At 40.0% G+C, this 72,089-nt stretch overlaps 1 protein-coding gene across 4 annotated transcripts; it reads left to right on the top strand.

Moving 5' to 3' along the window:
- The first annotated feature begins 17,067 nt into the window (after nucleotides 1-17,067).
- On the top strand, nucleotides 17,068-39,340 carry MSL3 (MSL complex subunit 3). Of its 4 annotated transcripts, none has more exons than XM_027638953.1 (13): nucleotides 17,068-17,598; nucleotides 19,582-19,664; nucleotides 20,244-20,339; nucleotides 20,903-21,003; nucleotides 21,692-21,783; nucleotides 22,622-22,744; nucleotides 23,192-23,352; nucleotides 25,217-25,375; nucleotides 25,643-25,905; nucleotides 26,286-26,395; nucleotides 26,581-26,680; nucleotides 27,118-27,202; nucleotides 35,841-39,340. In XM_027638953.1, the coding sequence occupies exons 1-13, from the start codon at nucleotides 17,500-17,502 to the stop codon at nucleotides 35,938-35,940; spliced, it is 1,572 nt and encodes a 523-aa protein (XP_027494754.1). In that variant the 5' UTR covers nucleotides 17,068-17,499; the 3' UTR covers nucleotides 35,941-39,340. The 4 variants fall into 4 exon arrangements, 3 of the variants coding, with proteins under 3 accessions (XP_027494754.1, XP_027494770.1, XP_027494765.1); XM_027638969.1 differs by lacking the exon at nucleotides 17,068-17,598 and adding an exon at nucleotides 18,271-18,417; XM_027638964.1 differs by lacking the exon at nucleotides 17,068-17,598 and adding an exon at nucleotides 18,271-18,429.
- The last annotated feature ends 32,749 nt before the right edge of the window (nucleotides 39,341-72,089 follow it).

Genomic DNA, 72,089 nt, shown 5'->3' with positions numbered 1-72,089 from the left:
GCAAGAATGTCCTGAGAAGATATCCTGAGGTGTTCTCATTGGCCCCTTATAACCCCTTCCTATTGGTTGTTAACCCCTTCCTGCAACCTGTAATTGGTCACTCTGTGAATCCTCCTAAGCCTATAAATGTAATACCCCCAACAATAAACTCTCTCTTGCCTCCTCTCCACGCCCGGTGTGCTGTCTCTGTGCCGGCCATGGGGCCACATGGGTGGGAGGAGGGGGGGGCACCTCTCCCCTCCAGGCTCAGGACCTGAAGAAACTCCTGATGCTGGAGTTCCCTTTCCCTATCCTTCAAGACATCGGAATGGTTCTTCAGATGGAAATGGAACTAGAACTGGGCCACCCCACACCACAGGGGGAAAGAGACCTAGAGGGAGGTTTAGGTTAGATATTAGAAAGAAATTCTTTACAGAGAGGGTAATCAGCCATTGGAATGGGCTGCCCAGGGAAGTGGTGGATTCTCCATCCCTGGAGGTTTTTAAGATGAGGCTGGATGTGGCACTTAGTGCCATGGTCTAGCAACTGTGGTGGTAGTGGATCAGGGGTTGGACTTGATGATCTCAGAGGCCCTTTCCAACCCATCTGATTCTATGATTCTATGATTCTATGAATAAGGAGTACATTCAGGTTTGCTACTGGGAAAAGAAACCAGCAGCAGACTCTGCTAAGAGAGCATTGTAATTAAGCCAGGTGAAAACTAAACCCACATTGAAACTCTCAAGTCTTTGAAATCCCAAACTACATATAATTTTTAAAGCTTAAGCAGATACTACTGTTAGATGCCTTAGCTACCTGCCGTAGGCTGAGGTCACCTTTGAGCCAGGAGTGATCTCATGACATCACATCACAGGTTCCTTTCCTGTTCTCCCCAGGACTAATGCATGAACAAGTCAATGACTGCGCTGAAGATTTCTTTCAAATAAATACCACAGATATGTGTGTTTAAAAAGTTAGTTACGATGTTCCAGCGTGAAATATAAAATGCACTGCTCCTTATTTGTGGCAAAGTCACTTTTATAGCATTTTACTGAATGAGACGGTGTCACAGCCATTCTCTTGAAAAATGAAGCACACTTGTAAAACTAATTAAGGTCCCCAGTCTGTTTCAACCTGGAGGGAGTAAGGCAAATGAGAGATAGACTTGATCCAAAACCCCCTGACTTCAGAGGGAGTTTTGCTGATCTTGGGATTAGATTCTCCTGTAAAAAGTAACATAAGTCATGGTAATGGATACAGAAGCTGTACTACTGGATCACCTGGCAGCACAAATCTGATGATATCAGGTGTGAACACCTCTGCATTATGCTGAATCAGAGTGAAAAATATGTTATGTATGTTGATTTTATGCCAGCCACAGGAGGACAAACAATACCTCAGCCAAAAGAAGGTGTTACAATACTTTATGTAATACCTTACACATAACCTATGTAATAAGAATTCAGACAGACTATGTAAGTTTCTAGGACAAGACATACCTCCTACCTACATTTTTTTTAACCAGTATGAACCAGTAGAGTGAGTTTGTCTGGCACTGTGCAATTATGTCTGTTAGGTATGGTATGAAACACCCTAAATCAGCTTGTCAAACTACAGCCTAGGCAAATAATAAACCAAGATATTTCATACAAAGTTTTAATCTTACAAGCACAGTCATACAGCTGAAGTCCCCTCCAAAAACACATATGTGCTCAGGAGAACACCTCATGTGCTCAGAATTAAGTAATTAGCTGAGAAGTTACACAAAAGGGGCATTAATCCATGATTTCCACAGTTCAGTTTGGCCATAAACCTGGCAATGTTTAGCTAATACTCCAGAAATGATCCCAGCCTGGAAGGATGTCTTTCCACCCTCAGCTGGAAATATTAAACAAGATGAAGTTTTCTGCATGGTGGGATCCAAACACTGCTGCTATAACATGTTTGCGCAATCTCTGCAGCTGGGTTTCTCAAGAATTTCATGTACCAGAGGTCTAGAGGTTCTCAACAGTACCAGAGGCACACTTTGCATCTGAAAATATGAAAAGGTCACATCCTGGAACAGTGTTCTCTTGCTGTTAAAACACGAAGTGCTGTTCATTCCCTTACCTGACTCTTTAATAGAAGAAGCCAAATATAAGGAAGAATGTTTGCATATGACTCCACAAGAAATGCCTTTGCAAATCATTTGCACCAGAAATCCTCTATTTGAAATATGCTGTCCTATAACATCATCTGTGAAGAGACAATCAGAGGTCCTGGAAATATAACAGCTTAATGATACCTCAAGCAACACAGAACCATGCTGGGTTGAGGCTAAATATTTGGGAAGCTATATTTTTGGCTCTATTCAGCCCAGTTAATTAAGAAGACTAATTGTGTTACTGAAAGTTTTATTATCTTCCCAAATTCATTTGAGATCACTACTGAAGGAAATATAGGCAGTGATTTAACCACAGCAAGTCTCTCAAAAGATCAGATACTTAATTTTGCTTAAGCAGAAAAGGCATCTTGAGGAAGAGAGGAGATTTATTTTCATAACAGGGTGGAAAACATAATCATCTGTCTCCAGAGAGGCTGTAAGCTGTTGGCAGTAAATATTTAACAAATAAAATGTAATCTGGTAATCAGTTTAGTCCTGTGCCTTTACCCTGATGTCTCAGTTTAAAGAGACTAGAGTGTTTTGCTAAGGAGGATGAGTTATGAGGTAGACCAAACTCTTCTCTCTCAGCAATTGTAAATCCCAATTAAGAGGCTCCAATCGAGGAAGTATGGAAAAAGGAAGAAATAACAACCCTTTATTAAAGGATATATATATATATTAGCAAAAACAGTAACAGAACACAAAAGCAACTAAGCAATAATCCTGTACCCAAAAAAGTCCCCTGCAAAAAGGAAACAGTCTGATATTTCTCTGTCCTCTAGCGTGATTCTAATCATGGTTGGCAGGAACACTGTTGGATCATTGGAGGAGCAGAGCCTGCAGTGCTCAGTGTTGGTCGGCAGGGGGCGCTGGCCGTTGCCACGTGGGGGCCCCGGATCACGGGAGAAGCCGAAATGGAGAACTTCCCCCCCACCAAGGAGGGAAAGGGGAAGAAAGGGGAAAGAAAGGAGGTTTCTTTCCCACTAAACTCATGCTGTCTGCGGCTGGCTGTAGACAGGACTGCCCCTTTGTTCGTCACTGAGCACAAACTCTACGATGAAATCTGAGCAGATTTGGCTGGCGACACACAGACCGTAGACAAACCGAGGCTGGAGAACAGACAGATGACCAGGTTGAGAGCAAAACGGCCTCCGAGCTTTTCCAACACACCTTGCCCTGTTAAGGCACAAAGTGAAGCGTTCCCTGTTTGTAAGGAGAGGAGGAGAAAAACTCCTCCCCCCCTCCCTGCAGTTTTTAGATGGTCTATTAGCCAGCAATGCAGGTCTGCCAGCTAGCTCTTTTGTATAGTTAATTACCCCTTCCCCCTCCTTGTTCAACCTCCTTCTCTTACAGTGGAACAAGGGAAAGGAAAATTTCTGCTTGGATTTTTAGAACAAGTGAACCTATGACACCTGAAATTGTCTGTATGAACTCAGAGCAGAGCATCACTTAACTCCTGGCACCCAAGGTATAGCAAGACAATGCCAAGCTGAAGGCATTTTCATACACGTTACCACATCCACATCAATAGCACATGGAGCTTTCCTGTAATGAGGAAAACTAACTCCTAAATGGGGGAAAAATACACTGCTGCAGAGAAGTCCCAGAAAAGTCAGGTGAAAGCTGTAGTTATCCATCAGGCCGTGTTTCCCTGCACGAGGAGGGAGCTTGGCAGCGGCCACTTGCTGGGAGGGCTGGGTAGGGCTCACAGTCAGTAACAGCATCCCCAGCAGGGTCCCGAGACCACAGAACCTTCAGCTGGCCTGTTAGGAGATGAAAGGACTTCAGTACTTCCCTGCAACTAAACTATAACAATTCATAGTCTCTTTGAAATTGGAAATAGGTTATATATTCTTTTTTTCCTTGCCCACACTTAGATTTCACTTTGATATATCATTAAAATGTGGGAGATGAATGTAAAACAATCAGATGAAGCATTTTCCTTACCTCAGACTGTGTTTAGGATTGGAATGACATATTACTGTGGAGTAAGGACTGCATTTGTTTACTTACTGAAATACAGTCAAAATCTAATAGCATTTGAGTTCATTTTTCAGCCTTTCAATAAGCATGTCTTTTCACATCTGTTAGTTTTTCTGGAACTCAATCAGTAAAATGTCTTTTAGTCTCTGTTTTTACATTCATGGTTTATAGACAGACTGTATGGTTTCTTACATACTATGTACTATCTGTATGATGCTCTATATGCATAAATCAGTTTTCTTGTGTTTCTTTTCAAAAGATGACTTAAAACTTTCTCAGGAACTTTCTTCTACTTCTTAGTATTCTCAGATATGTACAAAATATAAATCTATGCCACTTTCAGTAGCCAAGGCTATTCTGCTTAACAGCTTAGTATACATGATCCAAAGAAGTTTGGACATTGCATGAGTTGCCTGATGTAAACAATTGCCTTCAATAAATAAATTAAGTAGAAATATAAAAACCCCCAGTGTAATGGAAAGTGATTTAGCTTACACAGAAATCTAAGTGTAAAATGTCATACTTTGGATGCCAAAAACTGTATTAATATGGGATAAAAATGAGCCACTTACTCCAAGTAGCTTCTCTACAACTCCAATATCAGTACTGGAAGAAAAAATCTTCTAGGCTCTTGGAATGATCCACTTCAGAGCTTATTCAGCCTTTATCAGCTCTCCTCCTATGTTACACACAATCTGCAAAGACCCCAAGACTCACCTGAGCCCCCACTGCCCACCAAGAAGATTCCAGCCAACAGCAGCTCTCCTGAATTTGCAGGTTTTGTCCCAACCTCCCTAGGCAGCCCTTGTCTGATGCTTGATGAAGATGAATTCTACAGCCCTCCCCAAGGCCCCTGAGCACTGAGATGCTGGGATTCCCAAGACCAAAGCTGGACCGGGGGTTGGGACCTCTGCTCCTCTGAGGACTTGAAGACCTCTGCTTTACCAGCCATCTTCAGTCAGTCATAACTGGCACATGCAAGGAAAATAAACATAACACATCTTATACTATTGATAATTGACTCCAAGATATCTCATCTATTTCTTTTTTCCTAATAGGCTGCCAAGATCATCATCAAAGATTTCCACATTTTCCTCAGACTTGGGTCCACTGTTTTTAATAAGTTTCATCCTGGCCTTAGGCTCGCAAAGCAGCTACTGACTGTATACTGACTGTATCTCTCCTTTCACCCCTTAATAGTAAGGCACCTACTAAATATAGCTTTATTGAAGGGGTAAAGTCTTTTTGATTGACTTAATTAGGACATTACCTTGTCCTCTAATTCCTGGGGACTTCTTTTACTCTAATCAGTGAAATCATATCTTACTCAAGCTAGACCAATATGCCCTGCCCCTGTCCAAGCTCAAGGTATCCATGAGTACCTGAACTTCTGGATAGGAGAAAGCAACCTATACAGAGCCATCAGACATGTCAATGGACAGATAACCTGAATATCTTCAGTTTGGTTTTACAACCCCTATTACATTATGTATGGATCAAAGAAAAACTGATAAAGACTTGCCAAAGAGAACAAATAGGCCCTTCCTGTTTTCACTTTTCCATAGAAAATTGTTTTTGGAATAAGAAATTTAAAAAAAAAAAAACAAAAAACCCCCAAAAAAACATAAAACAAAAGCAGACCTAGCTACCTAATCAATAAAAAACCCATAGTGGTTATATCTGTTCCTGTACTTTTTCCTTAAAATTGCTGCCATATGAGGTGTGTGATAAATTGCTGAGGGTGCCAGGACATAGCAGGCGCAATAGGGCAGGGGAGGGAGAGGCAGATTTGCATGCCTATGCCTGGACTACACAGAAGTGTGAGGGACCAAATCCCACAGGTGGGCTGAGCACAAGATGTATCAGGCAACATTAAACTTCCTCATGGCAAAGCACACAAGATCTAGCACAAAAAAACCCAAACCACTACCCCCACCAAAACCCAAAGCAAACAGAAAAAAACCCCAAGCAGACAGAATGAGCAAACGACCCATCAAGCTGTTTTCTGAGCCTGTTAGCACTGCTCTTTGTTCTGACCCTGGATGTCTGGAGATGCCTGTAGCTGAAAGTAGCAGAATACCAAGAGCTCCCACATCTGTGGGATCCCACACCAAGAACATATCACACTGTCCTATATCCTACAGTCTGGGCATCACCCTCATGTCTGTTCTTCTGCCTTGAAGAGCTCCAGAGGTTCCCTGGAGAAGCCATGCTGAACATAAATAGGGATGATGTTTCCCTCTTGACTTTGGATGTGACAAAGCAGGAACCTTCACTGTTGTCACAAGGGTGATTCCAGAACTTCCACTATTTTCCTCAGCTTTTGTTTTGGCCTCCTTTGAATGCCAGGTCCCTTTATTCCTACAGCACCCACAGTGATGCACGCTGTTGGTGGAAGATGCTGCTGGAACTGGCTGTTTGCCAGACAGAAGGGCATCACCTAGGGGCTGGTGTGAAGATCTCTGTGCTCAGTGCTTATAGAAAAGAACCAAGGGAAAAGATCTTGCTTTTGCTGAAGATGACTCTTGTCACCATCCATCCAGGCAGCAGAAGTACAACTCCAGGCAGTCATTTCTCGAGTAACTTTGCTGTATCTTATCAGCTTACTTTCAAACACATGATTGCAAACTATTTTTGTGTGTTGGGAGTTTAGGTATCTGCACCACTTTAAAGTCAAAATTTCTCCAAATTATGCACACAGAATGGCAAGAAGGACAGCTAAGAAGTGTTCGCTTATTAAAAAAAAGATTTAGGCACAGTTTTTGACACCGAAGTAGGTACTATTATTTCAATGTGTGTTAATACTCTTTGCTGAATAGGAACTGAGTTTAGCTTGTGATTAATTTCCAGCAAAACAGGGAATTTCAAACATGGGCTAATCATGTGTTTTGCTGAATTTTCAGCCTCCAGCAAAACAACTAAAGAACACAGGTGAGCCTACCATCTGAAAAGCTTTCCTGCTTTCTCTTTTCAGGGTGCATTACCTCTGTTTAGTTGTATTGGCAAATGGTAAAAGAAACAAATTGCACTGTGTGGCTTTTAGCTGAACCATTCTTCCCTGGGAAAGGCTGGTTAGTCCAGAGCAGACCAACCAATACCAGAAGGCAGAATAGACGAGAAAGAACAAAGACACTTAGCACAAAATAAATATGTTGAGAAAGGAATTACTCAAGGCTTGAAAGAATATGAAAGCACGTTTTTAATTCTCTACGTACCAGTGACAACAGCCTGAGTAATCAACAAGAGGAAGTAATTGCTTTAAATTAGCATAACCTATCCCCCAAATTTTACTAATAAGACACAGTGGGAACATTTATATTATTAGATTTTTAACAATAAATCTTTTATCTAAAACCAAGCAAAAGAAAAGAAAGTAAAAAAAAAGTCCCATTAACTGGGAAAACAGTTTAAATATTAGGTTTGATTAGGGAAAAAAAAATCACACAACTGTCAGAGGAAAAGAGTTGTTACTTTCAGTTCATTGAAGAGAACTATCTTGAGATGGTGTAGATCAGGGCTATGGCAGTTTAACTACCTTTAATATCTAAATCCACCTCTCTCCATATCTGAGGAATTGCTGTGGTCTTCAGGTGCTGCACTAGGCTAGACTGACAGTTTTTCCTCTTGACATTTTTCAGACTCTGTGAATAATTAAATATTGACTGGAGCAGGGGTAGGTCCAGGTCCTACCTCCTGAGAGAAGGACCCAGGCACTGGCCTGCACAGTCAGTCTTCATCACTTAGTCTTTTTTTCACAGTAGTATTTACACACAGTGAAGCAATATTAAGGAAAGCCTGGAGGAAGCCCATTGTGGACAACTTTGTGAATTGAATGTTGGGTGGTATTCTAAAAAATGGGAGAAAATCTTTGGCAATGGGAGAGTGAGGAAAACAAAAGCTCTATTTTTCCATTCCCATTTTCAGACTGGTTTGCGTAGCCTTCCTTACAAACTAATTAGGATGGATCGAGTGGGTAGAAGGGATGGAGTACTTCTACACTATATTTCTGAACTGGTTTCCAAATCACTCAGAGCCTGAAAGCAAAGGAAGGACTGAGAGGATGGGATTTCACGCCACAAATGCACAATTCACAGAGATCAGTTGTGGCTCCACCAATTCTATCCCACACTGTCTGCTGCTCACCACACTTAGTCCTTGACTCATAAGCCCACCTCTGACCTCTGTCTCATGCCAAATATCCTTAATTTTATAACTGTAGACAGGTCTATTGTCTGACTTCAATAATTTGTCTCAGCTTGGGAAGAGAGGAAGAAAATGTGAGAAGACACACAACTGTTCCCAGAATTGCACCCCTTCCTATACTTATTTTTCCAAAAGCTATCAGTCAGACACTCACCCTGAGGATAGCAAAGGCCATTCATGGTTATTTGCCATGAAGCCTGGACTGCCACTCTAAACTAAAGGGCTCCATTGCAAATACATGTTCTGCAGGGAAGAGCATGGAGGGCTTCACTGTTTCAGAGAGAATTTTCTTCTGAGCACTCAAAAAAATGACATTCTGTTCCAAAGTAACTACATGCCAAGTTTCAAGCTAAAGTAATTTTGGAGTTATCCAAGCAAGAAAGAAAATAAAATACATATCCAAAAAAAGGTTTTAACTATGGAAATTTATGCTCAAGGTCTAAATAACTCAGGAGATGCCTAAAAAACTTCTGTGAATTACATAAAGAAAAAATCACTTAAAAGCACAGGGGCCCAATAAAGCATGAAAAATATCAAACTACTGGACAGATTATAAACACATGAAAATGTAAATTTAAAACTTTAAAATTGGCCTTATCTCCACCATTAATGAAAAGAGTAAAAGTATATTAAGAAACAGTCTCCCCCATATGGATTTTGCCATGTCAGTTCATTTAGAAATAATTCAGAAGTGCTCTTGTCATGCTAGATGAGAAACTTTCAAGAATGCTTCAAGGAAATATATCTTCATTATAGCAGGCATTGTTATTTGTATCTTCCAAAGGTTACCTTGGTAACTTTTTACATTGATCTTCCACAAGTTGTATAATCCACATCCTGTTGCACTAGAGACTGCTAACCCTTTCAAGAATGCTAAATCATATTTCAATGACAGTCTATACTTTGACTTCTTAAACTTTGCTTTGTCAGACTTATTCGATGTAGAGGCACAGAAGCAAAGGCAGGAACATAAGCTGTTGACTGAGTGACCTTAAAGAATAAAAGACCACATTGTATCTTGTTATCTCAGGTATTTCTTTTTTAAAAGTCTCTCCCCTTCTTTATACTTTGGAATAAGATGACCATGAAAAATAGAGCTTAGCAAAAGAATGGACATATGAAAAGAAAGACTTTACTGTACCAGCACTTTGACTGAAGATATGCAGTATGTTTGGCAGCATGAGTTACATGCCTTTCTTTGCAAAAGGTAATTGTGAAGATGAAGAGGAGAAGGTGCAATTCACTTACCTGTACTTAACATCAACTTTTCTGACTCTTTGAGTAAGGGCACAAGGTCAGGTTTTTGTATCAACCACCATTTACTTTCATGAATTGCCAGTTCATACTCGTACATCTACATGAGAAAAAAATCTTGACCTTGCACATGTACTCACCCTTCCCTTTCCAAGTCATGCAAAAACCCTTACATCCAAAGAATATTAATGGGAATGTGAACTCCAACCAAGTGAGCAGGAGGTGTGGGGAGCTGAAGGCTACAAGAGAGGATGAGAAGCTGGGGCATGGGCAGGGTGGAAGTTTCTTTTCTTGAAAGCTTTTCCTGAGCACTACTAGAAAGCTTCAGGGAAGTTCTCTCAAGCTTCCTACTTAGAAAATTGGATAAGAATGAAAAAAAGGCTTAGGTAAAAAAGCAGATGCAAATTTTGTCACAGATCTTCCACACCAGTTAGAGATATCAGCCCATTTCTTTACAAAACAAAGTGTCAGTTCACAAAAATGGGAGATGAGTGAGGAAAAAAAACCAGAAAAACCACATGGTTGTGGGAGACAACAAATGATACAATGAAAGAGGGAAAAGAGTAAAAAATGTTGAAATAGAAAATGGGTGTGGAAAAGACTAGGACTGCTGGGGTTAACAGTGGTTACATTAAAGAAGAAAACAAAAACCATGTGTGCATCCCAAGGTCTCCCCTACATGTAAAGGATTTCACCTCAGCCTGTGCAGCTGCCTGAACTCGAGGAGTTTTCTGCAGACCACATCAAGGGACTGCCTGCAACAAGAAGCTCTGTGGCAATGGATTTGCCATATGCAGGATGGAAGAAGTCCTGTCAGAGATGGACTAGTGAAAAAGAAAACAGCTCAAATGTTATAGAAACAGGGTTTAAAATGGCTCTTGCTTTTCTGCAGAGTCATTGCTCCCTTTTCCCGACACCCCCTGTGAGGGACTTGTCTCCCATACAGGAGGTCCTGGGAAGATGTCCTGAGGTGTTTCTCATTGGTCCTTGTTAACCCCTTCCTATTGGCTGTTGACCCCTTACCTGATTTTTTCTGTGTGCCCCTGAACTTGTGATTGGTCCCCTTTTGACCCTCCTAAAAGCCTTATAAACCTCAACCCCACAATAAACTTCCTCTTTCATCCGTCCCTCCCTGGTGGTTTGTGTGAGCTCCTTACGGGGTCACAGGCCACGAGGCGGGGGGCAGGGGGGAAGGGCATTCACCCTCCAGGTTATGGGCTGGCACCCAAGAGCCTGGAGGTCTCCCCCATCCCACTAAGCTCCTCTAGAGCAATACAAGCATCAATACCCAGGGAGTGGCCTTCCAAAGAAGAAACCAGAAAACACTGTTCCGTGCTGTGGGCACTGCAGAATGGAAAAGGCTGACTCCTAAGGCTGTGTTCCTCACACCGTTGGTGATCCTCTCTGACAGCCAGGGGATGTGCTGGTGCACAGCCTGGCCATGCTCCACATATCCAGGAAATGGCTTCCTCTGCCCTCAGACTGGGGGCAGGGAGTGCCCTCTGCTCTCTGGGGCACTGGCTGCTTCTGCTCAGCCTCAAAACACCCGTCCACCCAGCTCTCCTGCAATGGCCCCAGTTCCCTCCCCACTGGAATTGCACAGGCCCTGTTACACACCCTGCCTCGCTCTGCACTTCCCTGGGCACCAAGGCAGCCATAGTGGCTGTATTTGCTTTTTCCTTTCCAAGCTCCTGACTTTGGGGCAGTAACTTACTGCATTATTTACGATGTTGCAGTGCAAAGGCCAGGAATAAGGGCGGTTTGCATTCCAAGAGAGCCATTTCTTTCCCAAGAAAACTATGCACAGTCCTAATGCCCAGAGTATGTTTTCTGCTCCAGACAATTAAGTTCTATGATGTGTGGTATGTATAAATACCGTACTTCTACCTCTCCTCTAACAGCTTTTGCCCTCCATAGCAATATAAAATAATAACAGACCCTGTAGGAAACCAGCAAAATTTTGTCTAATTTTTTTATGTTTATTCAATGTGTATGGGTTGAGCATTTGTAAAACCTCAATGAATACCCTTTGAATTACTTGTGGTTATGAATACTTAATCTTTTTTTTCTCCCTCAAATACTTCTGCAGCTTCACTGACCCTGCTCTGCTACCACGGTCAAGCCTCTCTCAGAATAAGTGTGTTCAGAGTCTCCAAAGAGTCTCGGGCCACCAAAGGGCAAATCTGAAGATAAAACTGCAAATACAACTGAAGGCCCGAGCACTGTACAGCTTGCTGCCTGGATGTCTGCAGGCTTCATGCCTTGATGCCAGCACCACTTCACACTCCATGATTACTTCATGGTTCATTTAAACCAGAAAGGTGTGAAAGTTTTAGCTTTAGTTCCCTGCTGTCTTTAAGTATTATTGTTACTTCACAAGATAGGAACCAAGGCAAAACCACTGAAGTCAAATGTAATTCATATTTTGTAATAACTACACATGGAGATATTTAAGTCTTGATTATTTTTTAAGAATATTTGTTAGTATATGTTATTCATACTTCAGCCCAAACTTCTGCTCAATTTTGCTACAACTATAAAGACTCAACTCATATTCAGATCAGGCTCCTTGATGTGCACACAGCTGTGCCAGGACAGCTGGTGGTGGTGGGAGAGAAAACAGCCAGCAGCAGAAACTTCTTGAGCTTTTTCAAGGAACTCTGGCCTGAGACCTTCTAAAATTAAAGAGATCTCTACTGGTCAGATGAAGTATAATGTTTTTTGCCTGAAGTACTCTAAAGCTATGACTAGAGCACTAGAAAAAACAGGGCCTGGAAATGAGCTTAAGCTGCTAATTGCCCATTATGCTTAACTCCTGGAAAAAGTTTGGCTCATGTCAGCTGGCACTGTCCCAGACAGAGTCCAGACCAGGAGATGGTGTGTGTGCAGCCCATTCTGGCGGGCAGCACACACCAGGCAAATGCCACATCAGCCTCCCTGTTTTCGCCTCTCTGTGCCCAGCATCACCTTTTTTTCACTGCCCTCAGGTCCTTCAGGGCATAGCATATATATTCTCAGCTTCATACTATGAAAACATCAGTCCAATAACTCTCTTCTTCTTTTTTTTTTTTTTTTAGGAAAAGAAGGAGCCAACAAAAAAAGCACAAACGTACTAATGATTGTGTCTTAGGTCCATGGAAGGGAAGCAATTGCTTTGTAAAGTGGACCAGGCCAAGTCTTGGCACTTGGCCAAAACGCAGTCCTTGACTTCTTTTATTTGGTGTTAAAAATGTAGCCCAGTTGCAAGAATCTGATTTTACCTTCGCAGGGATGGCAGAAGGCACACCTGTGACGCTAAGGCCACCAGCCTGCTGAAATCCTTGAGGGTCTTAAGCAAAGATTATTTTGATCTTTTTTCCTCATGCAGAACAAATGTTAGTTTTGTCCCTAGGAACAACTGCTTTGGCTGAAACCTCTGAGTTTGAAAGAGACACCCAAACAAGAACATCAGGAGGAATGTCCTTCATAGGTAATGATAATCTCCCCATATGTAGCCCCTTTTTATCCCAGAGATGTCTGTAGCTTTACAGTAAATTGGGGTGGGTTTTTTTCTTCTCTTTGTTTTTATTTTTAACATCTCACAATTTAATTATGTTGAAGCAGAAAGCATGCTTTATTTAAGTGATGTCAGGATTTTCTTGAACTGTTTCATGGGAAACATTCTTACTTCTTTTTTCTGTTTATACTGAAGGTTTATGAAGCCAATGTAAACAGCAGAAATGAGTGTAAACACCAGGGACTAACTTTAGATTTGAAATGAACAAGGTTTGCCTTAATAAAATTCAGCAAATAGTTTAGTATTTCTATATAACTCTATATATAGTTCAGAGATACTGAAGAAGTATGTTCTCCTTATTAAAGGAGCTTTGAGCTTTTTGAGGATCACCTCAAAAAATCAAGGATAGCATTATGTTGGTTTTCAAGCTATTTTTTATTAACTTCAGAAAGAGAACAGCTGGGTTATTGCTTCATTAAATGTGCAGCCACACACACGGAAGTTGTGTTCTCTGTGCTGCAATCCAGCAAGATTGTTATGCAGTACAATATTCTTTGAACAATTATTGTCTCTTTCTCATGAGCTGTGCTTGGATTTTAACTGCCTCCTCCTCTGCTCACTGTAGATGTCCTCTGTTTCCTCTGAGTGTCCTATAACATTAAGGGGAAAATATCCATGATCCTAATACTAAAACTACTTGTGAAAAATGAGTGGGTAAAAGAGAATATCACTCTGCCAGAAATAATGTATCATCTTGCCTTGATCAACGCCAAAACAAATAATTTTGTTTCCTAACACACAAAACATACAAGAGAACACTCAGAAGATGGCTGTTGAATAAAAGTTTAGGAAGCAAGTTATACAGTTTTAAGGGATTCCAATCTCAGCAATGTGATGAGAACCTCTTAAAGTCAAAATACCCTCAGAATGCTGAAAAGTTTCTGCTCGCCTTTTCCGTCCTGAAAGAATGAAGGAGGGATTTTAAAGAAAAACTCATTGCAGGGATAAAATAATTTATGGATTACTTAAGTATAACTTAAAGTCTCTTACTCTCTCAAGTGTAAGTTGAAGTTTCACCAGGATTTATAAGTATAATAACACTGGAGTTCTTAGAAGCACCACTTGTCTCTGCTGCCCTCAGCTGACGTGCTTTCCCCTCCAGCGTGTGCGGGCTGAGCACCGGGCCAGCTCAGGTGACCCAGGTAAATACACACCTGCCACTCTAACACCGATCCCAGGCAAAATAATGGAAATCAGGGAGGGGGCAAACAAGGGCAACCAACCCAGCTATGCATATTACATCTTGCCAGAGTAACTGGGTATGTCTTTAGAGTGCTGCCACCTTTCTTTTTGGGCTGCAAGTGTATAACTAGATGCCTGGTAACAGCAAACGGGGGTAAAACTAGGGTTACGCGCACCGGGGCAGGGAAAGCTCTGCACAGAACGGTGGGCAGGTACTGGCCCGCCTGCCGACGCGGGCACCCCTCTTATCCGGACAGCCTGAGCCTCGGTGTTCCCCAGAGCGCTGTGCAGAAAGGGACGAGGAAGGAAATCCTCCTCTTTAGGAGACCCTGACTCCCCTTCCCTGCGGGGCGAGGGAGCGTCCCCAGCCCCCAGCCCCCCGTCGGACTACAGCTCCCAGCGGGCCCTGCGAGCCGCCGCCATGTTGCTCCCCGTCAGCGAACAGCGGGGGTTGCGTTGTTGCAAATAAAACCCGTTCTTGAATAAAACTCTCTCAGAGTGTGCTTTGAGCCTGCAGTGAGGCGAGCAGTCGAAATAGTTTCTCATTCTACCGAATTAGCCCTCATGATCTCGTTGGGTGTGCTTTGCCAGGGGTTGCTTGGCAGCAGGCCAGGGGGCTCCTCTCCCAAGCCACTGTCTCCCAGAGGAGCTGTAAAAGCTCTTTTATTTGCTGGAGGCAATGCAGTGTCCTGGGAATGTCCTCAAAATACATGCTGGGTCAGCTCATCTCCTGATTCAGCAGTATTCAACAAGCCCTGCCACTGGTATATCTCACTTGGGACGTTTATCCCAAACACTGTGCCAGATATGGCTCCATTGTCTGCAACTTCCCCTTGGAGCACACTTGCTGCATACGATTGAGGCACAACTCATCACAGGCATTGCATGGGCAGTACGTACATGCACACACACAAACACTATTTTCCTTTTTTTTTTTTTTTTTTTTTTTAGTTTTTCTCAGCCATTTGTCAGCCCTTGCTATGAAGAACACAGTACCTTTGAAAAATCCACATTCTGCATTTTATCTAGAGCTAGGCATTGCCTGCATAGCACTATCCCAGGGCGAGTTTTTCATAAACACACCAGCAGTCTCTCCTGTCTGGGTTCCCTCTGGGTGGATCTTAAATTTAAGCACAGCCCACATACAGGTTTTTAAAAGTCCTGCTAGAGGAGGAGGAGGAGCTTTGGTGGGAGATCTGGCAAGGATCATCTACAGCCAGGTGGCTCAGGGAGATAAGGACAGATGCACATGTGCACCTATCTGAGTGTGGGAACTGGGAGAGGACAGGCAGGGAACAACTGGATCTCAAATCCTATGGCAGAGATCTGTATATAAGTGTTAGGAAACCCAAATAAGAAATTTGAGTCAAAAGGCTTGAGGAGTAGCTTGGGTGGGAGCCGTGAAAGTGGGCTGGGGTGAAGTAGGAGAGGCTGAGGTGAGATGAACGAGAAGCAGAGTCTGCAAGTAGACACCAGTGGGGAGGAAGAAAAATGGGAATCTAGGAGGCAGTGTGGAAATATGTAAGGCTGTTTGTGCAGGAGTGGTGTGAGTACTCTTAAGACCAGGTTGGAGGCAGGGACACAAGCACAGGTTGATGGTTCTCCTTCCCTTGTTTTGTTGTTGTTGTTGTTTTCCCCCATTTTTAAAAGTATGGTAGTCCCTTGGAAGCAGCTTTATTCTACAAGTGTCCAACAACATTTGCTTTATCTTAAAAAAAAAAAAAGAGAATTTCAGTGACACTTTCTGCAATTGACATTGAATACATGCATTTTTGGAGCCTGTTTGTTAACCTTAGCAGCAGTGGGCTCTGAACGATGTCAGAACACTTCCTTAATTTTCTCTCACTCTTTTCCATCAATTGGCTTCTCTCACTCCACTCTCTCTTAGCAGCAAGTTTGCAGATTTTTCCCACTACCCCCACTATAAAAAACATGTAAGTTTTGAATCAAAAGAAATTGAGTACTTGGTCCATCCTATCCCAAGGATACCTACCCTCTCAGAGTCTTGTTTTCTGGGCACCCCGTATCACTTTTTACCTTCAGAAACCTTCTGGTAATACCCTAGCAGATCTCTGTTCTTTCCCAAGGCATTCCTGCCAGTTTCCAGTTTTGTTACTGGAAAAAAAAAAGATGATTTAAAGTTCTCTTCCCCTTAGCACTGGACTACTGTATGCTCCATTGCAGGATTGCCTTTCTCTGTGTAGAGTAATCCACCTCCTGAACAGCTTTAACAGAAAGGCAACTTCAAAAATGCTAAATAATCACAAATTAACTGGTCTTTCTATCAGGCTGGCTAAGCCCAGGCCTCTCAGCTCTGTTGTGGTCTTGTGTAAATCAGAAATGCAGAACTGGCATCAAAACTGTAATAGCCTGAGGAAGCACCTAATAACTAACATCCTGTGGGAAACTGCAGTGTTCCTCTGGCTGAGTCCCTTCCAGGCATCAGTGCACTGGTAAGAAAGCTGTGTATTGGTTTTATTTCCACTATTTGCATGCTCGTGGAATCTCAAATTGAACATTGGAAAGATAAATCAAACTCTAAGGCAACAGCCTACTTATTTCGAGCTTATTTTCTTGAAGGAAGAACAATGAAGGAACAATGGAAAGGAAAACAAATCTTGCAGGAGGTTACATTAAATGCATAGCCCACTTGGGAGTAGGGGCTGTTCTTTGCTGAGCAGAGAACACGGGAAACAGGGTAAGGACTGGGAATGTCTGGTGAGGGGCAGCAGTAGCAGAAAGGATACCCCGTTTTTCTCAGGGTGCATCCAGCCCCGCAGGCGGGCACAGGCCTAGTGCAAGGCCCTGCCCGGGGGCACTGGGGCTCCGCCAGCAGGGCCGGCAAAACCGCGCCCGGGCGCTCTCGCCTCCGCCTGCTCGGGCTCTCCCGGCCCAGGGCAGGCGGCCGCCCTCTCGCTCGGAGGGACCCGTCCTCCGGCCGCCGCCCCTCCCGCGCCCGGTCCCAGCCGCCCGTGCCGCGCACCTCGCGGGACCAGCGGGGTGGGCACAGGTGGGCAGCTCATCCCGCCCGGGGCCGAGCACGACTCCACCGAGGACAGCTGGGGTACCAGTGCACAGCACCTCGACTTGCTCTGCCCCACCCGCCCCTGCTGAAGGAGCCGGGGGCGGGGCCGCGCCGGCAGCAGCACCTCCCCGCGGGAGCGGGCGGGGCTCTTCTCCTTTGCGCCATGATGAACAAATGACCTCGCGGGGAATGAAATTTAAGTTCCACCGGGGAGAGAGAGTTCTCTGCTTCGAGCCCGACCCCACCAAAGCCAAAGTGCTCTATGATGCCAAGGTGACCGGCCGCGCGTGCCCCTGTCCCCCCTCCGGCCCGTCCCCCTCGTCCCCGGGCGCGCGGGGCGGGGCCGGCGCGCGGCCCGCCTGCTCCCGTTACCGCTCCCGCTCTCCCGTTACCGCTCCCGCCGGGCGCTGCGCGCGCTCCCGGGCGGGAGGCGGCGCGGGAGGGAAAAGGCTGCGGGCCCGACCGGGGATTCGGAGGCGGCTCCGCCAGCAGCAGCACTTGTTGTGGGAAACGGGCGCTGGCCCGGGGAGCGGGCAGAAGGCGGAGAGGTCGCGGGGTGGGGGCCGCCCGCCAGCACGGGGCAGGGAGGCGAAGCGAGGCGGTGCCAGCCCCGCCGGGCCTCTCCCCTCGTCATCGCTCCCTGCGGGCTGCTCAGGCCCGTCCCCTGGCGAGACTCAGCTCTGTCCCTTCGCACAGGGAGCCCCGGGGGCGAGGGGAGCGCGTAGCAGCCGTGTAGGAGCCTCTGGGCCTTTCCCGGAGCGCTGGGGAGCAGAGGCGGGTGACAGGCGATGGGGCCCGGGCCCTCGGGGCCTGGCTGGCGCCACAGGTAGAGCGGAGCCGCCCAGGATTTCTGGGAGTGTCGGAAGCGCTTCCCGCCTTCTATTCTGTGCTGAACACCTGCAAAGTAATTCTGAAATCTGATTTTCATCCCCGCAGTTGCGTAGCGTAGATAGATTTATTCCCCCTCGCGCTTTCCCACGCTTGCTGCCCTTCTGCCTTTCAGAAGGGTTTAAGTGGTACCGCTGGTGCAGAGAGTATACGGAAATACCACAGCAAGCAGTGCGCGGTGGATCTTAAGTGTTGGAGTAGGAAGTGACTGATTCAGTAAGGCCTGACCTTAAGAGTAGTAATAGTAATTACAGAGCTTTATGTAAATACAAGATTATTTTGCAGTCCTAAATCATCTCCACCCAACTTGCAAACAGAGGGTTTTTGTTTTGGTTTGGTTTGGTTGTTTTTTTGTTTGATTGTTTTGTTTGTTACAGAAAGGGATGAAAAGGAAAGTATTGCAACTGAATTCTTGACCAAATCAGTAGTTTTTGCTGGAAGTTTGCTAGGTGCATAGGTCTGTGTTTCTCATACACTTTTGATTAGGAACACCACCATCCTGTAATATTTTGGGCTGTCCTTTTGTTTGTACACATATTCTCATGTTCTGACAACCCCAGCAGCTTTAGTTGCTATCCACAGAGGTATCCTGAGTGCAAAACTGTGTAGTGCCTTTTCTTCCTCACTTTCAAATACCCTAAATAGCATAACTGTCCTTGAATCCATCAATAGTTCTTAAATTCTGGATTCCCAAATTAAACATCACACATGTTTTTAAATTAAAACATCACTGTAACCTAACTGCTGATACATGATCTACTGAGAGCTACTCAAGTGCAGGCTGCACAATTCCTTTGTTATTACTATTACCAATGCTTTTCTTATTGATCCACTAGATCTGTCTTTTCCTTCGGAGGTGCAGGCTCTTTCAGACTGGCCTGTTTCACATGCATGAAAGAGAAAGAAAACAAAGGCTCAGATACTCACAAAGCATTTTAATGTTTTGTGGCTGAGATTCTGTGGTGTTCAACAGGGCAGCACTTCTGGGGTTTATATATAGAGAAGTGTTTTCTCCTGCTTTGTGGGCTTGAGACAGCACACAGGAGAAAACATTAGCAGCCCAAATCTGCATATTCATATTGTGCTACTGCATTGGTTGACATCACTCTTTGTCTTGAAAGCATGGGATATTTGAGGACAGGACAAAGATGGTGAGCAGCCCCCAGTGTTAACAGTACTCAACAAGAAAGCTAGTTTTTCTGACCGTTTAGTATAATCCATATCTTCTGCTCATGTCAGTGTTAACTGGCAAAATAATAAGAAGTCTGTTTAATTTAATTTTCTTTGTTTGTGCATAAACTCTCTAAATACTGGAAGGGTTACTTTCTCTCACGCTTTTTAATACATACTATACAATGTTTGTTTCAGATTGTTGATATTGTTGTTGGGAAAGATGAGAAAGGCAGAAAGATTCCAGAATATCTGATCCATTTTAACGGTTGGAACAGAAGGTAAGAACCTGTATGTCTTGTTTCAGTTCTCCCATTTCTTCTGTTTTATTCTGCAAAGACAGGCATTGCACTGAATATCAAAGGACTGCTGTTTTCAGGAGTATCTTTGGTTTTGTAAATGCCTTTAGTATACTTGCTCATGTTGACACATTGATCTGTATCCATAAATTTCAGTGAGTCAGTTTGATAGCCATGAGTTTAAACTTCATGGGATATCTGTCTGCGACATATACTTGTGGCTCCTAGGTTTCCATTAATAAAAGTTTATGCTTTGTTAAATCTAGACTTGGATTGTTTGGTTATCAAGGCCAGTACGTGAGTGCAGCGTCTGACTGTGATCGATAGCATGTGTTGGTGTTACAAACGCTCTTGCATGTCAAGTCAAAGCTCGAGAGGTTTTAGGCAGCAACAAGAGTTGAAGCCACGTGAATGCAGAAGAACGCAAACCTCGTGATACAGATGTTGCTTCTTAATGACATTAAAAGAGTGCTTTGTAGATTTAATGTATATTAATTCATTAGTAATCATGAATAGCACATGTTCATAGTCATTGTTAATTTTCTTTCTGCTTATCCTTAGCTGGGATAGATGGGCAGCTGAAGATCATGTTCTTCGTGATACAGACGAAAACCGCAGATTACAGCGTAAATTGGCTCGGAAGGCTGTGGCTCGCATGTAAGAAATCCTTTTGGCCTCAAAATGAATGAGAAATTAATTTTCAAATTCAAACAGATACAAGTCTACAAGTGAGCTTGGCCTTAGCTCATGCTGTAGATGGTAGATATGTACTCAGTACAGTCAGTGCATTGTAGAGAGCTACTCTTCTCATGCTGAAGCAGATATCTATGTATTGTTCTTAAGCACCACTCCAAAAGACTAACACTTAATAACTATGTTATTCTTAACTATTGTGCAAAATACTTGTATATTGGATCTAGATCTTCCCAAAGAAATGTACTTGCAAAATAATTTGGGAAAACATGAAGTGTTTTTCAGCCAAAAGCAATAATCTAATATTGATTGGCCACGGCTTGAGGATCTGCTTGAGAACATGAATATGAGCTACTGTGCAGATATTAAGGTGTCCACTCTCAAATAAGCATTGCCCAAATTATTTCAGCATTAATAAATGAAAATAACTGAAACATGTTTCCTGTGCATTTGCATGTAGTTGAATTAGCTAGGGTAAACAAATTAAGTATTAGCCAAATTTCAGTGAACCATTTTATATTCTGCAGGAGAAGAAAGGGAAGAAAGAAGAGACGTTGCAGGTTGCCTGGTGTTGACTCTGTGTTAAAAAGCCTTCCTGCTGAAGAAAATGATGAGAGCAGTGAAAACTGTGAGCTTATTTTCATCCTTTGGTAACTGCTGGTAGCTTCTTGACCTGGGGAGCAGTGCATCCTGTAACTTGCTGTCAGGATGATGTAAGAGTATCATTGTCCTATCTGAAATACACAGAGACAGTTATATGAAGAAGGAGGCAATAAGATTATTTTTTTCCCTAGTCTACCTGGCACAAAGATCTGGCTGATTTTCACTTTCAAGAGAGATCTTTAATTTCCTGCAGTTTTCTTTGTAACTAGAAAGCTAGCAGGAACACTGACTGGCACTTAACTGATGTTCTGGAAACTGTCACTGCACAGATCCAGACCTTTTGATTGAATGATTAATGTGTTAATTCCCTGTTCAGAATTAAAGACCAATGAAAATTGAGAAGATCTCTGCGCGTTCAGGAATGTAGGGAGCTTTTAAAAGTGACTGTTTTTAGAGAGGATGCAAGAATACTTCCTATAAACTCATCTTACATATTTAAGATGTTTATAGTGTGCTGTAAATAATACTTGTGTGTTTAATTCAATTAGAATTATTAATCCTCATTAAATATAACAAACTAGTTGTGGTTTTTTGGTAGCTTGGTGTTTTGTTCTTTTTTTTTTTTTTGTTTTCCATTGGGGCCTGAAATTGTTTGGTCATAACCTCTGCAATGCAATAACGTGAGATAAATATGTGAAATCTCTTTTCTGCAGCTATAAGTAGTTCTTCTTCTGATGACAGCGATGAAGGAACAGATGAAGAAATAAAAAGTGAAGAAAGTGACATAGACGAGAGGACAGAAATGGTATATTCATGAGCTCCCTAAGTTAATAGAATTTAAAAATCTGTACTTGAAAATCTGGAAAAAGTGAAGTAGATGAAATATAGGCCACAGGTGGTAATTTAGTTGGAAATAAAACCATAATTTTTTTACTCCTGGTCTCTACTGTTGTTGAGATTTCAAAAATTATGCAGTATGTCATATTCTTGTAGAGTTATTTGATATTAATCTAAAAATACAAATTTGTTTCTTTTCCCTTCTTCCTACACATGAGGCTTATGTGGAGAAAATGTAAGAGACTACATTTTCCAGTTTTGTGGGTGCTGTAAAAATTTACTGATCTGTGCAGGTTGGACAATTCCTAATAGCAGCAGGTTCCTTGTGTGTTTTACTGTGACATCAGCCCTGGTCTTAAATTAAGACGTAGAGGACTGACTTCAAGAAAAAACATTTATTTTTCTACAGTTGTTCTGAAGGTGTGTGGAATCTAAGTAGTACAGGGAGGGTGATCTGAAGCAGCAAAACCTAACTGATTTCTGGTTTGGTTTTGGGGTTTTTGGTGGGGTTTTTTTGTGTTGGGTTTTTTTTGTTGTTTGTTTGTTTGTTAAATACTTAAGAGAATGCTAAATTTAAAAAAAAAAAGTTTTAAGAAATGAATGTGCAGATGCTTTCAAAACCAGTATTGTTAAATAGCTTACAGTAAGGCTATTATCCACTTAAATATTTATTCCATAAATAATAAAATTTTATTTTTGTGTGAGAAAAATTGATTTTTATATTGCATCCTGACTACTGAAGTTCTTTTTTCACTAATATTTGTGAGCACAAACAATATATTGTTTCTTGCACTGGTCTGTTGTAGAAAGAAGAACAGGACACTCATACAAAAAGGGACATGGAAGAAAGAGCAATAAGCATAGAAATTCCTGAAGTCTTGAAAAAGAAGCTTGAGGAAGACTGTTATTATATTAACAGAAGAAAAAGGGTATGAAATAAAAGTTGTGAAATGAATGTTCATGGGAGGGTGAGGAAGATATCAAAAGTAGTTTTTGTGTATACAAGTTCTGTTTTTTTTAATTTCATGGTAAAGGTGAGCTTAAGACAATATAAGGAAGAATACCAATATTGTAGCAGACTTCTCTATAGTTAAAACAGTGACTTGTCATATTTAAGTGTAGTGTTTCAGTACCCAACTGTATTTTTAGAATGCAGATTGGTTTTAAAGATGGAAATGCAGCAAGCTTGTTAACCTGACCATGTTTTTTGTTTGATCAAAAATTCGGTTAAAGGGTTGAAATTAATAGCTGAAAAGCTGAAATAGCTTCATGAACTAGACATTTACTGAATTAGTTGGTACATTACAAGCTCCTGTTTTAATTTGGTATGCTTACTAACTGTTTTTATAAGACATTAATTTATGGTTTCTTTTTAGCTAGTGAAGCTTCCTTGTCAGACAAATATAATAACCATCCTGGAGTCATATGTGAAACATTTTGCTATTAATGCCGCTTTTTCAGCCAATGAAAGGTCTCGGCACCATCAGATGACTCCACATGCTAATATGAATCTTCATTATGTGCCGCCAGAGAAGAAGTAAGTAACGTTTAGTCCAGTGCTATTGTCACAAGAATGACCGTTCTGTTTTATGGCTGTTCACTTCTGTGAGCTTATACCATGATGAATGTCTGTTTATAAGGCTTAAGGTATTTGACAGATACCTGTAGTACAGTAACGCTGACTGTTTATCAGTGAGTGTCCCTATATTCTGAAAAGTCATTATGCAAAAGTATCAATATCCTGGTTTATCATGTAAGTTTTTGTAAATATTGTGACTCGTTTGGAAGAATGTGTTGCTGTTGTCAATGTGAAAAATTTCATATCTGATATGAGAATATCCTGGTTAAATAAAACTGAACAGGTTCCAGTTTTATAAAGGATGAAGAATTAATACAAACACTTCTAAAGAACTCCAAGTGCCGGTTGGGTTTTTTTTTTCAGTTGACATATGATCTTAAATCCTAGAGTCAATATGTAGGGAAACTGTGGGTAGTAACACCAATCCTGTTTGTTAAAATTAATTGTGTCTTAGTTTCTGTTTTCTCAGCTGAGCTCTATATTCTTTTACCATACTACAAATTAACCCTCCATGTTTGCAGTGTGGTGTTTTTTGTTTGGTTGTTTTTTTTCCTCTCATGTTAAAGATTCTTGGTGTTAGATGAGACTGCTTCTTTATGTAAGTCTGCAGTCTTGTATTTTATCTAAGAGTGATCTTGACTTGTGTTACAATGTTCTATCTCAGTGGTGTGTAATTACACTATTCCTTGAAATACTTGGGTCTATATGAGTGTCTAGGTTTATGTTGATGCCGTTCATTCTTTGACAGATTAATAGCTTTCCGTTGTAGTATAATCTCCCAAACAAAAAGTTAGAAGAAGTATCAGAAATATGAACAGAAGGTTGTACACACATAATAATTTTTAAAGGTGCATGTTTAAGGAACTTCTCCAAATGTGTATAGTTTTAGTGATCCATTAAGTAGGAGAGGTTCAACTGATGGTTTTATTATGTTGCCCTTACTGCTCTAACACTGAAGGTTATTGACCTTATTGGATCTAGTATAATTTCTGCACATGCTGGTCCCCCAACCCAATTTAAATGTAGTATTTAAAAAAACCAAAGGCAGTAGTTTTAGCAGCTGGTATGAAATGGTAATAAGGTTTGGAATTTCTAGCATGGGTCATTTTGGCAGAATCAAATTTCTATCACCCTACACATATATGCACTTGAAACATGAGAGTGGAATACCTTCATAGAGGTGAGAGGTGTTGCAGGTGGGCTGCACTTGGTGTTCTTTTTCTTCTGTAACAGCACCACCTAACATTGTGAGTCTTTTACACAAGCCGAAAACTGAAATTCCTAGTAGCCTCTAAATGTAGTGTTTGATTACTGGAGCAGACCATTGGAGGCTGATGTCCAATGGAAATTTATCTGGTTTTGTTGGTTGACTGGATATCTCTTAAGCACAACCTTAACTGCATCTTAGCAGCTATAGATCAAATTCTTCATATTCCTGTTAGACCGAGATTCAGTCTGTTGAGTACTTCCTTTTTCTGTGCCTCTGTTTTCAGCCTAGTAAACTTGGAAAAACAAAATAATGCTACATGAAAAACATCTGACTAACTTTGTTTACTCTACAGTAGATTTCATTAATCCAATAATACAATAGAAAAATTGGGTAGGTTTTTTGAGGTTATGAAGCAGACTTTTTAAAAATTTGTAACTCTAAGTAATGAGAGCAATCACTGTCTTTTTAAGTATGCTTTTAATCACTTATTACTTAGTGATTAAATCAGCATATTGTAGTTATGATATTAATGGTCCATATTAAAGGGCAGTTTTGTACAACTATGCTGAAAATTTTTGACATGCAACTTTTTATATTTGTTTTCCCCTCTAGTGTTGAGTTATGTAAAGAGATGGTGGATGGGCTGAGAATAACCTTTGACTTCACACTTCCATTAATTTTGCTCTATCCTTATGAACAAGCTCAGTTTAAGAAGGTGACCTCATCAAAATTCTTTCTTCCTATCAAAGAAAACTCAACAAATACCAACAGGTAGGTTGGATATAAGGAGTTTAATACTGCTCATCTCCTCAGTAAAATGTAGAAGAATGTCATATTTGTGGGTTTTAACTTTTATTTGAAAACAAGTATACTTCTGGAAAATAGTATTTAACAGAAGGCCTCATCACTTTAATAGTTATTGGGAGGAGACTGTCTCATCTGAATAAGTGTTTAACAAGATGTGTGAAACTGTAAGAATTTCTTTTGTGGGGGGAGCCCTCATCTCTTCAGTTCTGTAAAGCTGCCTTAATTTCCTAGAAATCAGGAGGAACTTTCCCCAAGTCCTCCTCTACTGAATCCGCCCACGCCTCAGTCAACGGACAGCCAGCCCACCACAGGGGAGCCGGCCACGCCGAAAAGGCGGAAAGCTGAGCCTGAAATCCTGCAGTCGCTGAGACGTTCCACTCGCCACAGCTCCAACTGCGACAGGCTGTCGGAAAGCAGCGCTTCCCCACAGCCTAAGAGACGTCATCTCGAGACCCCGGCTTCTATGCCTAAGCTCTTCTTGCACCTGGAAAAAAGTAGCTTTTGCTCTTCAAATTGTTGGTCTAAACAAAGTGTAAAGTTCTGTTCTTTTTTTAACGCTGTGTGGACTGTGAGTTGTGTGATTGAAGTGGGAATTCATTACTTTTTGTATCAATTATTTATCTCTGAGGCTTTATTACCAAAGAGAGAAATATAATGCAATATTCTCAGTACTCTGGTACTGTATTGTTCCACAGTATTCAATGAGCTGCATTTCTGAAAGCCTATTTTAGGATAACTTTTATTGAATTTCAGTATTTAAGACTTCAAACATTTTAGCAGCAGACCTTAGTTCAGTTTAATGGCTTATAGTTTCACAAAACAATACAATTTATTTCTGATTTCATTTGTTTTGTTTTTTTCTTCCTTTTTGAAGAAACCCCTGTCCATAGCGGGTCATCTTCACCAATAACTTTGACTCCTAGCAAAGAAGGGAGCACAGTTTTTACTGGCTTTGAAGGTAGAAGAAACAATGAACTGAATGAGGTAACTGATTTTAATGTTACTACCCTAGATTCCATAATTAAGGGTTTTGTGGACCTCGGAGTAGGGCTATGCAAAAAAAGATTTTGTTGGTATTGCTTATCTTTGCATTTGAAGTTCTGTACAGACTAAATTATTTATGATGCTATAAAGATTTAATAACCAATGTCCTCACGTTTCATGTTTAGGTTTTGTCCTGGAAATTGATGCCAGAGAATTATCCACCAAGTGATCAACCACCACCTCCTTCATATATCTATGGATCTCAACATTTGCTGCGGATGTTTGGTAAACTGATGAAAAACTCTCTGCTCAATCAAAGTTGCTTTATTTTTTTTTTCTGTTGCTTATACCTTTGTGACTTTTCTGTTTGCTTTATCACATTAAATTTTATTCTTTGCTAAATGTACATTTTAATCTATTTAGAACTCCTAGGCTACTCATAGATTTGGTTATCTTTTACTGACTCTGTAAGCCTTCATTTAAGAAAAGCAAAGCAGTGTTACTTCCAGTGTGTGCTATCAAACATCATTAAACCAAGCAGCATTCACTTTCTCAGCATGTTCCTGTTTAGTAAGGCTTTGAAAGGTCAATGAGTAGCTTGCAAGGAAAAGTGGGGTCTGTGGGGAGAAGAAATTTTTATATTCCTTTCTTTATACTGGATAAAAGTAATTAAAAGTTGCTTTTACAAGAACAGGTGTAAACATTATTTCTTTTATTTACAGTAAAGCTACCAGAAATATTGGGGAAGATGTGCTTTCCTGACAAAAACCTAAAGGCTTTAGTAAAACACTTTGAAATGTTTCTGAGGTAAGGTGACACAATGTACCACAGCAATGTTTCCATTGTTACATAGATTGAAATGTCTTGGAATGACAAAGAGGATTTAAAATAAGATGTTAGTTTTCCATTACTACAAGAATATGATAAAATTAATATAAAATTTTAACGATAACAACTTGAGTAAAGATTAATATAAGATTTTTCTATTCTGTGACTCAGATTGAAGGGAGCCTGAATTTCCTACTTAAAATTTTGAGAAATACAATGACAGAGAACTGAAGTTGGAAAGTTTGTTACTATATATAGAATGACAAGTCTTGGTTAAGAACCATGTTTATGAAGAAATTCAAAGTCTACATTGTTATTTTTTTGAGAGCATAATCTTGGGAGTTTTGACTTACAGTGGCATAAGCAGGGGAAGAAAACTTGTGCTTTAAAGCAGGTTTTTAATTATGGTCGATTTTTTAAAAGAAATATCTGTCTGAATTGAGCTTTGAACAGCAAGGTTTCTCTGTGATGTAGTGCAGTGGTTTTTAGAGATACCCAAACGATCTGAACACACGAGCTCCACAGCTGGAGTCAGTAAGCTCATACCTGCACCATGATCAGCTTTTATTTTTACCAGGTGCTGTAGTTAGTATCTATGCATGACAGTGAGGTGATAGATACCTAGTGTGGCACTGTGCTGTGTAACATCAATACAGTGGAAAATGAAATTGCCAAGAAAGTTTTGTAAATGGTAAACATTTGGAACAAATGTTGAAATTGTAACTTAATTTTTGGTCAATGACTTTAGTAGCCACGTATGGAAAAGTAACATGACATTACTCTAGCATAAATAAAAGTCCTATTAGAGATCAGAGAGATGAAAGCTTAAATATGCTTTTACTTAAATTGTTTATCGAAAATAAGATGCCTCAAATGTCAAAGTTTCTACAATACAAAATTTTTCCCTGGAAGCATTTAGCTGTTAAGTGTTGCAACTCTCTCTTTTATCAGATCCTTGTTGGCATTCAAAGTACCCTAAAGTCAAACAGGACAAAAGTAGAGCTCGTTATTGGAAACCTGGTTTTGGAGTGAATATTTCTTAGGGAACTTAACTCACTGTGGATCAGATCAGTTTTTATCAGACCTTTGCCTGTTCAGATTCTTCTGTGTTGACCACAGCAGGTCTCTGCTTTTTAACATCCTTAATGCAGTGTTTTCATACCCATTCTATGGATGAGCTGTACTGGAATAGAATAGAGGAAAGGAGAAACATTTCCCCTACTCCCTATACAGGTAGGGAGGTGGCTAAACTGAAAGTTCTGGTGGTAGTATCTGTGTCTGTCTTATTTTTCCATCTGACCATCTCATTGAAATGCAAATTCATCTCTAAATAGCAATAAATCACGTCGGCATTTTTAGGTGAGATAGAACTGTGCTTTTGAAGCAAATCTTTTGGTAGTTCCCATTTACCAGGCTTTGTGTTGGGATGTGGAGTGCTCAGAGTACACAAGCTGCATTCCTTGTAGAAAACACTTAAATGTTCTTCAGTCCCCAAGACCAGACTACAACTAAAGCAAAATGGCCCCTCCAGGCAAGCATATCTGCTACAGCAAAATATTTGAAGGCTCTTAGTTTTTTCAAGTGCTTTCTTTTTTGACAGTGCCAAAAAAGCTTCCAAGTTACAGTTACTTCTGTAGGCAGCACTTGGTCTTGGGTAGCTTTGTCATAAATACTCTTCTTAGTCTAGTTTCCTTATTAGTTATGCTGTGTATTCAAATAGGTAGCACAGAAACCATGCAGATTATTAGATTTTTTTTTTCCTCAACACATATTCATGGTACTTTAACATGTCTTTCATTTGGGTATATATTTCTGTCCCATGTGTCATTGAAAGTGGTCAAACAATTACGTTTTCTAGGAACTCGTTTATGCTTGATTTTTATCACAGAAATAATTCTGCATTATCTATTTCTAATTACAAGAGAAAAGTTGAGGTTGAGGTGACAGCTTATACTAGTTCTTCAGTTTTCAGATTCTGTCTTTTCCTTTTTGGGAATGAATTAATGGATGTTTATTATAAATACTTTATATCAGTTCTATTCTGGCTTACTTTTCAAAGGATAAGAACTGCCCTAAAAGATCTGTATGCATTAGATGATAGCAGCCAATTTACTTGCAGACCACTTAATTTTTTTTTTTTTAGTGGATTGCTCTTGAGTGACAAGCTGAAGTACTCTCTATTTCTTTATTTTTCTAGTAGCAGACAAAGGATCAATGTGTCTGGTTACATTAATAAAACTGCTTCTGAATCTTCTTTGAAGTCTAGGTAGAGTAGTCCAAGCATAAGCAGTTTATATATTTTTAAATAAAACTTCCATGTAGTAGACAACTGATTTAGTTCTTGCATAGATACTGATTTAATTTTGAATTATAATTTTATGACTAAAATTTACGGTTTCATTTAGCATTTATACTATTAATGTCTGAGGAACTGAGACTTATTTAATACTTTGTCTGGAAGCTTGTTTTATTGAGTTTACTTAGTACTTGATAGAGGCATTAAATTTTCTTTGAGATGCTACATGGATAATATTTTCCAGTCATGCCCTCAGACTGCTGCGAGACAAGATTGTTCTCAGTTTCCCAGACAACCTATATTTTTGAGGAATGTATGAAATGCATCTTTTTGACTTTCTTGTTAAGTAGAAGCTGTACCCTTTGTGCTTAGTGCAGCTTTCTACAAGTGTGCATAATGAAAATTTCTTCAAGGAGAACGTGGAAGTTGATTTCTCAAGTATAGAATTTGCAGATGTAAAGAAAATCAATTTCTCAAATTAAGTACAAAATTATGAGTCTTAAATTATTTAGTTTGGAAATAATTCATGGTACTTGCAGTCTGAAGTAGACTTTAATGACAGTCACGAGGTGGTTTCACCGAATTTCACTTAGTTTGAGTTTAGTCTTGAGGAGCAAGCAATGGAAGCTCACAGAATAACTGGTGCTTGCTTACTGGTATTCCAGTAGTGAAGGACTCCTGATTAAATCTTCCTGCCTGTTAATAGTTTTTGAGTAGAGAAGGTATTATCTTTTAACTAGTTCTATTATTTCAGCTATTTTTAAAATAAAATGCTGTATGGGCTGTATTTTATGATTTCTCTTTACTGTGAGGTGCCTAGCATGGCTCCAGAGGCTGCTTCAGTGATGAGAAATAATAGGCAAGAAGGTGCCAGTTTCTGCTTTGCTGTTCCCATTGATTTGAACACAACCTTGACTTGGAAAACTGTTTTGGAATCAGAGAAGTCACTTCTCAGGACTGTTGTCCAACAGGAACTACTTAAAAATTAGGAGACATTAGACACAGCATGTCTGTTTTTACAATAGCAAGACCCATCTTCACCGAGATAATTTCAGGACTGTATTGTAGAAAAAAAGGCAAAGCTAAGTGTACAGCACTTCAGAAAGACAGGTATTTTGACTTTCATGAAATGCAAAAGAATAAGTGATGAAATATTTCTAAAATATTGCTTCTAATACATAGTTTTCAGATGAGGCCAACATGTATTCTTTCGCATTATGGAGAACTAATTTCTTAATGCTCTCTAGTTTTGCAATTTGTCTTTAGTTTTGAAATACTCCCAGGTATTTCAAACTAAATATTTCCTGTAAGCTTAGATCTCTTTTCTTTTTCCCTGATGCTTTACAATCTGCTTGTATCTATTGTACCACTCTGCTCCATGGGTAGAAAAGTGTTTTGATACTGTTGAGCACTTTCTGAGAAGAAAGCCAAATGAGACTGTGACCAAATTAGAGAACTGTAATAATAAAATGTATGTATAGAAAGATGACAACTTGTTTCAAGTAACCTTAAGAAACAGAACTCTGGTTCTGACAGCACATTTTGGGTGTAGTAATTGTATATGTGCAGTGGTGAATTATCACCACTAGTCTGTGCTAATGTACAATTAATGAGAGGTTATTAGTGTCTGAGAATGAAAAAATGAAGCACTGCACATGGTGAATAGAAGAGAAAACATCTTTAGTTAGGTCAAGTTGCTTTGTGACAGAATTCCTGCTCATTGTGATTCATTGTGGCTTAATAAAGTTGCAAGATGATAACTAACTAAAAATCACTTTCTGATAGATCATAAAGAATGCAATTATGCCAGTGTTTGTTATATTGATTATTAATTGATCCATATTATTGAACATATTAGAGTTTTTTTGGTCTTTCAGTTTTTGGGATTAACCAGTTACTTGGCAAAAAGTATCTGTGCAACATAGCAGTTATGATATACTATAGAACTTATGAGTTTTCGAGTATAAATTGAGGTGTGGGTTTAGAGGGCACAGACATATAAAGGAATATTCTTTTAAAAGTTTTGAAACATTTTGAAGTAATTCTGTTTGCACAGTGCCTTATTTCAGGGCATTACTATCATTTATTTGGACTTTGCTATATGCATTGAATGGGTAGAAAGGTAATTGCCATTTTAGGTCCTCTCAAACTTTTGGCACCTTGATGTTGAATGCTTTGTCAGTGAGTACCTGGTATCATACAGGTTCTTATTTTCAGAGGGCTTTTGTTTGCTTGGTCTGCAGAATATGCTCATCTGTGCTTATTGTTCTTGACTAAAGAACAATAAGCTTTGGTTGCTTTGCCAAAAATACTTGCTGAAACTCACCATGTGGATTGCTTCTCTTCCTTCTGCTTATCAAACCATGAGTGTTTGGGTACTCGAGTGAGCATACTGCTGGTCAATGGCTGAGGTTTGGATCACACGTCTAAACTGAGAGGTTGCCCAAAATACTTTAAATGTGCTACAGTAGCTTTTTAGAACGCAGCTCTAGGGATCTGGCCTTACTACAAGTGGGTCTTCATCCTCAAGACAAACCAAGGACTCCCGTATTGAGCTCTTGTAGGGCTATTTTCCCAAAAGTGGTACTAGAAGTTACCACTTTTAATGGTTACTCAGCCTGATTACTGGAAATGCTGTGTTGACAGCATGGCATCTTCAGAGTTCTCTGCCCTCTCCCTTAAAAGGCCAAGGGCAATGGTGTTATGATGGAGTTTTTGTTGAGGATCTTTTGCTCTGAACAGCCTTCCAGATGGAGATAGGCCTATGAACTGGGGAGATAACTTCTTAGTCTGTAAATGACATTTCTTTTGATGAGGTGACTCATAGAGTTAGGATCCATAATGCTCTCAGCAAATTCCTTTAGATAGATCATTACAGTTACCTTTCAAACAGCACCTCTCTCAGGCCACTGATCTCTTCAAAGCATCTGCTTACCTTCTCGAACTCTGTAGCAGAAGTGTTTAAGATGTCACCTTCCTGGGAGCTTTTCCTTTGGACTCCGTATTCTTATATCTTAATGGCTGAGGTTGTCTTTCTAAAAATTAAAGTTTTCCTTTCATTGTCATTTTCACGCTTTTTGGGCTGTCCCTGCAGTTTATTCATGTGATAATAGCTGATGTTGAGTAGAAATTTTTTTCTTCATGCAGAGACTGTTCTGGTAATAAGTTGTGTTGACGCTGTCAAGACAAGGCCCTTTTTGTTAAAAGGTGACACTGTTAAAGCTCATGTTAATTCACTGACTTGTGTTGATAAATGTTCCTGACATGTGTCAAGTGGCCTTCTGATGTGGACAGTGATAATTCTGTGCCTCTTTTGTTAGATCTGCTTGTATAACTCAAAGTCAGGTGGTAGTATATTTGTGAGGCTATTGCTTGGAGTCACCTGAGGTAAACTTGCTTACAGACTCCCATGCTTGAAAATCAGAACATAGGAATTCTTCAAGTTAAGTTGCCAACATATCTTGTTTCCCTTGTCTCCATTCCCTCAAGTCCTTTGAGAAGTATTGCCTCTACCTGTGGTAGGGAGGGAAATAGCTGCATTGTACCATGTTACTCCTATGTTCTAAGCATGAGTGTAAAGCATAAGTTTTCTTTTTGAGGATGCTCATGATGAAAAAAATGTGCAATCTTGCATCAGTGTGGACTGTGCATCTCAGAACTTGGTTACTCATAAGCAGTTTCATACATCAACTATGTAGATGTATGCATATGAGCTCTATAAAAAGCATAAAAGTGAAAAAGGCAATAATGCAACAGGTGACTGAATTGATCAGCTTTGTGAGTTAAAAGTAATGAAACAGTTTCTGAGTAACTCAATAGCAATGTGCTTTCTGATCTATAGCTGAACATTGGTTTTGCCTGCTAAGTACAGCTCCCTCTGTCTTTAAATCTTGGCTCATGACTTAGAGGTACCATTGTAGTTGATCCTGAAGCTATTTTAGCTTGTCCAAGAGCAAAGCATTAGTGAAATATCCACTAGCTAAGAGTCTTAGGAGACTCCTAATATTTCTGTGCCAGCGTTCTGCACTGTGATGTAGTTTGAATAGAAAACAGCTTCAGAAGGGCCCTGCTCTTTGTGTACAGATATAGAAGGGATTGGGACAGAAGCTGACCATGTGTTTCTTTTGGCAGTTTTCTCCCACTTCTCTGCAGAAAATAATTTGTTTGCTAGCTCCGGGGTATTTTGTTTTTCACAACTGTTCCATAGAGAACAGGGAGATGTACATTTGACTGCGTGCATTCTGCCTGCCTTTTTTTTTTTTTTTTTGAGCTGTAACTGTGGCACAGCATCTCAGTTAACGTTTCTCATGTCTACCAGCTGTCACTTCAGTATGCACCAAACTGGCATGTATGACTGATCTTAAGCAAAAGTCAGGAAATTTGTAAGAGAAAATGAGCTTGTTTCCCATTACTTGCTGTTAGAATTCTTGGAACTGTCAGCTAACCAATGCCCCCTCTGAAGGTTCCTTTGTTTTAGTGTTCTTTTAAAACATGTTCCCTAGTATGATCCAGCTCTTAGTACTCTGTTTTACTGAATGTTATCCAAAGACACTAAGATTTTCATCAGCCCCTATAATCAGTTGGAGTCATCAACTTGTGTTAATGAAGAATTATTAATTAAATACCACTTGTAGCTCATCTTAATCTTGTGTTTTCTAAGCATGTTAGGTGCAACTCTGTTACATTTTAGTCCTTACCACACTCAGTTCACACAAACCCCTTGTATCGCAGAAAACGATTAGTAGCTCAAGTCAGAGGTCACAGCAGTTGATGATTCAGGTATTTTATTAGCTTCTAAATTGCCCTTATTTCAGTACTCTTTTGTAGTGGTTTGAAACATTTTACATCGGAAACCATTCTAGGCCCCCCTGTATACTCTTAATTACAGAGCTCCTATGAAATAAGCGAGTATGGAGGAAGTTGACAGCATGCCATCTGAATTAATGATGGCATGCTAAAGGATTGTATACAAGCTAAAAAAGCTTGTATTTCTCACTGCTTTTTCTAGACTTAGTGGGATATAGTTATTCCTCCAGTTTAGCACTTGTTTGATACCCATGTTTAAGTACAAGGATTGGAGGTGTGTGGGAAAAATCAACCTTTTTTTGCTTATCTGCAATTTTATGCTGTCACCATTTGCTGTGAGCTCTGAACAATTAATATACTCCTTATTAAATTTAAATTGGTTTATATAAAGAGTTTTGCCAGTATTCTTTGATGCTTTTGCTCTGTTAAGATCAAAGAATTCAGGCAGTGTAGCAGTGAGTGAAGTTGGAGAAACATTGTTTTTTTTGGTTTGGACTTTCTGTGTCCAGAGTATTGGTTCTGCAAAACTGAAGTCATCACCCTAGCCACTGTTTCTTGAGAAAACCCAGATCATGCAAATGACATTGTTTCCTGTCATTTCTATTGCTTCCTCCTCTTAGCTCAGAGAACCTGTAGCTAACAGTTTGCCATGTTTATTGATGCTGATCTTTAATATCCAGGTATTTTTGAAGGTCTGTGGGTTTTTTTTCTGAAGTGCAGCTTGATTGTAGTCTTGAGTTTAAGAACTGTTTTGCCCTTTTGCCCCCACTTATATACCCAGTGTCTTTGATTACAAAGGAAGGAGCAGAAAGCTTATAGTCATGTTTGTTACTAGTGCTAGTAGTAGCACTGTTTATTCTCATTTTCAGTCCTAAGCAAGGAAACAGTTGTGTATTAGAAGAGCAGGAAGACATCATAAAATATTGGGTGCTTAGCTGTTTGAATAATACTTTAAGACCATGTTGCAGAAATAGGAAAATAAGGAACTGGGTTTGCAAAGCATGTGTTTTGTCTTTGAGAACCATATTTAAATCAGATACTCCTGAAAGATAGAGACCTTAAATGCACAGGCACATGAAACATGAAATCATAGCTTTACTTACCTTAAAAGATACAACTTGACTTAATGGTTCCTGGCCATTTGTATAAGATACTGACATGATAACTGAAAATACTGTTTGCGACACAAATGAAAATAGTATGCTGAGCAGGTAATTTACAGCAGTTGCAGAAAGATCTCTTTAACTTCTTTTTTCCTTCTGTGATAGTTCTTGAGATTCTTTTTCTGAGTGTAGCTTCAGCTTTTGAATTTCTTTTAATTGATAGGGAAAGGCTATTTCTCACTATGTAAAACTTGTAAAAAATAGGGCAGGTCTTTTGTATGCCAAATTTCAAAGTGTAATAATTCTTAATTCCCAGGGTGTGGTTTTGCTGAGCTTAAAAATTAATTTGAAAATAACATTTCTCTTAAATGTTTCATGTTCTGTTCCTTTTTTTGGTGTGCTTTCTTCTCAGGTTTTTAGCAGAATACCATGATGATTTCTTCCCAGAATCTGCTTATGTAGCTGCATGTGAAGCCTACTACAGTACTAAAAATCCTCGGGCAATCTACTGAAGTTATTAATAAGGATTAAATCCTACTATACATAGACCATGACAATGCTATTCTGCTACGTGGCTACAAGATGAAGATGAAAAAGGAATTAAAACAACTTCTAGAGTTGAAGAAATTGGAAAATATCTTTCGCGATGGTTGGATTACTTAGGAATGGAGAACTACTTTTCAGAAATGTGTGTAGACAGCATTGTGAGTCACTTAGAGGATTGGATATAAATCTGATTCCAGATGAATGAAGAAACCTCGTTCTGACTTCTAATGCATAGGACTTCACAGGACTAATAAAGAGGAAAGGAGGCAAAAGCAGAGGCATTAGCAACAGGACATTTTCATGAAGATAGATCATCATACTGTCTCATTTTAGCTCAGCCTCTCCTGCCTGAGAAATAAGACTTGACTACACATAAAGAGAACATCTCTTTACATAAAGAGAGCATTTTACTGGTGTCTTATGAATTGTTTTCCTCACAAATTACACTTCATTTTGTGGAACCGTCATGATAGAAAAGATTGCTTAATGTAAAGGTGGCTTTGCTATTTGGCTAGCATGGCATCTGCCTCAAGAATGACTTTGTTGCTTGAACAAAAGATGTGTTGCTTACTTTGCATTTTGCAAAGGTGAATATAGCCCTTTCATGGTAAGACTGCCAGAGTTCCAAACAGACCATACATTGCTGGGAATTCAGCATTTACTTGGCAATAAATGATTTCCAGAGCCATTATGAGAGAACTGTTTTTCTACTAGTGGAGAAGTCAATAAAGTCATCACAGTTTAACTGGCAAACTTCTTTTCTTAATAAAGTTCACAGTGGCTGCTGTGTAAATGTGTGATTTTCACTGTCTAAAACATCTTGGTTTTACTTAATTAGTATTTTTGAGGGTGCTAAGTGTGCGAATAATGAGAAGTGGGAGCACTGACAACATACGGAGAGAAGCCTTTTCTGTATCACTGGGTGTTCTGCAGACTTGAAGGATGTCTCTTTAGACAGTTTTAGACACTTTGGCTCTGGAAATAGCAATTCAGTGAGAACTGAGTTCCTAGAAATCTGACAACGCATTCAGTAGAAATTAATTGAAACATAATTCTTGTCATCAAAACCTCATCCATGACTTAGCACGCTGGCCTTCAGAACACTGCTATGTCGAGATAGACACAGATTTTAAAAACACAGGGAGAAAATAAGACTCTGGCTTACAGACCACTGCATTAATCACTCTGTAATCCTTGGTTCAGAAAACTTCTAGTAGAATGCTGTCTGTAATGCAAAACTCAAGTTTCCTCACAGATTTACAGAAACCAATAATATGGAGAAATCATCTTTCAAATGTAAATGGCAAGCTTAGTCTAAGGCCAAAGAAAACCTGAAATCTGCTGTTGACATGCATTGTTGCTTTTCAGACTGCACTGCTGTGCTTTTGAAAATATCTGAATTAGCTTAATTTTAGCAGTTAAGGTTCTTCTTTTTAGAGAAACTTCTATGAAGAGTCTGTTAAACTCAATGGTTGTTAAACCAATGCTTGACATGGACACATGCAGATTTGGTGATTGTTAATTCTAAAGATTACTATTTAGCAGTACTATTTTTTAAATGCATTTCTGTTGTACCAAAAAGCCCCCACATTTGTAAGCTTTCCTCATTCTCAAGTGAGAAGTTTTGAATCTCCAGCAGAATCATATATGCCAAAATCCACTTTGCCAACATGTTTCATTCTAGGTTTAAACCATGTTTCTCTAAAAAGACAATTCAACAGAGCAGTAGTGACTCTCTGACATGAGCTTAGTCTAGGAATGCTGCCTGAAACTTCATCCTTTATCCTTTCTATTGCAGGAATGTTAGTGTATAATATGGCAGGTCTGGTTTTGTTCAATTGTTGGTACAAGGCAAGTTATGAACAGCATTTAAACCTTATTGTATGACTGCTTAACCATTAAAATGGCAATTTTTGCATGTGGGTGTTGGGAATACTGTTGGTATTGCCTTGTTGATACTTTGTGGTGATGCTTAAAAGATGTGAGGGGGGGAAATTCTGAAGGTCCAGTTTGTGTAGTCTTCACCTGAACAAACTTTGTCATGAAATTCTCTTGGAGCTACTGTTGGATATAATGTTACAAACTATCTTGCTCTCATAGCAACCAAAAACTTTTCTCAGAAGTTGCACCTTTTTTGTGCTTCTTGACACTTCTAGTTGATACAACTTTCCCAGACACTATATATTTGAATTAAAAAAAATTAGGCTTACATATTCAATTACGTCTTTGTAATGTACATCTTTGACATCCCCCTTCTCTACTGTCACTCTTCCTTTACAGCATTTGTGGTTTTATACCTGATTTATTTATTCTTAAGCTGCAGGAATGAGAGAGACTTGGAGAAACTTTAACCAGATTGAGTTAGAGGGATAGTTCTTACTAGTCTTGAAATACATGCTTACCCTAGTGTGGGCCCCAAATTTGCTTGAAATGTAATGTTCAAGGATTCTTGTGGCTGGAGGAACCTAAGTAGTGTAGTTATACTGCTGGTGTGAATCTGTAGCTCTTTGAATGTCCTTGACTGATCAGATATTTCATGGGATTCATATCCATCTGAGATGATGAAAGATGCACTTAACTGTTTGTTATTCCCTGGTCACTCTTTGTAGAGCTACTCCTATCAATGTTTTCTAACCTGATTCAGTCAAAATGGCTTGGGTTAGCTGAAGGAACGTGAAAACCTGACTGAAACAGGCTAGGGAGCCTTCAGGGAACAAGTCTGCTGGCAGACTTCAGAGACAGCCTCCTGCAGAGGAGGAGCTGAGCTGAGAAAGCAGGTTAAGGGACAGTGATAGTTTACACCAACATCCCTGTTCGTACAAGTCACATGTGCTCTGCTTCCAAAGGAAGAGGGGTTTGTTTGTGTATTTAAGGGAAATGTCCTAGTGTGATTACAGTGCATACTTATACTGGTAAGTCTCTATGCTGAAGGCAAATCCTTCCACTTGCCTTCAGGAGTGGAGTGCTTCCACAGTGAGTGTGGTGTTGGGTTTTGGATATGACTATTCTTGGGAAAAGGCAGAGGGGAGGAATTGCAGCATAAGTTTAAAAGCAGATGATGCAGCTGTTGTGGTGTGGAAAGAGTGCTGCTGTTTGTGTACCTGAGGTGCTTGATCTGTGCTTACACGACTAACTTCAGTACCTGCTCTGACTTTGTCAGCAGGAAGGTACCTGAGTAACTCGACAGTAGGCCACAGGACTGTGAAACTGCCCTTATGTAAAATGCTTTACGTAGACAGTAAAGATTACCAAAGAAGAATAAATGAACAGAATATAACTTTAATATTCTTCTGCTTTATTCTTGATTTTAGGTTTGATTTTGTACCTATCATGCTTAAAAAAAAAAGAAGATACTGTTCTTTGAAGTGCACTAACTAGAGTTGCCATGTTGCCTTTTGTTTTGCTGCTGTGTTTTTCAACAGGCTTTCATGTAGGGTCCTTTTCTGCTGAGATGACCAATGCAGAAGTGACTAAGTGCTAATTTATAGTATGTTTCATGTCCAATTCTAAAAGCAAGCTTATGCAGATGTTAGGGTTTCCCTTGGCACTTGATGGGGGCTTACATCATGTGTTGTCAGCTGTTACATCAGGAATGTTTGTTGGGAGCTTGTCAAACAGTAGTATAGGATGACCTTGCTCTGAATTATGCCAAGAGGAATATTTGTAGTCAGAGGAAATAAAAAGCTGATTGGAAATAAAAAGCTGTTAATGCTTTTCATGTTTGTATCATAAAAAGTGTTATCAAGACATTTGGGAAACACACTGGAGAGATTGTTATTGGAGTTAAGATGTATATTTATATATTAAATCCTTCATTTCTTGAAAATGATAGATTTTCCCTGCTGGAGTCATAAGCATGTCTCCCAGAAATTTGTATACTGGGGTGGAAATAAGCTTTTCAAGGCAGGGGGAAGGAAGGAACATGTATTATCCTTAACCAAGCCAAGTCTCAAGTCAAGCCTTTGTTGTGGTAGTTAGCTGTAGAAAAGCACTATGCTAACTGTTAGACAGAGAGTCTTGTTTTAACTTCTGACCTGGTACATGTCTGATTGGTTTTAACTTCTTGACCTATGAATAGAGCTGGAGAGCAAGTTTGCGCTTCAGAGTGCACAAAGTCTGCTCTCTAAATTCAAGGATAAAATGCCAAATAGCAGCAGCAAAAGCATACTTAGGCCAAATGCATAAAATATATATATATTTGTCCTGTGTACTGTAGTATCTTTGTGGTATGAGGTCATGGCATTCAATTGCATGAACAAGTCAAGTTACCTGTTTAGTTTTCTATGTAAATACATGATAGTGTCATGAGGTTCCCAGGAACAACAGTTCTAGATGGCATGTTACATTTGCAGTGCATTTGGCTGTAATCGGTACAACCTCGATGCGTTTACATAGTCAGTTTTTTCACTTGCTTATGAAACAGTGAATTTGGAGGGATTTTCAGCTTTTTGTGTAGTTGCATCATTTTTCTGTGTGAAATTAGTGAATGCAGGTACTACACTTCTACAGTCAGATGTAGAAACACAGTGCGGTGTTTCTGTCTCAATTTTCAATGGCTTTTACTTCAATGACAACACCCCTCACGTCGCAACTTCCAAACCAAAGTTTGGAGTATATATTGCCTTGGGAAAATGTTATCAGCAATGACTGAGTAGCAGATGTAGATGCTTACTAAGATCTAACTTAATGCATCCTCCCTATTGCATGCATTATGTATTTCCCCCTTCCAACTCATATAGCAGATGACTTTTTTGCATTAAGGCTAAAGATTATAGCAAGCTGAATAAAATCAGTGTATTATAAACTCGTGCTCAAAGATGAAAAGAAGTCTGTTTTAAAAAAAAAAAGTGTGAAGGGCAAATGAAGTACACATTGTTCCTTCTGTCGGCTGAGAGTTGTTGCTCCTGTCATGTGAGCTGGGCAATATTTTGAAGAGAATGAACAAATCTCAGATGCAAATTGATAAATCCTAACACTAATACAGACCTTTAAAAATGCCTTCTAAGGAATGGAGTAATTTCTCTGCCATTTTGTTGCTAGAAGTGGCAGAAAGTTTTGATTGAGAAGGGCTTTTTCTCTTATCAATACAAGACATTGTATGTACTTCTGGGGAGAGCAACCCAGGTATTAAAGCGTTGAATCATACAATATGTTTATGGGGATATTTCAGTGTGATGCCAGAAAACAAAGTATGTTTATATAACAAGAAATGTAGAGATAAATGGGTTTAGAGCCTGGAAAATGAACAGCAGATGCCTCCATCACAGCAGTAGCGTGCAGGTTTTGCTTCTAATATCTAATGTCGAGCAGATGTTCAGTTTATTAAAATTTTTCTAGTCTTTAATTATACACTATTAATAATTACTAATATGATAATTAAACTATTAAAGTCCTTGAAACAAAAATATGTCTGAAGTATTTTCGTTCTTTACTTCTTTCTTAGCTTATATATTTCTAGTAGTCTAGAAAATTTCAAAACTATGCTTATGAGGTTCATGGAGGGGGGGAAAATGGTTCTGACTCAGACTAAGCAAGTTGCATGTTAAATGTTTAGATGTCTCCGATTCCTTCTGACGTACAGTCATCACATCTGCGTTACATATAATTAGGTTTTTATTTGTAGACTTGAAAGTAGAGCTGAAATGAAAGAGTCAGGTGAATTGAATTGTGTAAATATCTAGTTGGATTAATGGACAATTTAAATACGCCTGAAATTAGTTCTACTGTATGTATTTATGGGGGAGCCAGTTAGTTTTAAATGTGGCTTTCTGATTTGTCTCTGTTACTTGATGCCAAGCATTGTAAATGAGGGCCTTTCTCTAAAGTGTAAAATTGATTAAATGTCAGCATGAGTAATCAAAACGTCAAATTTTACCATCAATTTTAATTTGAACGTAGAAATGCTACCATCCCGTGTTATAAGCAAAGAGCCATTATAAGCAAAGTGCCTTCTTTTTGCAGCAGCTTCTTAGAAATACAGTGTATGACAAATCTGCTGCCACGTGGCTGGCCTCGTGAAGGTGTTGTTCTCAGTGGCAGGACGAAGGTAACCTGCAGCTCTCCACTAAGCGCCTTCAGCCCATGCAGAAGGTGCCCATGGTCTTCCACTGGTGGGCTGGGGGCATTGGTAAGCACTCAGTGAGACAATCCTCGGGTGAAATAAACCTTCACAAGTTGCCTCTTACGTCTGTATTTCAGTGGCAGCAGTACAGGGAATGCTTGCATAGTTGATATTTAGTGTAAGACTTTTCATGGCTTACAACCTTCTGTTTTGTAGGCTGCTGAGTTAAAAAATTTGAAGCAGTTTTGTTTAGGTTTGAGTAGGAAGTAGATTTTACTAATTGTTTTTAATCAGATTAATGAGGAATTTATTTTCTGTTGCTGTGAGTGACTACTGCAATGATATAACTTCTTTGGCACCAGAGATTTGAACATTATTTTAAAAAATGATTTATTAGAAACAGGGTGAGTAGCATCTAATTGGACATGTCATAAAGATTTTGTTTACTAGCAGATGGATGGTATGACACATGTCATGTATATACACTATTGCCAACTGTAGGCATTAGAAATCATGAGTCAGACGCTTAGAAGTCTTGAGAGTGGTTAAGAAAATGTGACGATTAACTCCTGGGGTAACATGAGTCAGGCTTGCAACAAGGCTTGCTTGAGACTTTAGAAAGGAAAATGGGATTTTGGCTAATCACATGTCCTTTAGAGTTGGAGCTTTAGAAAAAAAGAACAAAACCTTGCAAGACTGGCAATGAAATGATGATTTGGCAATGCTCTAATAGAGCAGGATGTCATTAATCTGAAAATAATCAAGAGACTGAATTTATTTGTGAACATCTGTGTGAACATAACACAAGCCTTGGATAGCAAGGTTTTCTGGGTAGGAAGGTTATATTCGCTAATCTACAAAACAGTCTGCCTTTGCCAAAGGCATAAATCTAAATTTGTAGATTCAATTTTTTAATTGTTTGGAATGACTATTAATAAACTGAGAGAGATAAATTGTTTACCATAGTAACAGAATTACCCTGTGCATGATGATGTTGATGAAATCATGCATCAGAAGAAAACAGGAAACAAGATGAGAACACTGTTTCTATGCTGTTATATGCAAACCTCATATATTGTTTATGTTGTTAGACCCACTCTGAATTATTTGTCTCTCTTCTGTTGTGACAAGACAACAAGTTGTCACTGTTGCCTTAGGCCTGGCTATGTCAAAGGCAGTAGGTGTCTAAAGAAAAATCTAGGCTGAGATCTGTAAGCTAAGGGAAGCAGTCCACAAATCCTTTCTTTTTCTAAATCTAGCACAGCAATCTATATGTAGCTGCCTAAGTTTTTCCCAGTGAAGTTATTTAGATATGAAAAAGACCAATGGAGCTTTTAGCACCCGTGCCAGGTTTGTGAGGCCATGTAGGATGTATGGATTGAGCACCAGTCTTAGCACTTGATTCTGCTGGAGGATGTGCATTTTGCCCATGGCAGTGCAACCCATGTTATAGCAAGAGCAAATGCTCTAACAGGAGGAGCGGGCTGAAAATGTGGTGCCAAGTCCTTTTGATAAACTGATTTAAAGGTTGTTTAGAAAATGGGAGATATAGATTTGGTAGCTACTCCACATGAGAAGTTTTGCTATGCATTCTATCAACCCTGTTGCATGAGGCTTCCTTTTACACTGCTCATAACACTGCATCACTGCACAGAAAGGGCAGTGAGAGCCATAGACCTGGAAAAGAAGAATTTTATTTCTCATTGAACTGGAGAGTAACATTTCCACTTGCTTGTTCTGATTTCCCCATACAGCTCTTGGATTCCTTTTTTTTGCACGCCTTGAGGACGGCCTTGCCACCAGCCTGCCAGGAGATACCGAAGTAATTTATTAAAGGAATACCAGGCCCAGTTTGAGAGTATTTTGAGTGGGTCGAAGTTCCACTATAAATCTGAAATTTTGTGTTCTTCTGGTAAAAATTCAAAAAAAACCCCAAGGGCCCTCCCCCCCCCCAGTTTGTTCTTTTTACTTGCTGCTCAAGCATGTGGGGTAGGATTCAACCCAACAAATAGGGATGATGGATTTGAAATACCCTTGTCTGGACAACTTCTATAGTCCTTGAGTAGAAGAAATACTTCCAGGGTGGTGTGGCTGATTGATGTTGCCCTTAAGCAGGTGTAGAATATGGGATATTGATACCTACTCTTTTCTTAGAGAAAGAATCTAGAGTCAAGAGCTTGACACAGGTGCCTTGGCATACATTTAGGGGAAGGGGTCCCTCACTGTGCTATCTGTATAAATTCAAACTGATTTGGGGCGTTTTAAGAGCTTTTACTTCATGGTTTTACTCTCCTTTACTTAAGGGAATTTTGTAAATATAAATCACTCTCTCTCCGAGCTCAGCAGAGGTTAGCTGTTATTCTACCTAGTTATTATTACAGGAGCATTTAGACACTTGTGGCACAAGAGCAAAGATAGAAGCTCAGAAAAAACAAGTGCACAGAACATGTAAAGAGTAACTTAGCTGTGGAGGGAGAGAGCTAGAAAATAACTGGGTAATGTGTACACAATGTGCAGTTGAAGGCAGGCAAACAGCAAGCACAGAGTAGGTATGATCCACATTATGGTTTTGCCTGCCTCTGCTGCAAGATTTAGCCCATGGTTGCTGGTGTCACGTAGGCAAGTTCCATCAGTCAGTGACCCCTGTGCTTTCTCAGATCCTGGAGCAGAAGTCCTATGCAGCACACCCTGCAGAAGTTGTTGCTAAAGCACTGTGAAATCTAGTGCTGCTTAGGGAGAAATAAACCCTAGCTCAAACATCATTTTTTGTTGTAGGACTGCATTCTTCTCCGGTCCCATACCAATCACAATTTTTAATTGTTCACATCAATCATTGTTTTCCTGTTCAGGAGCCCGTGATGCAAAACCAGTAGAGGATGCAACCTTGGTTCAGTTTTGCCACTTTCCTTGCTTGTCTGTTGCATCAATGTGAAAGCAACCATGCTTTGTGTACATCATGGATTGAAGCCATGAAGAGGGATTTAAGTAGTCAATGACAACTTGGGGTTGCGTAGCAATACACACACTGCTTACTGTGAGGCTGCCCTTGCCTGACCTGGAGAGAAAATTCCTATGGGTTCATGGCTAGAAGAGATTTCTTGTCTCTCCATGTTTGGATTTGGGAGAATAGCTGGTGTATGAGATGTATGTGTGGTCCATATGGTGCTATGAAAGAGTTTGAGGACAGGTAAGCTGTGGGTTGCCACATGGAATGAAGCGGCTGGATGCAGCACCGGGTTTTATGTGGATTTGCTTAGGATTAGCAGTAGGTTGGTTTTCAGACCATGCTCAGAGCTCTGATGAAGATGACTGCAGGCCATCATGAAAGAAGTTATTTCTAAATATACATTTTTCTAAATATTATATTTCCGTACTTAAGTTTAAGGCCACACAAATTCTAGCCTGTTTGACACTGCATTTGTCATTTGCTTGGATATTTGGGCTGAAAAACATACAATACCTTTTGAAGTAGTATTTAGATTTTCCCTGTTATGCTCTGTTTTTTAATGTCTAAACAATGCTGAAGCCATTTTATCCTAGGGCTATATTTTAAAAAAACTCAACAGGATGCACCAACACTTATATTTGGAATCATTTGAAGCTATTGAGTGTCTGGAGGGAACTTAGCTCTTGATATGCTGAGTTACTTTAAGAAATAGACTTGTGAGTAGTCATCAGAGCTAACAAATCTCAGAACCCCATTGCTGTTTCCTGGAGTCCATCTGGGGCACCTGTGTACAGAGAATAGATGAAAGCAAATTGTAAGAAATTGGGCTTCCTTCATTGAAGAGGTTTGATGGAGACTTGCTTGTGGAGAGTAGAGCACTGAATGCCTTGGCAAACAAGTGCTGAGGGTGGCATTGCAGGGGAGATGATGGAAGTGAGTGTTATGGGCTGAGAAGGTACAGAAATGCAGAGGTAGAGTGAACAAGTGCATTTTGTGGACACGTAGTGCACACTTTCTAACATGTGATGAATGTAGGCTTCTCTCTCACAGATGAAATGATGAAAAATTCATAAGGACAAGAAGCTCATTTTCTGGGACAGTATAGATGCAATTAGATTAATATTCAGAAGATTGTAGTTCCCCACCTGGGATTTAGACTCTGGATTAGAAGATTAAAACTGAATCACCATATGCTGCTCAATCTCTGTGTGTAATTTGGTAGTTGTTCCTCTAAATAATTAATTAGATAATGCTCCAAGTCAAGTAATCGGTTTGGGGTTCACTCGAGGAGAATTAATATAAAGTCCATCAAACCAGAGAGGATTTTATTAGGAAAACCATGATTAAAGTTTCAAACTTTAAATGAGGACTTCTTAATTATGCTGTTCAAGTGCAGAGGGAGAAATACTTAGTGTATTGAAGGATTATGGAAGACACCTCCATTTTCTTTGATTTCATCTCACAGAAAAACAGGAAGAAAATTCACACCTTCCTCTTAGAAAAAATGAATTTGACAAGTCTTGTGGAGTTATGAGTGGCCAACCTGAAAGCACAAGAGGCAAATCAGTCAAAATATTTTCTAAAAAAATTTCTCTCCCATAGTTTGACAACACAGTTTCCTTGAATGCAGGATTGTGTTAGGTATTTTTCCAGTCATCTTGTAACATTTATTGTGCTTCAGCTGAAATGAGATAGAGCAAAGTGAAGTCAGTACCTTTGCCTCTGATAAATAGCTTGAAAATTGTAAGTACATCTGCCTGGAAAGACAGGGCACATACTTTCCATCCCTGAAAACTGGGGTTAGTGGCCATCTGCTAGTCAGAGTGGAGCAGTTTCTGTACTGTAATCTCATGGGGACACTGAACAAGGCACAAGATAACATGACCAGCAAGGAAGGGTCTGGTTGACTTGGACATCAAACATTTTCTATGCTTTCTGCTTTGTGGTGGAAACTGTTGTTTTAACAGTGTTTTTCTAGAGGAGAAAGATGTGTGTGACCAGCATTAGACTTCTTTTTAAGGTGTTTAATTAATTAATGCTTAATGTTTGCCTGGAAATAATAAAAATTATGTTTGTTTTTTTTTTTCCAGAAGAATAGGAAGCTACCCCTTGTTTTTGAACTTTCATATCAAGAAAGCATTTGTAAGGAAACATAAATATTGAGCTTGTTCTCTTTCAGTTTTACTGGAGGAAGAAGAGATAAGGAACAGGAATTTCAAGTCTTCTTCTGGTAGTAAAAACCCATATCTTCAAATATGCAAGAGTGAACAGCTGTCATTATAACAAGTCTAAAGTAAAATTTATTACACTGTGGACAAGTCCTATAGATCTCAACTTCCATGCAGGATATATAGAAGTGTGCTGTGTATAGGAGTGTACAGTATGTATACTGCCTTTACAGTAAGGCAAGTGTGAAACTCATGTAAGCAGTCATATTTAACCAGATACACTTCAGGCCACATGGGTTGAAGAGAAGCCTAGCAAACTTTGCTCCTTTCTTTGTTTCATTTGTACTTTTACTTGATAAAGGAAGAAGTTTCTTCAAAAATCTGAGACTTTCCATGAAGGAAAGCCAATTTAAACAATTTCTTAAAAAACCCACAGTGATAATTACAGTTTTAATAAAAACAACTGGCTGAAAAATCAGAAACCAAAGCAATTACAAGTGGTAAAATAGCAAAGTGGAGCTCACTGAGGATTAGTGCTGAGCCTAACACTCCCTTCTGTATAAATGACCTAAAATAATAACAGAAGAAAACTTACACATCAATCAAATTCACAGATGGTATCAAGAGGCTACAAAGAAAGCAGACACAACAGATAAACCACCAAATAACTAAAGAGTTTAGAGAAAAAAGGAGCATTCAAGGACGAGATGCGACTTTGATACGTGTAAGGTTCTTTTGTGGATTAAGAGAAGGCTAAAAATGCCAATGTGTTTGCAGAAGCACATGGACACCGATTTCACCAGGAGACACGGACAATCTTATATAACTGGACCTCACATCCTGTAACCGGAGGCAATTAGTTTAAATTCTTTTTTAACAGCAGTTTTTGGTCTTGTGAGCTCTATGCCTGAGGTCTGCAGGGAGACTTCAGGATTTTGTTTTCAGACGCTGCTGGAAAGAGAGCAAAACTTTTTGAATCTGTTTTTCCCAGTTTTGTCAGGGCCTATGTTTTAAAACGATAAGGTTTGACTGGCATTATATTTTGACAGAGGTGGAAGACTCCCCCTTTACCAAAAGCTTAAACAAAATCAATGTGCCAATGAAACTTGTTAACATTGCATACATGGTTGATGTGGTGGGTCAGTATGTGGCTAAATATATCTTCATCCACCTGTGTCTGATGTTCGCTTCCATATCCACAACACAACCTCCTTGTTTTGATTTGGCACACATAGGACGGGTTGGAAAAACTGTTGTATTTAGCACAAGGCTACAAAACTGTTTGAGTTTGTTATCCTTGGGTAAAGGACAAGAAAATAATACTCTGCCAGACAAGCAAGTAGCCAAGAAAGAGATGACCAAACTGATTTCTGGCTAGCAAAGGACATTGCCTGAAGTCACTAGTAGGGCACTAGTACTTATAAAATGAAAAAGATTATTTTACAAGCAGCCTTTCTTTGATTATCAGGAAAAGACAGATGTAACTTTGCTGCAGGGGCAGGAAGAAATGAAGCTTCAGGAAAACCCTGGAATTTTTGCAGACACCAAACAATGCAAAAAAGTGGTGCTAAAACTGAGGCAGTGTTTCAAATGTTGCTGTTTTTTGTTTGCTTTTCTATATATCTTTGTTTCCTGCACTGGCTGAATAATGTGATTTTTTTCTTTTTAGACAAAAGTTGGCAAAATTTTATGTGCTTCTTTTTCATGGATCCCTGAAAAATAGAATTATAAACCAATGCATCTGCAAAGGAAGATGCATGTATCACAAACTTGGAAAATATTTTAGTGGAAATATGGAGGAAATCAGGCTGTGAAATGAAGCTGCTCATGGTCTAAGATTATTGACATCCTACCAAGGCCTCACCAGGTAAGGGTGTGCACATTACTGCAAGATAATATCTGAGGCTGTGGCCATATGATGTTGGATTGTTATTTAAAAAGGGCTTATTTTTGTTATAAGTGACAAATAGTCAAAGCAATGTTGTTGCAAGAATGAATATGCCTTTGCATATAACATGGTTATCTGCAGGGCAGTGGGAGCAGCTGGCGGAGGGGAAGGCAAGTTGGTAACTCAGTCTGAAGAGCCTGTGGCTCAGGTCCACCATCATTAGCCCAAATTTATGAAGGATTGAGGACCTCTAAATGGGACTGAGTTATTTTGCACCTTGAATCCCAAATTTTGATTCTTACTCCCCATTCCTTAAGTTAATTCTTCAAATATACAGATTTTCATACTTCTATTCACCAAGTATTTAATATTTTGTTTCTGTGCACACTTACAAATAGCTGTTGGAGCAGCAGTTAGAAATCAAGCCTCTACACTTCTGACCAAGTTCTCTAGTCAGTGGTTAAAAGGAGCAACTTCTTTCCATTCCACTGAATCTTTAATAAGTTTTTGTCCAGGTACATGACTACAACAGGAGGGGAGAGGAAAATCCAAAGCATAAAAGCTGATGTTATAACTGTGACTTGGGCAGGTGTGGTCACATGAGCGGCAGGCTGTCAGGCAGGTGTCTCTCTGCAATGTCTCTTGGCAAGCTTGGGTGCCTCCTTGCTCCCAGCTCTGCCTGTTGCAAATCCGGTGGAGATGGCACTCAGCAGCAGGCAGGAAGAAGGCAGACACCGCAATGGTCACTGCTGCAAAACCTCAATCCCATAACACATTTACTCCTTGGGTCTCTGACTTACAGTGCAGATAATGGTGTAGAAGGGCTGTTAAAAATTAGTAGCTTAAGTAATGCAGTAGCGGAAGGCAAGTGAAGATAGAAGACCTCTCTACACTTGCATTTTGCTCACTTTTCTTTCTTCAGAGCAATGTGACATCGGTAGAGTGGGATGGAAACTTTCCCCATTTCCAAGATGCCACTTTTTCCAATGCAAATACTTTTTTATTTTCTTCCTCAAAATCCTTGTCTTGTTCCATCTCTTCTGAGTGCTCTGTGGATCATGCAGCTTTGCATGTGGGATGGGTGCCCATGCGCTCCTCCCTCCTGATGGCTGGGAAGGAACATGGGCTGCAGAGGAGCCACAGAGAAGGGGGGCTGGTAGGATGGATGTGGCCTGAAAAACCTTGTCATCAGCCAGCACCCTGCATTTTTGAGGCAGAGGCTATGAATGTCAACCTTTTGTATGTTTTCTGGTAATGGCTGCTGTAAGACTTCCAATTAATCACAGCGCTAGCAGGTCATAAGCACAGGCTTTGTGTATGTTCTCAGTGTGGCTTGTCTGCATAGCATGAGCTCCTGCACGATGAACCTTATTTCTGCACACCTCTCATAAAAGCTTTGGTGTACATTTTGAAATGTATTTAATTCTATAATAACTATAATTCTATAACTTAATTCCATAACATGTTATAGGAGGAGTTTGACCACTGGTTAGCTGTTGGAAATACATCATAATGGCTGAACCGTTGTTGAAGTTATAGTTTCACCTTTAGTGATAACGGACCTCTGGATCTGCCAGCCTGAATGATTTCATGTGTTTTTGTTGGCCTACACCTGTTAAATAGACTTCAAAATCATCATTTTGATAAAATGATTTTTTATCAAAAAAAAGATTTTTTTTTATTGCAGGTTAATTTTTCATATTTTTTTTCCCTCTGGTGATTGTAGCAAGTCTATCTGCTTTCAATTTAATTAAAGTATCTTAACTTGGCAGGGCAACATAATTTCACAAAATACAGGAATTTTCAAATGTGAAAAAAATAATTCAACTGTGAAAAAAACCATGAACTTACTTATCTCAATTGAAATTACAGGCTTTTCTCATATATTTAACCCAAGTTTTAAATTAATTACTCAGGGGTTAACTGTATGGCATATTTAAGAAAACCCTAGAATGTTCCGGTTATTTCACTGAGACTTGCAATGTACTTCATGCTTTCTAAAATGTTTTCTCGATATATTGGCTGCTTCTTATAAAATAGCCGCTGGGGGTAGTGAATAGTGAACCCATAGTAAGTCTGATTTGATCTATAATCTTCAGAGATGTACTGCATTGTTTTTAAATGTTGCATTTGTGCCAACACTATAATTTCACCAGAACTGCTGGATCATGTTGTGATAGGGCTTTCTGGGTTTTATGAAGTCACTGCCTCTCAGTCTAAGTGCATCACTATTTTAATTGATCTCCATATAAAAACTGTCTATATTTTTAGAGTTCCAGCTGTAAGCACCCTGACATAGAAGCTTCTCTTGTTTCAGAAGAAAATATCTCCTTTTCTGAATATTTTACCAGAACCTCTTGCAAAGTGTGCTGAGTTATCAGAATGGAAACGTTAGTAGTTTGCAGAAGAGAATATGAGTATGTGGTCTTCAACTTCATTGTTGCCTTCCAGAAGCAGCAAGACTTTACAGCATACTTTTAATGTTTCTCTGGTGAATTAAGCGCAGTCCCAGATGTCCTGTCAAAATAGCTGGATGGTGATAATTATCATGCTTGTTAATTACCACCATTTTCTGCTCTATAAATTATTGGTCTTCCACTTTCTCTTGTTTAGTCTCATTCACTGAAACACAACCTACCATTTCTTACCTTGAGCCTGTTGAGAGCTAAGAGTGATCATGGAGTCAGCTGGGCTGAGGAATTGTAATTCATCCTACTACCAAACCTCCATCAAGTGATGATGTCTTTGTCCTTTCTATGGGTGATGCTTTGGAGTGAGGTAAAATTTTCCAAAGGTTTCATGCTGCGTCAGTGTCCGAAAGCTCAGGTTCAAAAAAGCATTTCTCTTTGATCTAGAAATCTCAGACAATTTCTTTGTTTCATCTGGCAGATGATCTCCATTCCTGCTGAAACAGGTAGTAAGATGTTTCTGGTTCTGAGGTCTAAAGATGAGGTCTCCAAGAAGTATCAGATAAGTGAAAGAGAAGTAATTTGATCTTTGGAAATGAAGAGTTATTTTTGTTTGTTTTTGTTTTTTAAAGCTCAAGTATTTTCAAGCTTTATTTTCAGTATCAAGTGCTGTATTTTATATATCTGTATATCTATCACACTTCTTTATTATGAAGCCGACCACACGCTGGAACAGATTGCCCAGAGAGGTTATGGAGTCTCCCTCACTGGAGAAATTAAAGAACCATCTGAATGCAATCCTTTGCAATGTGCTCTGGGGTGACCCAGCTTGAGCAGGGAGGTGGCACCAGATAACCCTCTGTGGTCCCTTCCACTTTACCCACTCTGTGATTGTGATTTGTGCCTTATAATGCTTGCTCAGGGTCACAAATATAGTGAGCAACTCAACTGAGTAAGGTAGAACCACCACAGAAGTGTTCTGAAAATAATGATATAAATATAATTCTGCGTGCTGATTTTTTTTTCTTTTGGGGTGGAGAATGTTGTTTGGCTAGTTTGACATAAGACAAGTTCAAAAATTGCGAAGGATAAGCAGTCCAACTTTGGTAGCAATTTAAATTCAATGACACTCCAGCTGGGATGCCGCAGCTGCATACAAATATTAAATATCTTTTTAGAGTGAGTTGTGAAAAACTGGCCAGAGGAACCAGCAGGCTGGGACTGGTAGGCTTGATCTTTAAATGCTTGCTTTGCAAAATACTCCTGAGTGTAGAGGGCCATCAGAAAGGGTCATCATTGCTGAAGTAACAACTCTCCAATAATTTTTTATTTTATTTCAAAGAATGCTGTGGGAAAAATTTTGCCATAATGACAGTTACAGAGTTCTACTTTCCAATAATGATATTAAATGCAGAACAATAAAAGAAATTCCACGAGTCATACCTGGAAGGGCTTTATCAGCACAAAATATTCAAGGTAAGAAAATATTGATCTGAGAAATGGGAATTGATTGGTCTGTTCAGTAAAAAGTCTCAGACCAAATGAAAACAACAATTCGTAGAGAAAGAGAGCAGCTCTGTGCCCACTGTGCCTTTTCTTAATGTAGGGTTTGGGAGCACCCTTTCTCCCACTACAGCAATGCTTGGTGCTATACAAATGGGTTTCTTGGTTTTTTGGGTTTTGGCGGTTTTTTGTGAGATGCTGCAGAGATGCCTAGGCAGTTCTGCTGCCTTGAGATATCTAGGTTTGTGCATTTGCATGCCTGGAATATTGTCTTGGCATCCTCACCGTTATGCAAAGTGAAATGAAGCATTGGCTCAAATTTAACTTAGCTGCAAGAAAGACAGTTGTATTTGTAAGTGAATAATAATTTAATATATGCACTTTGACATGTCTCAAGGCAAGTGAAGCTCTTTGTTTTAGACATATTTACATAACTTCCTATGCCTTTTGCATCTTGTTGTCATTCCACCTTGTATTTCTACATTTCCTGTATCTCAGAGAACATACAACTGGAAAACAGAAGCTAAAAAACTTTAAATTTGCTTTCAATAAAAGCTTTAAAAGTCTTTTATTTGCATTATGGAAAACAGCTAATTAATTACATTTGGAAATATTAAATGTGAAAGGCTGCCAGCAGTCAGCTCAGGTTTGTGACAATCATCATTTTATGACTTGCATCTTGTCGGTCCCCCAGTACATTCCCTCCTGCTCATAGAGTAAGTGAATAAGTGATTTCTTACAGTTACCAGGTAGCTTGGGGCACAGGGTTGTGTACTAAAAATACGTTTAGTTTCCACATTCCTGGATCGAGTTTTAGGTTGCCTGCCTGATGTCAAAACTGAGATGACTGACCTCTGTGTTCCTACTCCTTGTTTGTGTTTGAGAATGATATAGATTTAAGCCTGGGGCTGAAGCAGGTTGACACTACAGCTTCCATCTGTCAAAGAGTAAGGACCATCTTCACAAGTCTTACATGAGCAGACTGAGGGGACAAGAGGTTTGGAAAGGTAAAGTTCCCACAAACATTGACAACATTCCCGCCACTCTTAATGTGGGCAGGGACCTGTCAGAGTGGTAGAGAAACCAACCTTATTCACAAGGAAGGTGGGGAAGTGACAGGATGCAGTCATCACAATGAGAGGGTAAGGCAGACCACAAATCCCTGAAGACCAAGAGGAAACGTACTCTCTACTTGGGAAGACATTCAATGTTTAGAGCCAGAAAAGTAGTAGAGAAAAGTTAATAATGTTTCATCTAGTAGAAATAAATAATTGCATCAATAAAAGACAAAACTTTTATTCCAGTCTCTACAAATTGTCGGTAATAACATATTCTCTCATTTTTATTGCTATTATTTAATAACTCTTAAGTAAGTGTAGCTGCAGATGAGAGCAGTTGTTCCTTCTGTTACTGCATTTTTTATTTTGATCTTCTTTAGTTAAAAATATAAAATGTGAGTTGGTTTGACACTATAATACATTGCTACAGTAGCTCCATCATAGCAGGGCTGGGACCTGCAGAGTGCGCAGAAGTGTAAAGCTTCAATTTAGATAAATGAAGTACTTATGTGCAACAATGCCTGCAACAGTAATATTATCTGAGAACAATAGCTAACACTTATGGTACAATTTTTATGAAATATATGAATCATCTGTCTTTTGGGGAACCCATTGTAACTTCCTTCTCCTGATTCTGTGTTAATATAAAAATTTAATTTCTGTTTTTCACACATTTTTCTCACCAGAAAAATAGCAGCAAACACTAGCATTTAATAATCACAGCCTTCAGAATGCAACACATGCCCTACAAGAGCATACAAATAGGCTGGGAGCATGCAGAGTTATGGAGAAAAGAACAGCATGTTCCTCAAAATTTGCAAGCACCCGTTTGGAGGGATGCTGCGAAGCAGAAATGCTGTGGAGGTTGGCACCTCGCAATGACCCTGCCCACATGCCAAGGCTCACTGTGGATTATTCTGGGCCAATGGCTTCCCCAGCAGTAGATGCTATTGAGATTACTCACAGAGCTTTCATGCTGTATCCTTTGGAAAGATCCTTGGAACTTGTTCCAGCTATCAGAGGAGAGAAATTTTTGGGTGGGATGCTTGCCTGGTGTACAGCAATCTGGGCAGAATGGATACCTTTGGATTGCTACAGTTCAACTAGCAATTGATTTTATCTAGAGACAGGATTAGGGCTGCCAAGACAGTTTCTTGGCCCAGTTACCATTTACACTGTGAGTTCTCCCTGGAAAACCATGCAGGCATATCTGGGGATATCTTCAGTTAGCACAGGGTGCCACGTGGGTTGACTACATTGTTTGATCAGGTTTTGTGTGTGTGTTTCATTTTTTTATGCCTGCAAATAGACCATATGGTCAATTCCAGACTAAAAACCTTATTGAAAAGCTATGATTACTTGTTTTCAAAAAAACCTGTAAAAATGGTGAATAACCTCTCTTATATTTTCTTTTTCGGAAGGATATTTACTAATGCTTTGTCCAGATTGAACAAAGAAAACCTACCCCTTCTTTTAATTTCCTATTCCATATCTACTAAGATAATGGTTAACAAAGTAGAACAAGAGTAGCATAATCCAGGAATGCTTGGCATTATAAAATCACAACAGGGTTGGAATCTCAGCAATTTTTTCTCTGAAGAAAAATAGCATAAATTTAAAATTAAATGAAGCATATTGGAGCAAAGAGTAAGTGTAGGTAGAAAAGAACTGATAGTACTTACCATGATGTTAAATTTTCTAGGCTGAACAGATTCAGATTTCAGAAAATTCTGAATGTAATTTGGCATTTATATCGTAAACCACAAAGCCTGTGGTGTCAGTGCAATCCTTCTGTTGTTGCAGTGGTCTGTGAGTTAAGGACTCACAGGAGGTATGGATTAGCCTGGTTGCATGCAGAAAACATTCTTGCATGTTCAAATCCCATTTCATCTTTCTCATGTCTCATTCTCCCCTAAAGCCCATTGCCTATTTAAAAATCGTAATGACAAGAACTGCAAATGAGCAGGGTTTTTTTTGTGTTGTTTAATTTTTGATGTGTAGAAAAGACAGGGGTGACTGAAAGGTTAGTGATTAAAGTCTCAGGTTGAATGTAACCAAGTTATTCCATTCTCTGTTTGGACTAATCAGAGGAAGCAGAGATCCTCTTTGTTTGACAGCTTTTATTGCATGACTTTAGTGATATCTCAAAGCATGCATTTGAGACAGTCTCTGCTGTGCCACTACTTCTTGAGAGACGAGAGATTTAATTTCACTTTGGCAAGGAGATTCAGTGTGCCTAACGTTGGTGCTCAAATCTCTTATGCTGTCAAAGAGTGAAAAATAATCCCTTCCCTATGCCTTCTGCCACATACACAGATGTACAAACACATCCTGGGGCAAAATCCTGAGCACGCTAAATCCAGCAGAGCCATTAAGGTGGGGATGGAATAGCATATACATATATGTATATATATATATGTATATAATGTCCAATACAGGTAGGATTTATTACAGGAAGAGAGACAAAGTAAAAACACAGCTGGTAATTGATGAATTTATATTGATGAATGAAGAATAGCATTTATTAGTTATCCCCAAAGTTATCAGTGTGCTAAGTAGAGTGTTCTGCTTATCACTTTGTTATATTTGATTTCCTCCAACTAAATTCATACTAATTTCATCATAAATAATACCTCTTTTTCTCAAGTCACTGTTATGTGTGGTGAAGCCCAGCTTTCCTGGAAGTGCTGGACACCCGTCTGCCCATCATAAGTGGCGAATGAACTCCTTATTTTCTTTGCTTTACCTTTTAAACTGTCTTTATCCCAACCCATGAGGTTTTGCACATTTACCCTTCTGATTCTCCTCCCCATGTCACTGGTGGGGGACTGAGTGAGTGGTTGTGTGGGGCTGAGCTGCCTGCTGGTGTTATACCACATCAGAATCAATTTCTCAGTTTTTACAAGAATAGATGACATGAGGTTATTAGCTCAAGGTTGCAAAATGAGTCAGTAATGGGTGCTGCTATCTGTTGGGATCTCAACTAATCTATTGAGTTATCACAGTCGTGGTTCTTTGCCTGAAGAGTTGGCAGAACTCTGTGACAGAAGATGACAGAAAAGGATATGGTCAACTTAAAGGAAATATCAGATTCCATCAGTTGAATCTTTTCACAAAGAAAAACTGGTATCCCAGCTTCTAAAAATCAAGCATTCAGAGTTGCTTATTAAAATGCAATCACGAAGTGTTACCTTCTCTTCTATGCCTCCACACTAATAAGCAAGATATTTAGTAAATCAACTGCTTCCAACAGACAAGAACCAGCTAATGAATACGAAACCTCTTTTACAGCACTATAAAAGATTATACAAACCAGCAAATGCATCTAGAGGACAATACAACATAGCTGTTTTTACTAGCATTTTATTTACACAGATGCAGTTGTTAAGAAATTGTTTAGAAATTGTTGATAATTTAGAAATATTTGTAGTATAGTACACTAAATGCTGTAATTTTTAAAATTGTGTGTGACATAATTTGCAATGTGATCTATGGAGGACTTAATTATTCATAGCAAAGCTAATGCCTTCTTCATAAATGTCTTCATAGACATTGGTAGAACAAGGGTAGAAATGAAATTATGAAACAAACATAATGAGACTGTGAGACTGTCTCAATGGTGGTATCTGGTCTGTGTGTCCATTTGCTTAATTTTATCATGTGAGTTTTCAAATCTAAGGGCCATCTTCATAATTTTCCTTTTTGCAGTACTTCGCAGAAGCAGGTTCTGGTCCAGAACACCTGCTTGGTGGAATACAGCCCAGAGAACAAGCACCAGGAGGGGTGCTCCTGGTTCTGCGTTTCTTGTATCTGCTGTAGGACTACTGTTGCCTGTCAGCTTTGCTCTAGTTAAACTTCAGACATCTCTTCTGCTTCTGTAGATCTTAATACTGGGTGTTTTCAAAAGATACTCGTAATCAAACTGGGACCCTCACGCAGCCAAGACTGTCAAGAAGCAAGAAGGTTTATCTCTATGAAAGGGGAAGAGAGGACAGGATCAGGAGATAGATGTACCACGTGATTGGTTAAATATAAAATAAAATGTCACTTTTGCATGTGACAAATGTACACTTAGGCACTAACTTCAGTGGCATCACAGACATATAGAGAGTCAGCTGGTAAACACATGTTCAGCAGTACCACATACTCCAGATCAAATCTGTCACCTGGAATAACAAGATGACTGCAGTAAAGCCAACCACTAGCCTGTAGTGGGATCACATAAGCTCAGGGATGAGTGTCAGCATGTCAGGAAGCACTGCACAGCTGCAAGGCCCATGGGCTTTCACATCCACGGGATGTCGTTGGCAGGCCCCCACCAATCTCACACAGCAACTTGCTGCAGGAGAGGGCAAAATCTGTATGGAGGAACCTTCTGCCTGACCAGGCTTCTGATCACATGATACTGCTGCAAGGCTGTTCTACATACGACAGAGGACTTGGGCAAAGGGTTCTCTGCAAACATCAAGCAGGGAGCTGCTTGGGACAATGTCATAGGTTTTGCAGGGACAAGCCTTCTCTGACTAAGTTCCAGGGCTTCCCAGGAACTCCTGCCTGTCTTGCAATTGAATTAGATAAATACAGAAACTTCGCACATTGTGAATGTCCACCCTTCAGCTTAAGTTACTGTGGGAGGCATTATGATGATGATGATGATGATTAGGATTAACAGCAATCCATTTTCTTTTATTACTTTTTATGGGCAGTGACTCTATACAATGGTTGCATCTGAGTTAGTCACTTGGGGCACCAGTAGATGATGATGTATTTTAAAGTATGATTTATCTTCAGCATAAATTAGTGAGTCAGAGAAATGCATCAGAGGCACAGAGTATTGGGTAAGAAACTCAGATTCACAAATGTACATTGTAAAACCTAAAGTTAGATGAAAGGGATGAAAGCAATTCTCCATGTGCAGCGACCCCTGTTTACCTCATAATTTTCTAGTGTCCTATTGCTGTGTACATACCTGCTGCTTGCTCTCCTCTTCCTATCTCTTTATGCCAACCACTTGTTTCTCTCTCCTGTACTTTGATTGTGTAATTCAGACAGCAGAGAAACTGATGCTCCAATTCTTGTGCTATGTCAAACACACTGGGACTCTGGCCTGTAAATGACTCCAATACAAATGACTGTAATAAGCCTCATAAACAACATATTCCCATCAGGAAAGCACTTAAACACATTTATAAAACTAATATGTTCCACTGAAGACAATGTTCCCAAGCTGTACACTTAGAATTCAAGACGTGTTTTTTTCACCCACCCATGGCTTGTAACTCAGTCTGAAACAGTTGATCTAAAACTCTGCATCAGCCCCAAGGAAGGGGGAGCCTAGATTACATGTTATAATCAGGAAAATTACTGTTTGACTGCTATTGACATTTCCTTGGCACTTCATCACTGGGCTGTGAGTGCCCACAATCATTTTCTGCCTTTCTATTGCATCTCGTTCCAATCAAGGATCTCAACACATTTTACAAATGACACCAGATTTGGTGAGAAGTGGAGTGTCTTGGTAATTGATTGATTAGCTGTCTTCTTAATAACATCTACCCTTTTTATAAAATCTGGGCTTTCACATTAAGGCTCAAGTTTGATTTGGCAGCAGATTTTAGATTTGTTCTCTTTATGCAGCTGACAGTAACTATTGTTAAGTTTGGAAAACAGAGTTAAACTATTTTAAATCCTTATATTTAATGTATAATGCTCAGGTTTGCAGCCCTATGCATAACATGTGGTTCCCATTTTCACTGGCTTTGACATTGCAGGTTCATGATGCAGGATATAAAGCAGTAATAAGGCCTTTAGTACAGTGATGCTTTAGATTGGTTTTGTCAGCTGTTATTGTTTCTAAATGACTTCCATTTTTAAGCAACTGTAGGTAGGGCTTATTGATTGTGCTGTTTCTATGATGCAATGAGATCTTACAGTCCAATTAAACAGTGTTCCCCAGCAGCATCTCTCTGAATTTTTATGCAAACGGTTACACTTACAATATGAGAACAAGCTGCGTTATTGGTTTTTTCTCAAACTGTCAAAACATTTAGCAATCCTATCCAGGCTGGTGCTGTAATCTTGCCTGCTCGCAGAAACAAAACATCACATGTGCAGAGGGAACAGAATTGTGAACAGTGTGTAACAGAGGTCGCCTCCTTCTGCCCTGAGGTGATGAGCAGTGGAAGGGGAGAACTAGCATGTCTGGGTGGGTCTACTTTTTAAATTAAAAGCTTTGTATAATTTATACAGAGTAAAATAGGTTTATATGCTTTTAATATTCCATGCTGTGCTATAGGAAAGACAAGTGCATAGAGGATGAGAGAAACAGTTCGGGAAATTGTGGGTTAAAATGTTGTATCCCTTATCTATTGATTGTTAGTACTATTAGAGGCAATATGTTTTGAGTGTCTTTCAAGGCTTCAGTAATAATTTGTCTGGTGTTCACACATATAGATGTTACAAAGAGAAAAGATGCCTAATAATGTTCCTTACATAAAGGTTTTTTAAAAAAATCTGTTCTTATGAGGAAAGGTTAAAAATCAATGTGAATAAAGTCCAATGATCATACAACTAGTCTTTGAAAAAATCTTATTAATCTCTCTCTTATATTAGACTATAAGGAAAGCAGAGCTTTTGATAGACTAATTAGAAGCTGAAATGTGTTTATTACTGTCTATTTTATATCTTCTCATTTTCTGCTGATCAGGTTGACTTGATCCATTCATCTCATCTTTGAGCTCATTTCATCATGAACTGATGAAGTGTTTGAAAGCACCTGTGATGTGTGATAAAACCATTTTTCTAAAACTTTTTTTAGAACTTCAGATACTTCTTTTTGGCTTGGAAGAGGGGAAGGCTTAGAAGAGAGAGCTGTTTTCCATATACCAAATTCTGCCCCCATTCCTGCCTGACTTGACTTACCCGTCCACTGAGAAGAGCAAAAGATTACTCTAAATGAACAAAGGTAGCCAAATCTGTCCTCCCTGTGGATACTTTCATGAAAACAATAACGTTACTGTTTAGGAATTCATCTGTTCTCTCATTTTAAATCAGCTTTGTATATGTGACAGAATGATTGTCTCAGGAGCAAAATAGAGTATTATGTGAAAAGTGAGTGCCTGATAAACAGTGGAACAACCAACTAGTCACAAGGAAAATGTCATATTTATGACTGGTGTACAAAGAGGTATGTAAAACTCAGCGTGTTAAGGGGCATCACAATGTAATCTCACAGGTTGCTGTCTTGTCACCATCCAGGCAGCTCAAAGGGCTCCCTCTTTTTCAGGGACATAAAAGAAGCCAAACTAATGAGATAATGACTTTACAAGAGACTGCTAGTCTATAAAATATGCAGGATCAGGTTTTCTAGCAATCCTTCAGGGCTAAAATGGGTTGGGCACTTCTGGGAGGTGTGAGTTGAGGCTCACTGCCATTCTCAATCCCACCACACCCCATGAGCTCTCCCAGGCCCGGCACGGGGCTGGTGGGAGGGCACATATGCTGTCTTGCTGCAGGGCCTGCTTTTACTGTTTCATTTATTCTCTTTCCATCAGCTTCACAGGGCAGTCAGAATCACATCACAGCTTCTGTGTGTTTTTTCTCTCTTTTGGGCTTGGAAAAGATGGGATTTCTCCAAACAGAACCTCCTCTCCCCCAGCACAGCCACATAACAGGTTCAGACAGTGCCCACTTGGAGGACAGGTGTGCTTTGAAAGGAAGGGCAAAGTGACATTCTTAGTACTGCTCTTTCCCCTAGACTGTAACCTGTGAGAGGGGCAGACCACACGGACTAATGAGAGCCAAATCGGCCCAGAAATACAACATGACATGTCTGGCTGTCCCTGGAGCTGCTGATCCCACAGGCCACCATTTGCACTGTTACCTTTGGTGCACCAATGCACATGTGTGCTGGCAGTGCTGGGTCTGAGTTCACATGTGACACGGACAAGTCATGCCTGATGTGCTGATCTTTTACTGACAGTTGTTGGGTCTTAATGATAAAAGTTAGATGCACTTTCTCTTTCTTCCTCCCCAGCTAACAAGACTCAAAATATGGGAAGGATTAAAAAGCAGAAATGAGACTTGACATAATTTTGCCCATATAGTTCAATGAAAGAAATAAAAGCTCAGTTTCACTACAGCTGAAAAATTCTGGAGAACTGAAGTGCAACTATGATAATGATAAAAGCAATAATACCAATGATTTACTCCTTGATTCTTGGCTTTTCTGTATTAGGTTTCTTTTACCAGAGATAATGAGGAACCCAGAAAGTGTTTCAAGTGAGAGAACTGCTTTGCTTTTATAGAGGTATCATTTGATGTTGGAAGTAAAATGCTATAAATGATAAAATATTGAGGTATGTTTCTGATTAAAAGGTAAAATCCAATTCTGTCTATAGCATATTGACTTGCTCTTTGCTCTTGTGTGACTTCAGGCAATTTGTGTCTCTTGCAGCCTTGTTTCTCTTTCCGCCTCCCATCTTTCTAGATTGCAGTCTTTTGTGGTTATTGATTAACTCTTATTGTTGTACAGTGCCCAGCTTAGGGCAGTCTCAATTCCAGCATTGTGCTTCAAACTCTAAAAGAGAGAAAATTGAGTAGAGCAGTGACCAATTTTCTCCCCTCTGACACTGACTGGATTAAAAGGGTTTGGACTGTAAGCTTGTAGGATCTCCAAGGGAGACCTCTGAATCGGCAGTAGGATTTGCTATTGCACTGGTGACACTTCTTGAGTGAACACACTTATCTGTAGTCAATAGGGTCCTCATTGAAAGGTGACACCCACAGGAGTCTGTCAGTACCTACAGGAGGCACTGTGTGTCCAAGAATCCCTACTTACAGACACAGCACCCTGCAGCTTTCAACCCCCGACTTGGTCTGCATTCAACTTGCAAATTAGAGGTTTCACCTTTGATAGTGCCTGAGTGAACACCACAGACTGATGTTGAGCACTCGCATGTGCCGTCTTCAATATATTTTTTTTTCCCATCTAATACAGTAAGAACAAAAAGCTATTGTGTCTTGATTCTTTTAAAAAGCCAGACAGGATACAAGTTCTCAAAGTTCCTCATGTCAATTAAAATGTATTTTTGAAGGCTACCTGTGAATGAAAAGCTCATAAAGTTCGTGGTGTCCTTCTCAGTACGGAACAACCTCTGAAAAGCCTTGCAGTGCATGAAGGTAATTTCTTTAGAAATATTTCTCATTGGATTTATGTTTGAGAAAGCAAAAGTGCAAAACCAATTTGACTAACTACAAAGATATTTTCTTCTTTATCTATGAGAAGAGATAAGGTTTCTTTCTATGTTGTTGATCTGCCTTGTTACACAGAGTGAAAATTAACAAAGTTATTCTGATACACCTGATACATGACAACTTCTGTTTCCCTTTTTGATTCACAAACTTTATTTCTGCCCAAAAGATAGGAAACATAGATGAGAAAGAAGATAACGGTTATTGCAGCTCACGTGATTTCTGCTTTGTTTTTCTGAAGACTGAATGTGCGGGTATAAATGATAATTTTTTTAAAATTAAAAGAAAATCTCCATGCCATACAGGTTTACTTACTACTTGTCATTTTTATAACCTTATCTTAATGTTTGAATGTTCCTTGTGTCCAATATTTATCTCCTTGTTTGACTATTCTCCAAGACCACTCTCTCACCCTTTCTGTCTCTCCACATCTCTCATTTAAGGGTGTCTTTGAGGTTCTGCCTGTGATTATTGGGTGATCTCAGGGCAATATTCCAGGCTTTCAACAACAGGCAAGCTGGCCTCTCTCTTTTTCCTTTTCCTTCCTTTCTTTAACTGTCTTTTCTTTCTTTAACTGTCAGCTGGATTTAAGATGATGAGATTATGTACAAACACTGATAAGTGGCTCTGCAGCATGTGAATCATTAACACATAGAACCTGCTTGTGTGACTGCGTTGTACACCACACTCCTGCTTGCAAACCTGGCTGCAGAAGAGGTTTCCAGAAAAAAAACACTGATCAGCAAAGATGCACGTCTGTAGAAGTCACTGGAGTATAGACCAATCCTTTGCCAAAAGCTTGCATATCCTGTAATTCTGTTTATGTGAGCAGTCCCATGTGTTTCCATGGAATTGCTCTTGGAAGTCGAATTGCATATATAAAGGCATCTCCCTGAGTTGTGTTTAACTTTCCTTAATTGTCACAACCAAGTTATGAAAATTACTCCAACGCAGTCAAATACCTAAGCAAGGGGATATTTTCAGATGTCTCAAATGAAATAAGGTAAATTTTCTTCCTTTCCCTTCTGGATATCTTCTCCTAAAAGGTCTGAAAGAGATCACCTATATTCCTGGGCAGTTACAGTGAGGGGAACAGCCAGCTCTGCTAGAGTCAGTGGAGGGCTGTAGCCATGTCTGAAGTGGGCTGAAGGTCTCCAAAAGGGGACCTGGACAGATAAGATATTTCCTCTAAATGTCAGTGGCTGACTTTCTGGAATAAAGGCATCTATTATAGTTCTAGATTGACATTTACCTTTATAAAATAAGTCTCAAAGGAGAGAAACCATTTTGTGTTTTCTTCACCACTGTTGCTGTCTTACTTGCAGTAAGTTGCTCAAAGCCACCTCTGGGAGAGAGAGGTCCCAGCAGCACTCAAGGAGGTTGGACTGCCTTCTTGAATTTCCTAACTGTGTAATAGATACATGCGCTGATACATTGTCCTGACCCTGGGATTCACCAGTCATTTGCTAAAGACTCCAAATACTGACACAGTGTGCATTTTATGCAATGAAGTGTTCATAAATCTCCACAGATTGCTGATTTGGATACATGAAAAATGAAGCACTAGTAACAAATCTGGTAGAGTAGCTTAACTGTGAGTGGGGGTCCTGCACACTCAGGGCTCAGAGAAGCCATCTGGTTTCCCACTGATCACCTACAAATTCATCTGTGCCCTACTGGGAAACAAGACATTTACATCAGTGCCATCCATGCCAGGATTTTCAGGCTAAAATTAAGCACGAGGTAAAATGCATTTAGAGGTTTCATTAAGTGAAACAGAGGAGTAGATATTTTCAGTAATAATTTCAAAGGACCTTGCAGACTGTACGATCTGCTCCAGGGAAGGTTTTCTCTCATCCCTGGCAGGATTACCAGTGCACACTCTGCTGCAGCAGTGAGTGGAGCGAACAGATCTCAGAGGGCGGGTGTGGAGCTCCATGACATGTTAGGTGTCTCAAAAATAGGCTTGAATGTTTTATTCTCTTTCTGCTCCCATTTGATGCTATTTATGTTAAGGCAAATCTGGATGTATAATATTGCTGTAAATAATTTAAGAGCCACAGTCCCTTAAAGTGTTTTCTGCGTTGCACTCACAGTTATTTGGAATTTTAATATGAGAATTGTGGAAACAGTTGCAATGTCCTTATTTTAGATGTGGTAGGAAGAGAGAACACCAAGCACAGTCCAGCTAGATAGGGAAACAGAAATGCTGTCAGATTAAAATGATGCTGTCAGATCTTCTGCATTGTCAGAAATACCTTAAGTACCTCCCTAAAGTAACTTAGGAAAGGAGGACTAGTCAGAGGGAAGAAGTAACTTTATATCATGAATTCACATCTATGTTTTGTGGCTCCGAATAAGAACTGCTTCCAAGGTAGCTGGTAGCAGTCCAGGGGCTGCTGTGCAGGCATTCTATCATCCTTGAGCCTCTACAACACCTGTGGTACAGGGTAGCAGTGCCCCAGTCCAGACCCCGCTCATTCTTTTCATTGCTGTTTGCATGGTGGTTTCACCTACGAGCCTTGGCCACGTGTCATAGACTCACAGTACCAAATGGTGGTAAAACTAAAATAGAGAGTTCTATTTCCAGATTTGTAGTTTATATATACATCAAGAGACAGCCCGGAGGAGGCGGAGAGGCACAAGTGGGCAATGCCCAGCTGGACTAGCACTGTAATTTCTGCCAGAATTTGAGTGCAGTGGGAAGCTCTTCCTCCTGGGTATCTACTCATGAAGGTGCTCCAGGGAACTGGTTTACCCTGAGAAGGCTGACGGTGATTTCCAGCTCAGCTTTCTTAGAACATACATGAGAGATATGGTCCACCTTGCAGAAGCAGAGCACTGATGAACTCCTATCCTCAGGTTTTGGTTCTCCAGACACCCTAAGGCTGTGGCCAAGAGATGGATGCTTTTTTCCTATCTGCATTGTCCCTCTCACTCTGCCTTTTCTAGCTAGCATGCTGCGTAGCCCTCCCTCGCTAATTCATGTAGTGTACATGAATCAGTTGTGATGGTCCAGGCACAAGATCTTGTTGCAGCATCACAGATTTGTCTAACCGTGTTTTTGCCTGCGTGAGGGGGTTGGTGTGCAAAGATCCCCCACATTTTCCCCTTCGGACCAGAGTGCAATGGAGACCTGTGAGTCCCTCATACCGTGGAATGGTCTTCAGCCCCAGGAGGTACTGAGCCCACGGCAGATTTTTAAAAGAACTTCCTCTGAGAGAGTCCTTTTTTTTGGTGCCAAATGTTTCCTGCATTTTCTACCAAATTTGAACTTGTTTTCTCAAAGAAAATCTCTAGCCTCTTTAAATTCAGTTTGTGCTAGAAGAGAGGTGTGAAAAATATTAAGCAGATGAAAGAAGCAAAACCAGTGTAGGGAGAGAATTTTCAAGGGACTGAAGTTCTAACTATAAATTATTTAAAACACTGAATTTGAATTTACAATATCCCTTTAAATCATCCTCTGTATTCCATAATTGGAGGTAAGACTTTCAGAGACATTTAGCCTGCTGCCCTGTGCTCAGCATCTCTCTCTCTTTCCTTTTCTTACTGGCTAAGTATCTGTCAGCTTTGTCTTCCTCTCTGATCATGCTGCATTTAAAGTTCCTTTTAGGTGGACTTTAAACGCTTGAAATGTGAGTTCACAATATCCTTCTAATCAAGGACCCTCTCCTTGTTTCTACAAGCATTAAATGGTTAACCCCTTCCAGACAGAGGTACACAAGGAAAGGTATGTGCTTTATTCACTGTGTTGTGTAAGACTCCCCTGCTAGCATCCTGGCTTGATTCAATACTGAGTGGAGGACTGCTGCTGTGCTCCTCATTTTTCACTTCAGAGGGGAATGTGGAAACACAGAGCCATGTTCGCAGTATCATCTTCCTCATCCCTGTAGTAAATTGGCCTGGTTCAGAAAGAGAGGCTATTTTTCCTTATCGAATATGAGTGTTAGGATCCAAGGCTCTACTTGCTGCCTTGGAGAGGCTTTCAGTCTGCTACTGAAAGTGCTAAATCCTACACTTCTGCTAAATGGTTGGAGAAAACACCATCCCCCAACTGTGTGGGTTTTAAAACTGGTTTAATATAATTTTGAGCGCTTTAACACTTTCCCTTATTTGTGATCTGCAATTTCTGAGCCTGCATGTTGGACAAATTATCAATAAAAGCCTCTGCTTCTGTTGAAAAGAAAATCTCATGCGGCTTCTTGTGCAGCCATTGTATTTGTAAATCACTCAGAGCACATGACCTCTTAAACATATCTTGTTTCCAACTTGCAAAATGATGTAAGGTGATTGGGCTTCATATGCTCACCACCACTCTCCCCCTTCTCTCCTCTATACGATTTTCCTTCCTCTGAGTTACTCTGACAGAGTAAGCCCAGCTTGCACCAGCCTTTTCCAGCTGAGGGGCAGCTGGTGCAGAGCAGCTTCATGCGCTCCTTGCTCCGGCAAAGGGCAGGGTCGATGATATATTCCTGTCTCTGTCATGGAGAGGGACTTTGGCAGTGGGAAAAAGCAAACCCTTTGCATTCCCTGGGACATCAGCGAAGTCATGGATGAAGGGGAAGAGGAGCAGTTTTGCCCGTGAGTAGTAACACTTAATTTGGTAGCTGCTTTCCATGTTGTCGAGAGGATTCATAGTGTTAAGAACTGTCCCTGAATTATTTGGGGACAGACTAAGTTCCGTGTGTCCCTCAGTGTGCCAGGGTGTGCACACAGCAGCTGGCTTCCAGTCCCTCAGAAGGTGACCTGGGCAGAGGACAACCACAGGTTGGGGGCCCCCCCTTGTGCACGTGCGGTTTCACAGGGGGCTATGAAGGTTTTGGGAGCAATTGAAAGAGGAAGAAAATTCAAGCTAGAGAAGACAACTCCAGGCTAACTCGTATGCTATACATTTAATTTTTTAAGTGGCTGTAGGAAAGTCTATTTCTTTATTGTCTTAAGAGGTCAAAAGTCCCATTGAGAATAAGAGAGCAGAAAGTACTTCTTTCTACCTATATACCATGTCTTTTGCTGTTGAAGACCTGAATATGCAGCTGCAAAAACTGCAGCAAAGAGAATGGGTTTGGAGAGGTGAGAGAAGGGTTGGCACGAAAAAAAAAGAGTTGACAGGATTTTAGGCTAATGTAATGACAATGTCAAATTTTGCTTCAGTTTTAATCTTTGATAAGATGAACAATCCTGGCTGAATTTCAATACTAATTGAGGGTGTTTCTTTTGATCATCTTACACACGCCAGACTTCAGCACAGTCTTTAGAATTGCTTAACAGTACACAAAGATATTCAGATGTCCTTTGTAATCAATAATATGGGCATATAAACAAGCAGATTTTTTAAGTTAAAAGGATGTTTTTCTGATACAGAAACTGTCAGGTGAAAACCTGTGTCTCACAACACGTACTGACCTTTAATTTCCTTCTGCCTGACCAAGCTTTCCTCATCCCTGGTGTGAGCTGGGGTATGGGACAAAGATGGGTTGGCTCCACCTGCTCTTTGTTCCCTTGATCTTAGTAGATTAAAATGGATTTTATGGGGAGAAAATTTTGGATCTGGAAAGGGAAGAGGGAAGGGGAGGACTTCTCTGCATGCTTTTGGAAGGCTGTGTGTTGATTGATGTGCTGCTGTACAGTTGACCACAGTCTTGGTCATTCAGCTGTGACTGTATTAACTGTACAAGAATGTTACTGTTTCTTTTCTTTTCACTGGGAATCAAGGGAATGGGGAGAATTGAATCCTTTTTTTCTCATCCAAGATATTCCTTTGAGTCAAGATCATGTATTCAGGCTTGGCAGACGCACTTGGACATGTGCCTCTGCTTATTTGCTTGTAAGACATCCTATGCTTTTCTGGTTTGGGGAACACGCAGTGTATATTTGTCCCCCAGGAGCAACAGAGACCATCCCCAGAGTCGTAAACTACACCAGCAGTTTGTTAGGGGCTTACTATAAGCAGGTATCTTAGACGTCGCAAGGGCACTGGTCACGGCCTCCTTTCCTGTCACAGAATCCTGTAGGGCAGAAATGTATGAAAGAATGTATTCCAACTTAGTTGTAGGATAAATTACCCTCTGCCAAGGCTTGTGGGACCAGGAGGCTTGCGAGCTGCCTTGCAGCATCCACTAGAGCCAGAGCTTAGGCTTTCCTGTGGGCACAGGTGAGAAGTGCCACAGCAGCCACCTTTCCCCTAGACTAAGGGTAATGCTTTGCTGATGGCCATTTCACACAAAGAAAAAGAAGCTGCATTTGAGAAAAAAAAATTGCTACCATACAAACTGTTCTTTCATTTACCTTAGGAATCAACGGGAAAAGGAATGAGACAGCACAAACCACATCAGCTTCTTACAAGAATAATTACAATTTCCCTGCCATTATAAATAGCAAAATAAAAACCTTCAAAGGGCACTATATAAAGAAAGGCAACAAATTAGAGAAGTGTGGATAGAAATCTTTGTAACAGTGAACCGTTTCCATTTCTCACCATAATAGTATCTCTTTATAATTGTTATCAGTTTAGTCTCAACTAAAATAAATCTTGAAGTATCATTTATATGTGGCATGCTTCCATCCTACCTATATAGCACAACATGCAGGGTCCCTTCAAATGGCTACTAATGGTTGAAAATATCTAGCCCTGATGAGATACATAATAAACTACTGGTACAAATGTCACTTTCTTGCAATCATGTGGATATCCTACCAGAGGAGGTCAACTCCACTGTGTGGAACAGGTATAGAAAGTGAAGGTACAGAGGATTCAGTAAGCTTTGCAAACTCTTTCCATAGCTCTTTTCATGAACATTTATATCATGCACTGAAATGCCATCAAATAGAGTTGCTTTTGACTCCCGTTTTGCAGTGCCTACACGTTTCAGGATAAAACATCTCAGATGCTGAAGTGACTTTAATCTTCTACTTCATTCATTTTGGGGCTTGTTTGTTTTTAAGCTGAAGATAAGTATTTTTATATTAATCAGTTTGACACTCATTGGCGTCAGTGTTGGTAGGATGAACTTTGGCAATGACATGGCTTGTTTTTTCTCTCTTAGTTCTAGGGAAAGTGTTATTAATCTTGTATGTGAATAGAAACACAGCAGCTGGCTGACCTTCACATTAGGAGGTATATGATTTGTTAGCTGCCTGTGAAACCTTTGACTCACTGAGACTCCCGCTCCACTTGCAGTGAAGCTTCTAGCAGATGGTTTTGATGGATTTCAGGGTGAATAGAGAATGAGCAATGGAATGAGCCTTGTGCTTTGATTCCCTGAAGATTTATGTCTTGAGGTTGAGCCACCATGTGGACACTGGTTCAGCTTGGGTGGCTGTCATTTCTTTACCTCACTTCCTCTTTTCATGAATCATGTTCAAACCAAATTCCCTTGATTCTTCTGCTACACTGTCAAATCTCCTAGAAACTGGCCAGCAGCTTCACAAGCTATTAGGAATGACAGGTAGACACACAGACATAAATGCCTGGTAAATATAGTAAAACATAGTAGGTATGTCCAGATGTCTATAAAGCAGATTACTTTCAGTTTCAGCATTTTACTTTGAAGGGGAAGAGTATGATGTGTCCAGGCCAAGCCCTAAGAAGTGCTATACACCTTCCATTCCTGTTAAATTCCACATAAATTTAGCATTAGTCTTCACCTTTCAGGCCAGGGGTTTGGATCTGGCTATGACTTTCTCCAGAATTGAGACAGGTACTCTAATAGGTATTATAAATTAGTCCGGAGGAGAAAGAACAACAACTCCCCTTGAGTAAAGGTCTCATAACTGTAGTGACCCCAGCTGTATTTCAAATGATGTGTAGACTTGCATTTGGTAATAAGACTCTTCTGGAGCTCATTCAACCATTTCCCACCTCACTTTGGGGCAAACACTGTAAAATGCCTAAAGCAAAAAGAGCTTCACTTGCGATATTCTGTCATAATATGACAGACTTGTGATCACAACGGCAGGGCAAGCACCATTTTATTTGAGGAGGTCAAATGTGCATTCCTGAACCCCTCCAGTAATGGTCTGTCACCTCTCAGCAGTAATTAGCTACTTCACAGCTGGTATGCAGCAGTGTTTCTTGTTTAATTGTGTAAGGCCCTTTAGTCTGAGGGCTGGTGCCCAGAGGGCTAATGGGCAACAGGAAAGAGGGTGGGCTTATGGTGAGGTGTATGCTTTCTCAAGGGGCTGTGGGCCTGTTTCTGTGGTGGCAGAAAGGGTGCCTGGGGCTCAGGCAAGGGCTCATGGAGGAAAGTGAGAAATTTTGGGTTGACTGTGCGCAGGAATGGAGGGAAGAAGGCCGAGAGGCAGCAAGGAGTGGTTTATGTTTTGATGCGCAGTATGTCGCTCTGCAATTTCTGCTCATCTAAAGCTGAAGGTCACCTTAGATTCAGGCGAAATTTAGATTTGGGTCAATACAGGAATTGTCTCATCTTTCCATAGAGCATTGGTGGTTACATTAACTGGCTGAGGTTTTGCCTGAGAGGCTGCATTTTGCTGCAAGCCCTAGCTTGTGCCGCAGAGATATTGAGCCTGGTTTGGAAGCTGCAGGAATGATGGTTATTCAGAAACTTATGCCATTTGAGTTCTGGTACCACAGTTAGTGTGCTGATGCCCACTTCAGTCCCATGTAACAGTATCTTCTTTTTTTGAAGAAGAAGAAGAAGAGAGAGATTGTGAGTTTGTGTGAGGCAGGAAGGATGCAATGGGAAGATGGCAGAAACAGGACCTGCCAGCCTTTTCTATGGTCAAGTAGGTTGTTAGGGTGTTTAGGACTAAAATGAAATGGAGAAGGAAGGGCAACTTTAAGGCTGCAAAATTTTGTTGTTTAAAATCAATT

This window comes from Corapipo altera, unplaced genomic scaffold (assembly GCF_003945725.1).
Source record: "Corapipo altera isolate COAL_440 unplaced genomic scaffold, ASM394572v1 0, whole genome shotgun sequence".
In the NCBI taxonomy this organism is placed as follows: Eukaryota; Metazoa; Chordata; class Aves; order Passeriformes; family Pipridae; genus Corapipo; species Corapipo altera.
The sequence above is the reverse complement of the archived record's forward strand: the minus strand, read 5'-3'. Positions and strand labels throughout refer to the sequence as shown.

Coding starts and splice junctions, on each gene's coding strand:
- MSL3 (XM_027638953.1), top strand. CDS start 17,500: ATGACCTCGCGGGGAATGAAATTTAAGTTCCACCGGGGAGAGAGAGTT. Junction 19,665..20,243: donor TTTAACGGTTGGAACAGAAG/GTAAGAACCTGT, acceptor GCTTATCCTTAG/CTGGGATAGATGGGCAGCTG. Junction 21,784..22,621: donor TAGACGAGAGGACAGAAATG/GTATATTCATGA, acceptor GGTCTGTTGTAG/AAAGAAGAACAGGACACTCA.